Source organism: Chroicocephalus ridibundus, chromosome 1, assembly GCF_963924245.1.
Source record: "Chroicocephalus ridibundus chromosome 1, bChrRid1.1, whole genome shotgun sequence".
Classification (NCBI taxonomy): Eukaryota; Metazoa; Chordata; class Aves; order Charadriiformes; family Laridae; genus Chroicocephalus; species Chroicocephalus ridibundus.
The window spans coordinates 170,127,270-170,198,499 of NC_086284.1; the positions used below are offsets into that span (position 1 = coordinate 170,127,270).

General features: G+C 49.4%; 1 protein-coding gene across 1 annotated transcript; it reads left to right on the forward strand.

The window, feature by feature from the left end:
• Window positions 1–5,794: 5,794 nt before the first annotated feature.
• Window positions 5,795–58,449, forward strand: NTN4 (netrin 4). Its single transcript, XM_063322765.1, has 10 exons — window positions 5,795–5,942; window positions 9,662–10,173; window positions 28,522–28,809; window positions 39,134–39,260; window positions 40,579–40,767; window positions 47,051–47,267; window positions 48,061–48,173; window positions 49,328–49,396; window positions 50,886–51,056; window positions 56,680–58,449. The coding sequence occupies exons 1-10, from the start codon at window positions 5,864–5,866 to the stop codon at window positions 56,814–56,816; spliced, it is 1,902 nt and encodes a 633-aa protein (XP_063178835.1). The 5' UTR covers window positions 5,795–5,863; the 3' UTR covers window positions 56,817–58,449.
• Window positions 58,450–71,230: the final 12,781 nt, after the last annotated feature.

Here is a 71,230-nt window from a genome sequence, read left to right on the forward strand (position 1 = left end):
AAGCTACTATGGGTTGGAGAATAAAATGCCAACCTCACCCCTTACTTTCAGAAAGGCAGCAGAACCTTTAAAGAATATTACTGAAAATAGGGGGTTGGGTTGGGTTTTTTTAGCAGTGGCTGCAGAGAATCTAACGCACCTGGATCCAGCCCTGTGTGCTGCCAGGCTATCCCCCGCGGCTCTGGGCTTGGGGGCTGACCTCCCTTCCTAAAACAAATCCCTGTCAGAAGGCATTTCGGCGCTGTTAATCAGAGAAGTGTAGCAGCTATCGGACCTCCTGGACACCTGAATGAGCCTTAACCCTCTCATCCCTCCCATGAATCCTAGGAGAGGACTGTAAGTGGAAGCGATACCTGATTTCATGACCAGGTGATGAACTCCTGCCGGAGTGCAGGGGTCCCTTTACCTGGTGCAAGGAGACCCTTTTGCTCACTAAAACTATAACCAAAGGGAGAAGGATTCAAATCTTTACCAGGCTACACAGTAAACGGGTTTGTCTGTGCTCAGTAAAGGGATTTATCATTACGTGCAATGTGCAGAAGTTTACCCAAGGACTGTGATGGTCTTAGCTTTGCCCCCATATAAAATGAACTGCAGTGTTTCCAGGCTTTCTTCTTCCTCTCTTTTTGAGGTTCCCTACTGCCCCTTTGCATTTTTCCCCATGGTGGGCAGAAATAGGGTCCTTTCCATCCTCATTACACAATTCTGAAGAGCAGCGCTATCATTGCCATAATTATTCTGTGACTTGACATTTAACTACCAAATCCCATGAAAGTGCTCTCATTCTTTTATATACACTGGTCCGGCATGCAAAATACTCCAAAAAGTCAATCACCGAATATAGGGAAAAGTAAAGGCACTTCGGTTCCCTCATTTTCTCCAGATGTCTGTAGGGTGATGCCTTATATCAGAACTCAGCTTTAACAGGAACTTAAACAAGGAAATATGAAGCTTGAATCAGTAATTATTGCTCTGGATTATCCTTGGGTTTATTTTCATACAGAAAACTTAGGAATCAAGCTGTTCCAAAATGCGATGAGTCAGTGAAATGTTTTCATTGCTCATATGATGACGGTTGGAAGATTTTCAGTAATTTGCAAAAAAATGGAAAAGCGCAAGACTTAACAACAGATTTTAATAGAAAGGATTGAAGATGTGGTGCCAAAACAGACAAGAAGAAGGTGGCTTCAGACCCCTTCCAAAATCCACTGTCAAGTGCCATTGACTTCAGTGGACTTTGAATCAAGACCATCTGTCTGTTTTCTTGAAGCAAATTTCTATTCCTTTCAACAAAGCCCTTTTAACATGTTTAAATTTGTATGTGGTACATTATCCTCTGTTCATGGCCGGAGGAGTGGATCGTCTCCTGAGAACAGCCACCAGAAAATCTGGATCAGCCAAATTTTCTCTGAAGTCAAAAGGACATTTTCTGCTGATCCAGTAGATCCTTCATAGAGACAGTAGCATCACCATCTCCCACGCAGTAGAGCAAAGGACCAGGACCATACCACTTGATATTTAATATTGGTCACCCAAAACATTGGGAAAAGGCAAAACAGGTCAGTGAAAAGATATGGAGCAAGGCATAGTTGCCATGGGGAAGGGCTCTGCACAGGAGTGTGGCGGCTCTTCTTGCACAGCACAACACACTTTGCGCCAGTGTGAGGGGGGGATCCTTTCACCCCCATCTCTCCCACCAGCAACATACTGCTGAGTAGCGTGTGAGGTACATCCAGTCCTGCCCAGAGGACACCTGAAAGGGCTCCTCAATGAAAAATAACTACCGAACTAAAAATATGCATCTCTAGAGCTAAAGTATGGAAGTAACTGTTCAGCCAGAATTGCTGCCCTGCAGTTACACTCCTCAGCGGAGAGCGTTCCAATCCGGTCCCTCATCTTCCCGCCGAAGGATGATGCTCCATTTGGGTATCACCCCTGCTCCCTGCACAGAACCGAGCGGGCCATGCCCAGCTCGTGGAGGAGCCATGAGCGCACGGGACGGCGCAAGATGGTACATGTGACACCACTTGAAATAGTCAGGTGTGTCTGAGGGACTGCGTCGGCCCCAAGGGCCTCCTGTTAAACTGTAACAGGAGTCCTGCATACTTACGCGGATGCCAGTAGAGAAAATGGTGATCTTTGAACAAGCCTCTAGTTAAAAAGTAAATCTGATCTTTTGAATTTTTGAGATTTTTATGATAAAAGTCTAAGCCAGATGGCTCTGACTGGGCAGTAGGTGAGGAGTTCTCCTCATGGTTTGCTTCTAAAATTAGCTTCACACGCTGATTTGAAAATGTTAATCCCCACTCATGCCTACCCTTGGCAGGGGGCTTGGGAGAAGAGATTCACAGAGGATCCTCTCTCATCAGCCAATTCAGGGGCCAGGATTTCACCCTGACAGAAAAGGCCGAAGAGCTTCTGCTGTGTCTCCCCAGGGACGGCATCACACCCCTGGGGACATCTGCCAAAGCAGAGGGCTCTGCTCCTTCCTCCAGGTTACCTCCTCAGAGAGGCAGAGGCCATGCCCCGGGCCCGTCACTCCTCCTTATTCCTCTCTAACTTACTGGGACATATATATTCAGGGAACATCATAAGTCTTTAAAGACCTCTTAAGTGCAATTAAGAAATGCAGACACCAGACAAAGACAGGTGATCTTCACATTTCTGGGCCTTTCCATCTACCTGGCTACCATTGCAGGAACGACAGCTGGAAACATCTCTTGCTCTTCCTTAACCAGTAGCACAGTGTGAACCCAAAAGCCTATGATCCTGAAGAAAGTTTGGGGAGAGCTGAACACTCTCCTCCTTGTAACTAATGTGACTTTCTCTTCCAGCACCTCAAGAGGCAACAGTGACAGACAAAGAAAATAAAACTGTGCTGAAACATCTCTGTGTGCTTCCTACCCTCTGCTGAACTCCCACCAGCCCTGCGAAGCAGCAGGCAATCATACCTGCCCTGGGAAGATGCCCACAGCTTGTGGCATCACAGCTGTGCACAGCTCTGCAGGGGGTATTCACTCGGCCGCCAGCTTGGGTGCACTCATAGGCACGTGTTTGTGCAGGTCCCGTGAGGTGACCAAGAGTCACGAGAGGCTGTTGGGAGGACCTGAGCTGCCCGTGGCCAGGGTTGCAGACTGCATGGCCTCCAACAAGTAAAACAAATTCATCTAAGATGATCAAACAGGTTTTATCAGGTTGCAGAGCTGCTAGGCAGGGAAGTGCGTGCAACCCAATTATTTGACTTATAAGGACGAAGGCATGAGAGCCAGCAGCATCTCAAAGGAGCAGCCTTATGCTACCAAGGTGAGGGCAGTTCAACAGCTCTTAATTTTTGCATACTCCAGCTGACTTTTGGATGTCCTACCTAGGGTTATCTGGAAATTGTCCTTTATTCTTATTGATGATCAAAGGACTGGGAAGCCCGCCATACAAGGAAAGGCTGAGAGAACTGGGTTTGTTCAGCCTTGAGAAAAAAAAGCCTTAGGAGAGACCATATCACCATATTCCAGTATTTAAAAGGGTGGCTACAAAGAAGATGGACACTCCCTTTTTACGAGGAGTCACAAGGAAAAGATGAGGGGTAATGGGTACAAGTTACTCCTGGGGAGATTCCGACTGGACACAAAAGGAAAATTTTTCACCTTGAGAACAATCAGCCATTGGAATAATCTCCCCTGGGAAGTGATGGCTTCCCCAACATTGAACACTTTTAAGATCCAACTGGACAGGGCGCTGGGCCATCTTGTCTAGATTGTGCTTTTGCCAAGAAAGGTTGGACCAGATGATCCTTGATGTCCTTTCCAACCTGGAATTCCATGCTTCTATCATTATCTCCAGTTTCCTATGCAATGGATCTGTTGCAGCAATATCAGACCTGCCTCTGACACTACTGCAAGTATGTCCTTACCACGTGCTCTTTCCCTCTCCTGTGCCAGTGATTCCTTACCCACCACGAAGCCTCTCTCCTCCCTTTTTCCCTGGCTGGCCACTGCTCTTCCCTCTCATTTCTAACTCATGACAGAGTCTGGTTGCTCTCTTCCCCTCCAGCCACTGACACCACCATTCACCTCCTCCCCACAGGATTTTGTGCAGTTTTTCAGTCTGGATCACCTCCTTCCCTCCTGCCCCAGGGATTTCTCCAGAGCCACCCTCTGCCCCAGCCAGCCCTTTCTTCTCCTTTCCATATAATTACTCCTCCTTCTCATGGACCTCAACCTGCCTCATGCTCCTGACGCCACATGGGTTGACACAGTAGTGAGCTTTTGCTCAGGTCTGCCCAGACTTATCACCCTACAGCAGACTTACCACCTGGCAATTTTGACGTAGGAGGAATTACGAGTGATGACTTACAATGGAAATAAATTCCACTTTCACTTTCCTAGACCTGCATGATGCGACTGCTGCAACTTGGCTGTAACAACACAAACCCCAGTGTGATTCCTCAGCCCCTTTTGCGAGGCGCGAGGCAGAAATTCTCCAGAACATCCTTTTCCTCTGCCATGGCCACTGCCATGAGGAGGCTCAGAAGAGTGGGTGCAGCTCTCGCCGTGACAGGCAGGCTGCAGGACAAGCCCCCAAGTAGCCCGCAAGCGGCCATGGGGGCTCGATGGGTGCCCGGGGGCTGGAAATCCCTGTCTAGACGTGCTCATCTGGAGGGCAGAGAAAATTACAGCGGCAACGCAAGCAAAATACTTCTCTGTGGTATGTAAGTCAGCAGTGAAAAATTAGAAAGATGCCAAAGATCAGCCTGCCTGTACCTTTTAAGGTCCAGAGATAACACCGCCCCATGAGTCAGCTGTTCGACTGCTATCAGTAGATTATAGACTAAATACCTCTCACGGCACATTTTGGTGACCATATAACCCTGAGCAGCCCCAAACGTGTGGCATTTTTGAAATGTGTTGCAGAAGGCAGCATGGTGGCCTTAAGATGCCATCACGCTAGGTTTTAAAACAGAGCTGTTCCTAAGTTATCCCAGGTCTAAGTGCAGAGAAAGAAGTACGAAAACATTTTGTAAAACGCTTGCAACACGCTCATCTCCCAGGTTAGGTTCAGATAAGCAAAAAAAGTGACTGCTCAGAAGCGCTCCACCCTTGCTCTCCTAAAGTTCCTCTGCTGAGGTCTAAAAAGGTAATGATCTGGCGGTGAAAAATAGATGGGACTGTGTCTTTTCCTGTTTTCAGAGCCCAGAAACTTCTGTTGAGATATGATGACCGGTGCTATTGAACTGATCAGACTACATGGGACTTCACAGCTCTTAAGAATTGTGAGTTAAGCCACAGATTGCCAAATGATGGGAAAGAAGGGAAAACCTCTTGGGTTTTACGAGGCTCCATCCCTCAGTCCTTCAGTCACCCGAAAAGAGCTAATTAAACAAGGAAAGTCTTCAAAGTTTTGAGCAACTCGGGCTTGGCTTGGGGCTATTTAGTTCGCTCAGTCAAAGCCGAGCCTGGCCGGCGTTTCAAAGCCGGGCTCCCCCCGCCTCCGCCCCGACGGCGCGCCCGGGGCGCGGGTCTCTCTCCCGGGCACCAGCCCTCCCGCCCGGGGCTGCGGGGGCTGGCGGCGGTGGCGGCTGCGGTGCCCTCCGCTGCAGTACCGCGCCTCGCCGCGCACCGGCAACCGCCCCCCCGCGGCGGGGAGGGCGGGCGGGCGGAGTGTCGGCGGCGGGGCGGTGCGCGGTGGGCGGCGGGGCGCGGTGGGCGGTGGGGCGGTGCGGGGCGGCGCGCTGCGGGCGGGCGGGCGGGCGGGCGGGTGGTGGCGGCGGCGGGGCGGCGCGCGCCCGCCCGCCGGTGCCGCGCGGGGCGCTGATGCCGCGCGGGGCCGGTCGCGCCGCGGGGCGGCGGGGCGCGCGGGGCGGGCGGCCATGGGGCGCGGGATGCGGCTGCCGCCGCTGCTGCCGCTGCTGCCGCTGCTGCTGCTGCTGCTGGGCACCGCCGCTGCAGGTGGGTCGCGACCGTCCGGCGCTCGGCGTGTTCCGCCCGCCGCGGGCGTACGAGGCAGGTTGCGGGGCCGTATGGACGGACGTATGGGCGCGTGGGCAGACGTACACGCGCGCGCGCGTGCGTGCGTGTGTGTGTGTGTGTATGTGTATACGCGTTATGTGCACGCACGCCTCTGTGCACCGCGTATCGCGTACGCCTGTGCGCACTATGAGCACACGCGTACGCCTGCGTACGCGCCTTTCTGTATACCCGCGCGTACGCGTGTACATACGCATATATATATATACACACGTACATGCGCATATATGTGCGCACATGCTGTGTGTGCGTGTGCCCGCACACGCTGTGTGTGTAGGTAGGCGGTGTGTGTACGCGGGAGCGCGGGGGGGGGTGGGCCGGGCTGCGCTCCCAGCCCCTCGCCGCAGACAAAGCGGGGTCCGGCCGCGCCGCGCCGCCCGCCGAGGCTCCCGAGGGGCGGCGGGGCGGAACCAGGGCCGGGCGGGCTCGGCCCCGGGGGGCTGAGAGCCGGGGAGCCGGGGGATGCCCACGAGAGCCGGGCACGGCTGCGGGGGGGACGCGGAGGAAAGACGGTGCGTGGGCTCCGCAAGCGCTTTGGGGCGGCGGTGCCCCCCAGCCGTCGGGGTGCGGAGGGCAGGGCAAGGCGGGCAGGGTTTTCAAAGCCCTTCTCCCGCAGCGTAAAACACTTTGCGGTGAGATCTGCCCGCAGCGGGGTCCCGCCGCGCCGCAGCAGAGGCAATTGGGCATAAACAGTTTGCGTAACGCTTCTTCCCCGGCCCGTCGCAAGCCGGGTGCCAACTTTCTTCTTTAAAAAGAAGAGAAAAACCCAGATGGGAAACAAACATTTAATCGGGCACAAGATAAAAATGAAACATCACAAGGCAAGTGTTGCTAAAATGCTTAAGCAGGAAGCATATGATTTTCCATGGATGTTTTACAGGTGAGTCATGGTATTAGCTGCATGCTCTTACTCATTGCTGAAGATCCCGGTCCGGTGGCATGTACAGTATATAGAATGGGAGTATTTAGTCGGGCAGATTCATTAAGTGCAAGAAAGGAAAAACACCTTTTCCAGGGCTGTGGCAGAGCAGTTGCGCACGTGGGGCTGACGGCATGGAAATCTTTATCCTCTCATTTGTCCTTTTCCTGAATTCCTGTGGCAGCCAGCATTACACTAGAAAGCTGTCACTTTTCATAACAAGCGGTGCTCTGCATCCGTCGTCGTGCAACTCCTTCCAATTCAAGTGAAAACAAACACCCGTTTCAAAGGGGGTTTCCTCTCCCCCCTTCCCTCCCCTGGGACGGGAAGTGGGGTCTGCGTGCCAGCAGCATTTCTCAAATCCTACTGAAGCCAAGGTCCCCGGCCCCAGATCTGGCCCCAGGTGAGGAAGGGACCCTCTGTGCCTGGCCCAAAGACAACTGCAGTCAGTGACCGTGTGTGACCGGGGCTGGAGCATACCAGGAGCTGGGAGCAATCGAATACTCTCAGCTCACAGGGTCTCGCATGGGAATTTGGTAGCCAATCCCTCCTGGACGGGCTCAGGCAGAGCCTTGCCCCTGCCCCGGGACAGCTATGCTGAGCCCTGCCACCCCTGTCACCAGGAAACCTCCCACTGACCAGCTCCTGCTCCACTGCCTCCTGGGGGGCGGTACACCACCACGAAATACAGAGGGACTTCACGAACACGAACAATAATCTCGACCTGTCTCAGGGTGCTGACTGAGCCCCCCTCTATTTACCTCTTCTCAAATCCGCCTTGCAGTCCCGCAACTGAGGGAACCGCAGTAAATGTTCATCTGTTTGTTCAGCGAAGAACTGCACTGTGTTACATGTAGCCAAAGAATCCAGGAAAGCAGCCAAAGACATAAATTAGGCCAACTTGTGGCAAGCCTAACTGATAGTATGATAATAGCACTTACTTACCTACCCCTCAGGAGGGCTGCGTAGGTTAGTTAATGTTTATACAACACTTTGAAAAGGATGTTCAGGAGATGTAAGTGATATTGCATTAATTTTACGGTTACATTTGTTTACTTTTCTAGACTAAACGTATTCTGCACAGTTAATATATATCATCTCAGACACAGTTTTACCAGGTCCCTGTAAGAAGCTAACTTGACTGAGCATTTCTTGTTCACTAAAAATTTCCCAAGACTGTTCACCTGGTGAAATCTAGAGACTGGATTCAGAAGTGCTTTGTAATGGGTGCATAACTAGCAGCGGTCCACATCTGTTCTGAATAATTGGTATAGAAAACCTGTATAGACCTTTGGTGGTAGAAATGTTTTCTTTCCAGTGTGTTTCTTGAGGAGCAGGAGAAGCGGAGAATGCTGTCAGGCTTTGAAGGCTTAGCCTCTGCTAGTGCGTAATATAGCTTAATTGCAACTATGAGCCTGTAGACAAAAGTTGAATAAACCCCAAATAAAGGATTTATTGGATGCTAAACTGAAACAACCTTTGGACGTAACAAAAATGCCAAGAAGAAGCAATAATAATTGGTGCACAAAGCTGACTATGTATGACTGGCCCGGTGATAAAAATGACATTACGTACCTCAGATGGTTTGGCTTGCCCACATTCAAGTCATCAGAGCCTTTTTTTTTTTTTAATGTTAAATAGTTGTGGTTCATCACATACAGCCTTGACCTTCTGTTACATTTATTAATAAAGAGGTGGAGAGCCCCTAATCAAACATTCCTGCACCAGGAGGGTTACATTGCAGATGTTTTCACACCAAACCCCATGGTGATTTTATTTTTCTTTGACACTTTAACTGTGGATTTTTAAATGGACAAGGCTTCCAGAGAAACTGGAACAAAAACCACAGAACATCAGCTGCGAGGCAGCTTGCCAGCATCATTTCAACCAAGGATTATTTATTTTTTTTCCCCCTCCTTTACACACAGCAGTGACAGCTTTTCTAAACTTAAGCGGTGCTTCATTCGATTCGACCCTGACCTCAGCAGCAGTTTGGGGTAGGGACGGAGGGCTGGGAAAGGGGGTGAAGATTTGAGGTCATTGGTGGCAGAAGATATTCCTACAAAGGGGGTGAAGATTTGAGGTCATTGGTGGAAGGAGATAATCCTACAAGGAGGGTGAAGACTGAGGTCATTGGTGGCAGGAGATATTCCCACAAGGAGGGAGATTTGAGGTTAGTGGCAGGAGATATTCCTACCAGCTCTCACACCCCTGGCACCCAATCTGCTGCACGGTGAGCTGGGGCACAGCAATGCTGTCCCCCTTGGCCGTCTCCTCGTCTTGGCTTCCCTGGTGTCACTGGCATCCCGTCTTTCTTGTGGTTCCCTTCCTCAGGACCACCTGGATGCCCTTGGAGGCCTCGGGGCAGGGGTGGCATGGCCATGGCCGCTGCCCTCAAAGCCTCAGTCCTGCTCTGGGTTCCTCGGGGTAGTAGGGTGAAATGGAGGCACCTCTCCTCCCGTGTTGCCTGCTCTGCTCCACAGCTTCCCATAGGGATTTTCCCAAGTGCAGGGAAGCCCTGAGGGTTTTTTGGTTTGTTTTGCTGTTATAGAGACACTGAGCTCCACGGAGGGGAGAGCCGAGGAGCAGTGCTGCCCTCTCCCTCGGCCCCTCTTAGGGGTCTCGTTGGGGGACAGCAGCCCCAAAAAGTGTCCGGCGGATGGGGTGGGATGTGCCCACCTCGGGAGCCGGCTTCACCCTCCTCCTGCTCTCTATCTTGCAGGTCTGGGCAGCCCCTGCGAAAAGGCCTGCAACCCCCGGATGGGCAACCTGGCGCACGGTCGGGCGCTGCGGACGGAGACAGCCTGTGGGCGCCATGCTGCCGAGCCCTTCTGTGCCTACGCCGAGGATGCCCAGCGCCGCTGCAAGCGCCCGGCTTGTGGCCGGTGCAGTGGATCCCATGCCGGGCTGGCCCACCCCCCCGCCGCCATGGCCGACTCGCCCTTCCGACTGCCCCGCACTTGGTGGCAGGCGGCTCAGGACGCCCCCCGCGAGACCATCCAGCTGGACCTGGAAACCACCTTCTACTTCACTCACTTGATCTTGGTCTTCAAGTCGCCCCGGCCGGCCGCCATGGTGCTGGAGCGCTCCCAGGACTTTGGCGAGACGTGGAAGCCTTACAAATATTTTGCTGCTAACTGCTCAGCCACCTTCGGGCTGGAGGATGACGTGAGGCAGAGGGGAGCCATTTGCACTTCCAGATATTCCAGTCCCTTCCCCTGCACCGGAGGAGAGGTAGGTCTGCCGGGGTCGGGAAGAGAAAGCCCTCGCTTCAGCCCTCTTTCACTCTGCAATCTCCGCACAGGCGTTTATTCCTCCTTACCTCACAGCCATCCCTTGTCATTGAATGTATTTCACAAGGTGAATTCACATAATTCATTCCAAGCTGATATAGGCATCGCCCTGCCCCTCACTTTGCTGAGGGGCTCGTAATCTCCCTCTTTTTCCTAAAAATTCCTCTCCCCTCTCCTGGGGAAACTGCCCAGCACAACTGCAAATAAGTCGGATGCTGCCGATTCCTCGGGAAAGCCAACGGGAACGTCGTCGCTCTTGATGGTCTTCTCTGGGTCTTGCAATTGTGTGGTTTGGGGTGATGCAAATCAGTCCAACCTGGACCAAAATGCAACTAGGTTAAAATTAACGGTCACCACATTCACTTTTAATAGTGACCACCTTCGCTGAGAAGTAAGCGTGTAACCAGTCAAAATAGCTACTGACCACACTGAAGTATGGTTCCCATAAACCAGATTAGCCAGGTAATTAAGGAACTTACAATTTATCTTTCTTTTTTTTTTTTTTCTTTTCTGTGCACACTTATGCTCTTGTGAAAAGAGCTTGACAAAATGAAGAAAAACGTCACATTTGCTAAGAGGAAAAATATATGGGAAGAAATCAGATTATTTTCAACATCAGAAACAGCAGATAATAAATCATGCATTTGGAGGTGCTACCAATAATGCTTTTCCCTTTGGTGCCTAAGCCTGTCCCGTGGTGCCAGAGAGCCTCCCCTGGGAACCACGGCCGTGGGGCTGTCCTCCGGGGTCCCCGCTTGTGGGGAAGTCTCCCTAGTGACCAGCTCTGGACTTTAAAGGCTGCTCCCTCTAGTGGCCTTATTTAACGAGCTTGTCGGAGGGTTTAATGAAACTTAAAATTGCCCTCTGACCTAACTCAGAGAAAGGAGCAAATTCAATTAGTGAATCAGGTTATATCATTTTAGATTCTGCTGGTAACATGTTTTGAGGTGAAAGCCTGGTTCTTGGAGACCAACATTAATGTCTGAGAAAAATTACGTGTTCGGACGCCTTTGCAGTCATTTGGGGTCACCTCTAGCCATGCTCCAGCTAGGAAGCCACTCTCTGCAAAAATAGAGAGCTGTTTGTTCACCAAAGTGCATCTCTTAGCTGCATCTCAGGATGCATCCAATGTCCTGCTCTAGGAGAAGCTGCTCTGTGCTCTTGTCAGCTCAGGAACCAGGATCTCCAGACTTACCAGACAGACCCAGGGTGGTTATTCCACTAGCCCAGAGAAGAGTTTAAATCAGATGGCTGGCAAGAGAAACTGCTGTCTTCCTCTATTCTCCTGCCTCCTTTTGCTCGTGCCCCCAAAAAGCTGCCTGAACTTCCTTTCACAGTGAAATATGTAAAGGGGCTTATAAGAAAGGTGGAGGAAGATGTTTCCCCAGGGCCTGTTCTGAGAGAACAATGGGCAATGGTTTTAAACTGAAATTGATTTAGATTGGATATAAAGAAGAAATTTGTTACAGTGTGGGTGGTGAGACACTGAAACAGGTTGCGCAGAGAACCTGTGGATTCACCATCCCTGGAAGTGTTCAAGGCCAGGCTGGATGGGGCTTTGAGCAACCTGGTCTAGTGGGAGGTGTCCCTGCCCGTGGCAGGGGCATTGAACTAGATGATGTTTGAAGGTCCCTTCCAACCCAAAACACTCTGTGATTCTGAGTCGGGGCTAACTACAAAGTGAGACCTAAAAAAAATGATGGATGTACCTTGATGGGAATTTTCCAGGTCCTCAGCATTCCTGCCAGTCTCTGTGTCCCACCACCTGAATCATGAGGCCTGTGATACAGGGCAGGGGCTGAAATCTATAGCTCTCAGTCCAGCCAGCAGGACGTGTCTGGGTTTCTCTGACTTGCACGCTCCTTTTTCAGCTTTCCCAGGGATAATTCTCAGGGGTGAGAAATGCAAGGCATCATGCAGGGCAGTATTTGTCCCGTTTGTGCTGGGTCCTGTGTAGCTAGCACCTCAGTGTGCTTTTCACCGTGGTCACCTCATTCATGTGCCTGCACACCAGGACGGGGTCTGGCGAGAACCTCTGCAAATTCCGACGTCGCGAGGGCTGCTCTGTAGTTTGGTGCAATGCATGGTGACAGTAGGATGGAGGTCTTGTGTGTAGAGACCGGTGCCTGTCTCAGGAAGGAAAGGAATTTGTTGTGTTTGATGCATCTGCAGTAGCATGCTGCAAAACCAGACTATTTACCGAGCTTGCTCCTGTGGGATCTGTTCTTTTGGCATCGCTTTAGCTTGTGTTATTGCAAAGAAGCTATAAAAGTCAAGATCATTCCATTATTCCAGGTTTTAAACAAAAGTTGAGTCCAAGGGGCTGGAACTTATAAGGTTTTATTTATATGGCACACTTCAGTTCCCTGCACTTAAACACCACTTTTTACCTGCAAAGTAATAACAGCAGCTTTCTGGTGACCAGATGGCAAGCCTGCATGCTTAGCAAATATCACATTTAATTTATTACAGTGCCTACATTCCAGCAATTACTTGTAACTGCCAATGGCAACATGTATCTCACCTAAAGAAACATCAGAGTTTTGTGTTCTGTTTGGAGTTATGTTGTGCCGTACTCCCACTTCTGGTAGCACCTAATTTCAGACATATGGAAACAGTAATTTCACTTGAAACAGTGGTTTCAAATATGCAGTCATCTGAAATGTCCAAGTCTGAAGGGTATTATTTAATTGCAGCTCAGTTGCCGCCGTTTTCCTTAAAGCACAAGCATAAGTTCTGCGAGTGCTACCGGATTTCTTTGTTAACTTTTTAAAGTTCTTTGGAATTGCGATGTAACAACTGTAACCCGTCATCCAAACTGCGCATCCCACCATCTGTATAGCACTTTCTCCCACTTCAAACGTTTCAACGCCACACGTGTGTTGCCAGGCGCAGAGTCGGGGCTCGCAGGGTTGTGCGGGACGGTGGGGTCTCTGCACGCTGCCCACAGCTCGGTCGCCTCCGCCTTGTCCCCCTGGATGAGCAATTTGCGAAGCTCAGGGGAAGGCTCAGGAGACAGCGTCTCACCCCAAACGGCGCCGGAGCTGATCCGCCTGCGTTTCTGCCGAGCATCACGGTGCCTGCGAGCCCCGTTTCAAGGCAGCAGCATGCAGAATCTCATAGTACTCGGGGGCTCACGGCCTCTTTTTTAATAAATCACGTGCTAATTTGGAACAAACATGTATCTGCTTCAGTTTTTATTGAAAAGAAAAGTCAGGCTTTTTGCATTTCTTCTGCCCTCGTCATCATGAGTCATTCCTTAGATGCCTAGTTCAAGTCTTATGACAAATATCCTCCCTCATCACAAATTTGCCATGATGTTGATTTTGAGGAGATTTATGTTACCGCAGAAAGCAAGCTGCCAGGCCTCTGGGTTCATTGCAAAGACCCAGAGCTCCAAGCTTGTGGAGAAATGAGAGATGCTGAATTGGCTCTGGGAGATGCCTTTCATCTTTCTTCTGTAGTAGAGTGGCTCTGGGCTTCCCCTTGCGGTGGTGGGACTGGGGTGGTGAAGGGCGCTGGGAGAGCGGTCTGTGCTCAGAGGTTGGCACCATGCTGCGGTCACCTGAGCTAGGTGCCACCACAGAGGTAGGGGAGGTAATGTCACATGCCATGTGTGGCACTTGGCAGGTCTACTGATGGGTAGAGTCACCTCAACAGGGACTTGGCAGGTCTCTGCTCTTCTTTGTTACCTGTCGCTGATGCTGCAAAACTACCAGGGATGGTTGTGCTCTGCTTAGTGTGCACCTGAGTCCTCTACCCTGAAGCAGGCATGAGCTGGAGGATCAACAGCCCAATGGTGGGATTAGGAAGGAAAGGGCACATCTGGACAGAACCAGAGAGGAAAGAAGTTGAAGGCTGCATGGCACAGTGGTGATGTCAGGAACACTGGACCGATGCCCTGGGTTTGGTCTTAGAGGCTTTCTCAGTGGAAGTAAGCATGAGTTCACAGGTCAGCACATGCTCAGAGACTTTGCCGATGCACATGCTGGAGCAACCTGGCCATAGTCTGGCCTCATGCGAAGAAGAACCACCCTTTCAGCAGCCAGGAAAGCTTCTCTGCAAGGATCCAGGAGCCAAACAAAACATCTGAGCCCCTCCTCGGTAGGGAACAGAGGAAACGAGGCAGATGGTGGGCGCCCACCTCCTGCCCCATCATCCCCAGGGACTCAGTCCATGTTCATAAAATCGCCTGCAGGCTGGCACTGCTTTTGGGACCTCTCACCACTCAACATCTAGGGCCAGGCTGTCCCCTGTCCTGGGCCCCATCCAGTATGGGTGAAGGAGAAGCAAGAAGGAGGTGGAAACCTCAGTACAACCAAGTTGGGTTTCCAGCAAGCTTCAAGCATCTGCCAGTTTGAGGGGTTGGATTTGCAACACTGATCAGCTGCACACAGAGGGGCCACTAAAGTCTTTCTCCATGCTTAATTTAGTGAATTAATTGTCTCACAGCAGCAGTTGGTTTAGCATAGGCAGAAACCTCTATATGCTGGCCTTATATGATCGGTGTTTTAAAAGAAAGGCTAAGTTTTAGCCTGGATCATCCAAATGTGCTACAAACCCAGAGTATTTCCACTGTTTTCCAGGGTGTAACCCTTCAGCCACATTATTGCAAGGGAAATCAGAACTGGATTCAGCAGCCAAACATAATCTGATCTAAGTAAACAAGATGCAGAAATAAACTCTCTCATGCTCAGATAGGAATGCCAATTTTTATTAGTAGGCGTAAAAGGCTGTCTTCCCTCCCATAGTTCAGATCGTATTAATATTTCTTCCTTTACAGCCTAATCTGATCGCTGTTAAGGGCTTATTGACAAGGGGCCCTTAGCAGATGTTAATTCTTTAACCGTGAGCGAGAGTGACTGTCCACTCTGCAATGCAATTATCTCATTCACTTTACATTCCCATCTGTGGTCAATTCAGATTAGCTCGCCTGAGTGTCCCCATTTAGACAAGCTCCAGGATAAAAGGACTTAGTGAAGCAGAGTCTCCTTGACAAGATTTTAGTAAATTAGTAACTTATTTGAGTGTTCATCTATTCAGAATACTGCTAATAAATCACTTTGAGACCTCAGCTATTGTTGCTGTTTGCTATTAATAGGAGAGGCGTATTTGCAGCTTGACTATATTCCAGCAACAAATTCTAATGTGCTTTTAACTTTTGAAACATCACATGCTGCTGTTTTACTGCGGGGTGTGTGTCTTGCTGAACATTTTATTGATCTCATGTGCCTCTGTAGCAGAAAAACCTTCAAATGTTTTGCCTCGCACTGTTACTGCATGCAGCCTGCCTCTTGTTCCTTAAGGATTTGGGCACCAGTCCTACTGGTTCTACCTGAAATTAGCTGCGTAGAGGACAATTAAATTGTGTCCTGCTACTCACAAGTTTGGCCCTGATAGACAGTGAGGAACTGTAACACTTGCCGACGCAAACAGGAGTTAAAGATGCTCGGTGATTTTTATTTTGGAGCCCTAATTTTGGGTTGTAGAAATACTATGTTGCAACCTAGAAGCCTTTGCCCATTTTTTTTGCCTGTCTTTTAGGCCTGAGTAAGGTTATCACTGCTGTCCTTAACTGAAGCTACATCTCCATTGCTCTGACATCCTCCAAGGATCTTGTGGGTCACGGGAGGTTTGAGTTCAGTCACTCGCAGGACTTGGGACTCCACAAAGAACCTGGGCAAATATGCAAGAATAACTTCAAAACAGCCTGGGATGTCAGCCCATTAGAAGGCTGCAAATGGCTTTTTTAATTGTTCTGTGCCACTGGTGTCTGCACAGAGAGAAAACAAAGGCCCAAACTGACACGAAGAAAAGAGGGAAACTGGCTGGTGTTCAGTTGTGCTCAGGACACATGAGGACGCAGCTAGGGAACTGTGTTTTCCAGTCCCATCTCTACACTTTGTAGAAGTGCATTTTGCGGGGGGTGTGGAACAACCACAAAAAAATCCTCTTTAACAGCATCTTCCTGTTCATTCGGTCTTTGGAAAAACACAAATTGTCAGTCTCTGTACAAAAATGCCACATGCGAAAGAGAGTTTGTTCAGCTAGGGGCCAGGGGTGATGGGGCTGATGGCCAGACCAAGCCCAACTCCTTGCATTATATCCATGAATTTAGCAAAGCACGGGGGCCATTATTTCATAAGCACAAGAATAACGATTTCTAGGGGAAAATTTAATGAGACGAAGTAAACAAAGTCAGGCCGGAGTCAATGAAATGGTGTAGGAACCTGGAAATCCCAGGCTGCAGCAGCTGGCCATTCATCATGGGGTGGCTGGGGAGGGTTCCTGAGAGCCGAGCAGGATGCCTCCTTGCCGGCCCGCACAGCACAGGGCTCGCTGCTTGCAGCAGTGCTGGCAGCTGCGGCACACCAGCAGGATGCTGTCCCTCCACCAGCCACCTTGCTGATGGCTGTGGTGGGATGCATCTCTTGGCTTGGCCACCAAGCTTTCCCTCCTGGCAGGGAAGCCCGTCTTCCCAAGCCCTGTGCGGGGTTTCCACTGGCTTTAGCACAGTGAGGTGGAGGGGAGCTTCCCCCTTTAAATAATGGGGCAGCAAAAAGGGGATTCAGGGAAAAAGGGGAAACCTGAGCTTAGTTTTTAATCTGTGCCTGAGAGGACAGGAGAAGAGGGCAGTTCTGGGCACATGTGGAGACAAACCTTCAGTCTCCAGGGAATTTTACCATGAAAGGTACTTTCCCTCTAGAGATTGGGTGCCATCAGGGCCGAGTGACACAACTGCTGTTTTCTGGGCACTGGCACCTGCTTTTTAAGCTTTCCGTACGTGGAGTACCAGGGATGATACTGTCAGGTCTCTGGGCCAGGTTGTGTCAAAACACTCCCTCTCTGCTGCAGGCAGTCCCAGAGCAGTGACATGTCCCTTTGCTGGGCCTCCCAGGTGCTCAGCATCTCTGGAGGACCAGGACACGCAAGGGGCAAGACGCTTCTTCAGCCTGCCTGGTGATCCTCCGCATGATTCTCCCCATTGCAGCTAGCCCACGGGAAGGTCTCATCATCTCCTTTTCTCCCTGGCTTTCCCAGTGCTTTTGACACTTGGAGGTTGGCCCTCCGCTTGGCCAGCTCTTGAAACGCAGCCGTCCCTGGGATGGAGCATAGCCAGTGTTTAACAGTGCATATCGGCGGTCCTCTGTTGAGAACAGCAAGTTTCTAACAACGTGTGGATCAGAGCTTCTGGATCAGCCTCCAATTATGGCTAAAACAAATTATTCCTCAGAGTGAGCTTGACTGGTCTGTGAAAGGGGACATATTGTAGGCTGCCAACAGCAGGAGGGAATGAGTCCCAGGGCTCCAGGAGACCCTTTCCAAACTTCTTATGTAGGAAGTGAAGAGCACTGTACCCACACGAAACAAGAGGAATTTGGGTAGGCAGAATTTAATTCTCTAAATTGGCATCTGGCCTTGTTAGCGGGGACTATTGCTTCCCTTGAGAAAAGTGCTGAGGGCTTTTAGCGGCGCAGCCAGGGCCGCTCTTCAGGCACTGCACCCCACGGCTTCATTTTCACAGTTCATTTTTGGCGTGAAGGGCGGACTGGCCCACTTATTTGTCTCCCAGTTCGCTGGCTGGAAAGTAGGGCTGCCATGTTTCTCTTTGGGATTCCTGGATACAACCGGTTACACGGGAAGTGTGTAACCTAAAGCAGTGAATCGACACATCTCAGAAGTTTTGGATCAAAAGCTCATGGGGACTTAATCTGAGATTAATCGCTGTGCACAATGGGTGTCGGCGTGAGATATCCTGTCTACCAACATTCAAAATCCTACACAAATGGTGAAGTCCTGAAATTCTCCCTGGGCAACATTTCCAGGAAGAAAAGAAGTTAATGTCCAAAAACAAACTCACTAGACGCATATGCCATGGCTCCCTCACCGGTGTCTGCGCAGCGTCACTCATTGCTGTGTAGCCGTGAGTTGAAACGGCAGTGCTGTTTCTCATGGCCTTTTTGACTAGGCGTATTTACATATAATTCAGACAGGTGTTCTCTTTCCCAAAATTAAGTGTAGCTCGTGGTAACTGGATGGTTTAAGCAGCCAGCTCTATAGACAGAAAGCCTTTTCATTATAGGCAAGAGCAATTGAAAAATATTCATGAAATCGGGTTACTCTTAGGCTGAAAGAAATCCCCTTGATCCCTGGTACTGTTGCAGGCATTCTTGCTGAAACGCTAACCTGCTGCCTTGCAGGCTTTTGCAGTGCTGCATCGTGCTCAGAAGCTGTTAAAGGAGTTATTCTGCAGCTCTGGGGAGTGAGCCAGCTTTTCTTACAGCCCTGCCTACAAACGAGCAAGTCCAGTTCTCTGTTGGGCTCTTTGGAGGCAGCTCCAGGTTTTCTTGGTCTTCCATATGCACAACAGGTACTGCTGGCAGGCCAAGGCTGAGAACATAAATCTTTGTGGGGATAGGGAAAGGAGGGGAATTGCTGGAGGGAAGAGTATTTAAATACCATCTTTCTTGCCAAGCAGTCAAAGGACTTCTTCATATCATCAGCTGAAATGTGCTGGTTCATTTTCCTATGTGGGATAGTGGAGCCTTGGAAACGGTGATTCTGAAGATGAGAAAAAAGCAATAATTATTTTCCTTGATACTGCACAGTCAATGATATCATGCATCTGGAGGGTTTTGTGAGCCAAGAAACTGAGTGTTTTCTGTTTGATGAGTGAAGGTAGCGATTAGGCAAAATAAAACCATTGTGGAATAAACTGTCAATTCTTGGAGCAGCACTGTTAACTGGAGGTGAAGAAATCCAAGTGTTTTGAGCTGTTTGAGCTGGAGAGAGATTTTTCTGGTAAGAATATTGCCTCTGTGATCATCGTCTGCATGAAGACAGGCATGACCTAGCAGTGTTTCATTTTCATCTAACGGAATTGTGCTGAAGGGAAGCTGAGAAGATGACTCTTGTCTGACTGATTATTGCCAGAGATGTCATGGATCCTGGAGAAATCCCAATGCTCTTGCCTATCTCTCCTCGTGCTTTTTCCAGCCCCCCAACCAGCCGGCTGCTGCGCATGAGTAGGAGCTCGTCCCATACAGCTTCTTGCCTTTGAGAATGGCATAAGAATGCCTTGAGTTTCCCAAAAGATAAACGTTGCCTTGGTATAAATTAACTTGCCGAGGTCCCCGCAAGGGCTGGTTATTTGAAATAGTTGTATTTTCCTCCTGAAGTCTTCGTAAGACTGCCTAACTTTTGGATGGCGAGACAAAGGATTATTTGCCTTGTTCTATGCACTGTAAAAGATTGTAGAAGGTCTGTAGGCATGGGCCAAATGCTGTCCTTTGTTAAAATATATGAAGCAGCCATAACAGCTGCAGGAGTGCCATTTCTCCAGCATCTTGAGAAGCTCAGGGGCTGCTGCTAGTGGTTCGCGGTGGGTTTCTGTCACCGTTGCTCGGGGATGTGGACAGTGTGCTTTAGGCCGTTGCTTGAAGGACAGGCTCCACTGCTCACTTTGTTCTTAGTGTCTCTGATGGTCACCTCTCTGCAGTGTCCAGGCAGGTTTACCAACTTCTCTTGCTGTTTCATCTCACCCGAGTGATGCTGAAGTGTGCACCGTGAATGTGAACATGCAGGGGATGGTCAGAGGTCTCCAGGAGAAAAAGAGAATCTCTTCTTTCCTGCGATCCACTTGGTGTGACAGGCAGAAAACCATATTAGAGGAGCTGGTGGGTGATTATCTGCCCAGTTTAGGCTGATGAACTTCCCACACCATGTGAATTATTTACAGCATCTGCCAAAAAAATCTTTTTTTAGCCTAGGGTCATTGCAATGAACATAGCACAGAGAGGCACATGGGTTTCTCTCTTAAAAGCTCTTTTACTTGGTGTGGTAATACATCAAATAAGTCCGTTTTGTCAATAGAGTGTTACCAGCATTGTGGCTCTAGCAGTCTTCTTCACAGGGCAAGGAGTCCATGAGGCTTGATTTTGTGAAGGAACAAGATTGTTTTCATAAAACTTTTAGGAGCTTAACATCTTTAAGATATATTTTGCAAATGTTGAAGTTAGCCAGCAGTTTCAAAAGTTTTTAGGGTGGACTGATGGACAGGCACATAGATACACATGCAGTGCAATGGCACAAGGCCTATTTCAGTAGGGAACTAACCTGAAAGATATGGTTGTAAAGGCTTTGCAAGCGAAACACTCCTCTGCAGGCACAGCTCTCCCCTCCAGGAAGAGTCAAGGAGACAGCCTGGCAGAAGGTGACCACACTGACGCAGAAAATGCTGGCATGGGGTTGAGCCCTCAATACTGAAACTGGGAGACAAGAAAAACCCATCTGCAGGATATCTGTCTCTCTCAGAGGATGTATGTGGGCAGGGAATATGGTGGTTGTTGTTGGCACTAGGTCTGGTGGTTAGACCATGCATCTGACAGATGAGACGCCTGAGCTGCTCCTGCTCTGGGAGGGCTGAGGGAGCCCTGTTAGACAGGGTGGCTTCTGTGCCTGAGGCTTCCTGATGTAAAAAGGGGTCCCCAAAGGTGTCAGGTAGGAATGTTGCTGCTCCCCGTAGGTACCAAATAGGATTTATCGCTGTGGAGTGGGTCTCACTGCTTGGCGCAGCAAACCTTGCAAGTCAAGCCATCCTCACGTGTACAGTAAGACAGTCTCACCTCAGTCTTGCATGTGTTGTTGGGTGTTAGGCTTAATTAGACTTAATTACTCTTTCCTGGGAAGGTGCAGGGGGATGAGCAGGGAGCAGTCCCAGCCCCAAGGCTCCTCTGTACCACCAGGAGGTGACCGAGCAGGGGTGAGCGAAGGAGGTGTGATGACACTCTCTCTGAAGCAGGAGCAGCTGGCTGGTGCTGGATTTTTGCAGCTAAATTTATATCCAATTCCCTCTGCAAGTGAAAAAAAGAAAAGGCTTATCAGGCTTTTGTGGTGATGACGCAGTTTCTTGGGTGGAAGGTGAAATCAGACGCCGTGGCAGGTTCGTGTTGTAGAAAGCCCCAGGGGGCACACACATGTCATATCATTGTTACTATTCTTTCAATTACCCATTTCTACAACTCAGCCTTATTGCCCCCTGTGAGCTTTCTGTAACACTTACCGGGAGAAATGATGACGGCTTTTAACTTTTACATCTGTTGAGAAGGAAAACCTTAATTGGCCCAATAAAATTTCCCAGCTAAGTTTCTCCTGAACAAGACTAGCCAAGGCTGAAAGTGGTTGCCACTTCTGGGTAGTCCCTGTGGGAGGGGGCCTGGGCTGTTAGATGGTCTGGGCTGGCTATGGAGAGAGGCACAGGGGGACGGGGCACGGGTGCAGGGACACAGGAGCTGGGGGTGGCAGAGGTGTCCTGGGCAGCGGGTATAGCTCGGAGCATCTCAGCTTGAGCCATGGTTGCGTGCGGCTGCGAGCAACAGCCGGGGCCTGTGGGCACCAGCAGATGTGAAGCGATGCTGGGCACACAGCTGGAAATGCCGGGGTTGGGAGGTGGGGGACGAGGGCTCCCCTTCGCCTTAGCCCCAAGCGCCTGGCAGGCGGTGCCTAACCTCAGCCATGTGCCGGGCTCCAGGGAAATTCTTCGGGAGGCAAAAGGATGAGGTCCTGGACGCGCTGGCAGAGCTCTACCACTGCCTTTACTGCCTACACTTTCAGAGCGTTGTCCCGGCACTAAATAAACCAGATAGCGTCGAGTGACATGGAGATTCAACAGGGCCCCATAATACAGGCCAATTAGCCACATTTATTTAGTGCCTGCGTACCAAGAGGCACTGCAGACTCCTAATGCAAACCTTTTCTGTTAAACACTTACCCAGATATCACATGCCCTTTTGTAATGTGGTGCATGTCCCTCCTTGCTTTTGCTCTCTCTCTACTTGGAGAAGATAGCAGACCTTACATTCTTTTTATTCTTCTTATTATTTTTTTTTCCTGTTTTCCTGTAAAATACATTGAAAGGAATAAAACCACCAGCAAAAATCAAATAAACCAGTAATGAATTTATCAAATGCCCATGAGCCAAATAGGTGAATCAAAAATATGGGTAGGTCATTATTATAGAGTGCTCACAGGGGCATTTTCGTCAGACAATACAGGGTAGAGTCCATCAGTCTCTTTTGGCAAGAAAACACAGACACTTCATGCAGTGCTACCACCTTGGTTTTCATTTACAACCAAATAAAAATGTGGTTATGTTTTTAATGTTTGTTTATTGTTTTTATTTCTGCTGTATTCCTGTTTGTTGGCTTGTTCCCATGCGTATATGCTTGTTGAGCCTCCCATCCGTTTTTTCTCTCTGTAATTTGCTAGTGTTGTAATTTTGTGAACCACCCCCTGATGCCTTCCAGGCTTGGAGGAGAGAAACTCTGGCCGAGGCCGGGCTCCCACTTGGAGTTTGGAGCGTGGCACCTCCAGCCAGGCACTGGGATCCGTGGAAGAGGCATGTGTTGGGGGACTGCAGGTCCCTGTCCACGGCCTCTGTGGCTGTGCCTATTTTTGAAGGTCTGTGAGGAAGAAGCTTCTTGTGGATCAAGTGTGTCTCTTCAGTGTCGTGGCCATGTGCGACCCAAAGGGCCCCACTTCATCAGTGTGGCCACTGGTATCTTGACAAAAGTCTGGGCCCCCGTAGCTGCGGTGGGTGGAGGCTCCAGTGGTCTGAGACGCACCCGTGACTCATCGAGAAGGCTTTGCTGACAGCAAATCTTTCATTGGATTTGTTGACTTCCTCAGGCAACTTTGACTTCAGAGCCTATTTTGTTGCTCTCAGCATCGTTCATTACCATTTTCCTTCCCACTGTGGATATATATAAAGATGTCCTTTCATTGCCTCTCGAGTGTAAACATACTAGGGTACTTCTTGCAAAGGGACTTTTATGTATTTATAAATCGAGGTCATTGTGGTGCAAGCGGTTACTTGAGTGCACCATGCTCATGGCTGCCGTTTTATTTATATACAGGGCTACATTATTGCAACTGCGGAATGGCAAGTAGCTAAGGCTTCTTGTGCCACTAAGACAAAATAAAGTGATCAACAGAGCAAGAGCTGCTCATGACAGCCCATAAGGAAATTGAAACGCTGTGAAAATTTATAAGAGGGCGTCTATGTAATGATGTGCCCGAACTGCAGACAGCTGGGAGCGGTCTGGCTGAAGAGCAGAATATTTTTACTCCGTGGCATAAGCAAGGCACCGCGAGGCAGTTTCTCTGCTCCCACTTCCCTGGGAGGGGAGAGGGCTCCCTCCTGCCACCCACCTGCCGGACATCCCACATGGGAGGTGAACCCGACCTTCTTGAGGCATAGCAGTGGCATTCCTCACTCAGGGATTGCAGCCCATGGTTCCTATTTGGCTGTGTAGAAACACTTCTCCCCCACCAAAAAAATCCCCATGCAGCTTTTAAATCCCTCCTCCATTGATGGTGCTTCATGCAAAGGTTGCATTTATAGGACATGGAATCCAACAGCATTAATTCCATGTGACATGGAAGTAGCGTTACCCCAAATACTAGATATTTTGTTTTAAAGACAGAAGTTCTTTTTATTTGCCTCCTGGTTTGTTACATGTGCTGTTCAGATATGAGATATTGCTCGATACTTAGTTTTAAATGGAAGCTGAGATAAAGATTCGGTTCCTGGGACTGCGTTAAAGAAGAATCCCAAATATCATAAGATTTACAGTGAGCTAGCAACACTGGGAATGAAAATGTCTTTCTGATAGGATATATTATGGCATGTCTAGCATAGAAGTCCTGTGGATTTTCCATTTATTACTTCCTACTTGTTCTACAAAATAGAAAATTTGGATTAGCACATGCACATAAGAGTCACTGATGTAAAGATCCAGGTCTCCCACCCTTTGCTATCATACGTGGTGCTGACTACTGGGAGAAGTCACATCGTCTACCTAATGTTGTAATGATAGGTTTTGACACGTTGTTGGTAAGATACATACACAGAGACAGACTTGAGCAGAAAAGCCGCAGGTCTGGTCACTGTGGGGTGCTTTCTGATGAGGCTTGCTGCATGCAGATGGCCAGATTCTGCTGCCATTGCTCCACCGCCAAGGGGGTGTGTTCCCCTGAATGGGGTGGAGCTTTCTACTGGCAGATGCCTCACTCTGTGAAAACAAGAATGGTGTCATCTATCAAAAAGGAAGTTCTCCCGTACCTTATTGAGCTATTTATCTCCCTTGTGTAATCACAGCGCGGCTCTTTGGCAGGACCCTCGGGCACGGTTTCTTCCAGCACTTTTGGGATAAGAAGAGTAATGGACTTGATGGCTCTGCAGGCAGTGACTTCGCTGTGGGGGGGTGGGAGGGAACTGCACTCCCCCCGTAGTGTCTGGCAGAGGAGCTGCCCCAACAGCTAAAAAGCTGACATGACATGTGTCCGTGTCAGCCAAGACCACGACTGCGGTGGCAGAGTCACTGGGGAGAGTTTCTCTCCCTGTTAGTTGAGCCTGGCACACATGGTTTCTACGTGGCTTTAGCAGGATAAACCCAGAGGGCTTTGGGAAGCTGTCAGGAAGAGGAAGTGATGGCTGTGGGTTGGGGACATAACCACGAGCATCCCAGAGCAGCTGGGGAGCCCTGGACCAACAGCGTCGATCAGAGGAGCTGGCTGCCTGTGGCCAGGCAGCGGGACCGAAGTCCTGCCCAGTGGCACCAGGGAGATGATGGGCTTGCAAAACCCCATCATCAGATGCACGTGTATGTCAGCAATGCATTCTTCTCAAATCCTGCCTACATGCTTCCCCTGCACCATTAAAACTAAAAAATATTTTCATTGAAGAGGCCTCTGGCTGTGGTGGCCAGGGGTGCCAGCAGAACCACAGGCGTGAAAACCCAGTCAGGTTTGCTGTGCGAACCATGGTTTGTTCGTAGACAGGATGCTGCAGCCCTGGGATGGTCCTGTCAGTGGGAGAATTGCACAGAAAAGTCCAAGGAGAGGTAAAAGCAGGAAAACTGTCACCCACGTATGTGTGTACGTGGGGCTGGGGTGCTGGGCAGCACAGGGGTGCAGACCCATAGCAGCTGTACGAGGGTGTTGTGGCCCCAGAGATGTGCTGACTTCTGAGACGGGCTGGAATAAATCAGCGAGGTTAACAACGGAACGGGGAAATCTTGCTGGGAAACACATCCTTGACCTTATTATGCAGCCTCTGGGGGCTCAGCTCAATCGGCCTGGGGCAGAGCAGAGAATTGCTGTTTGTATGGCGTCCCACATGTTATAATGACTGGCTTGTATTTTATTAAAACAGAACTACTAGCGTCTGGGACGGAGGGATGAGGGTGTTTACTGTGTTGGCAGCGCTGAGACCAGGCTCACTGTGTTATGGTGTTATGTTGCCCTGCTGCAGGGTCCAGCACGGCTCTGGATCCGGGGCTGGGGATGCTGGGCATGGCGGGAGCGATATGGGGCAGCTGGGGGGAGCGGGTGAGAGCCCTGGGAATTACAAATGGGGCTCATGTTTAGCATCACTGTTTTCAAGTAGCCATAAAAAGAAATGTTTGTAACGTTTTAAGGCCTGAGAAGGAATACTGGCTCCATTGAAATCTGCGGTATAACTCCCCCTGAATTCCACACAGGCAAGATTTAACTCTCTCTGCACGAAGGCGCCTCAGGGTTATTGACTTCCTTGCTGTGATTGCCTTTACTAGAGCTGCAGGCATCAGTCACGCGCATTAAATGGGCATAGATAAACAAGAAAAACTGAAAATTATGAGAAGAAAGTCTGCTGCTAAATCTAGCATAAGTTGTTCCCATTTATGTATTTCCTTCACCATTCACATCCAAATCAGGACGAACAAAGAATTCTCTGAGATGCAATTTATATAATCGCAAGGAACCCAAACTGCTAATTTTTACTGAAAAATTTCAGCATGGCATTTTCCATCATCTCCACTAAAAGGAAATCAATGTCTTCAGTTTGGATGTTTCCCAAGGAATTTTTTTTCCATATGTGAAAGCATCTTGTGTTCACAAAGCCACTAACGAGTAAATGTGATCAGAATGACATTGATTTAAATTTGGGTAAATAACAAGCCTTGGGGAGGGGTGCAGGGCCTGGTAGTTGGGTTCTCCTGTGTTTCTGTTCATATCAGCTTGATATTTTTATTTTACGAGAGCAGAAAAAACTCTGGATGTTCCTGAAAGAGAGAGGGAAAAAAATGTTTTTAAAATGTGTCACTATTTACTAATATCCCTCATCAGACTCAACACTTCTGCACAAGGGGTGTAGCGCTCACCAGCCTTGCCCTCTGACCACCTCTCCCGGTTAACCTTCTCCCTTATCGACATCTTTCTGGCAGAAGACGCTGGAATACCTTTGGGAGGAAGCGTTTGCAGGATGGCAGCATGGAGATGCAGCCACGATGTCCGTGCCAGCACGCTGTGTCCAGCACCAGCAGGCCCAAGCCCCGCTGTCACTGGCACGTTGGTCGCGACCGTGCTTGGCAGGCTGACGGGATGCTCAAAAGCACACTGCTGCCATTCAGCTCCAAAACCAGCTCTAAATCTCCATCCAGGCCGGGACAAAGCTCCCTCCGGCTGGATCCTGGCAGTCCTGGAGAAAAGCCAGGTCACGGCCAGGAGCGGTGCCAGCAGCCCCGGGGCTGGTGGAGGCGGTGGCTGGCAGGCAAAGCCCACGGGCAGGCAAGCTGGCAGCACCGGGGTCATTATTTCCAGGATATGTGAATCCTGGTGATATAAAAGGGAAGCCTTCGTCAGCTGAAGGTGTATCAGCCACAGTTGGGAGGAGTGGATTTAGGGAGAGGCGGCTGTGATCCCCGTAAGTGTTGCCGGCAGGCTCACACGCTTCCTTTTGCTGGGCGCCTCCTGGCAAGAAACGATGGTCGCCCTTCGCTGCCTCACACCTCGGCAGGAGGCTGGCCGGCATTTCAGGTGGTGTGGGTGCTTATCGGCAGGGCAGGCAGGGTGGTTTGAGGAGGTTTTAAGCCGCTGCTGGGAGCAGTGCATCAAGCCATGAGACGGCGTCACACACTCGAACACTCGTCGAGTGGCTGTTTGGATGTTGCTTACAAATATTGTAGTTCATCGGGCCTTTGGCGGCTACGCAGTGAAGAGCTATTTAACTGCTTAGAAAGTGTCACTGTAAATTAAATGTACAAGTAACTGATACACGTGTTGTAAATACGTCGTTTTATGTGAATGGTAGTTATATGAATTATATGCTGTTTCTGGTGTCACGCTTTAGGCAGCTAGACCAAGTTTAAAATAAACCTCTTCAAGAAAACTGGTTATTTTTATCCAGGGCTCTCAATTTTCAGCTTGAGCCAATATTTACCTATCCAATCAGGCCAAAGTTAAAATAAAGACTGACTGATAAGTATCTGTTTAAACTTCAGAAGCCCCCCACTTTTCTTTCTTTCTTATCTCGGTTTTCTCAACTATCAGCTTGCTGTCGCTAATTGCCATGCCTAATCACTTTTCCACTAGGAAGCAGCCTGGGACTGATAGGAGCCAAATATTTGGAAAACTGAGCTTTATTTGCTAAAAAAACCCCACCCATTCTGAGGGAGGGAAGATTAATGAAGAGTGCCCTGCCTGAGCATCACCTGCAGCACTGCTGGTCCCCGTGCTGGGCCACGCCATGTGCCAGCAGCACCAACCTCTGCTTTAAGTTAATGGCAAAATGTCGCTTGATACCCGTAGGGTCCAACCTTCGTGTGGAAAGGGGCATAGGGGATCACAGGGCGTCACTTCGCACGCACTGGGGTGGAGGTGGATTTGCTGCTCCCACTGCTTGTGGAGGGGGAAGAGCATCCCAAAGCCTGGTGCATGCTCCCGGGGGATGCTCCCACCGCCATCCCAACCCCCAGCCCACCACAGGGCTGGCTGCAGTCAGCAGTCTGTGACTTCATCTACTTTGAAACAGGCTCAGTAGAGAGTTTATCAATGAACTGTCTAGTAAGACTTATTTATTTTTTAAAATAGCACCCCCCTAAACGTGCTCCCCTACCCCAACTTTCCATAGCTTGTGTCTCCCATGCCAAATGTATTGCTAGAAGTAGCTGAACTCTCCTAGTTGCACCTTCTGAAAATCAGCTTTGCAAATCTGAGTGTGCATCTATATCACAAAAAAATGAAAACTGTCTTTAAACCAAAAGTAACAGCCTGCCTTGGCTATGTGCATTGTTATTTCTACCTTTTGTTGGATAGATACGAAACGATGATTAGTTTTGAGTACTCTACCTCTGCAGCTTATCTGTGTAATATATTCATGTATTTTCTTTAATTATATCCGTTTAACTTGATTAGTTATGGAGTTAAGACGTCCTCCTTTCTGCTTCCCTTGCTGCATTTCTCTGCCCAGGTGATATACCGAGCCCTGTCACCGCCTTACGCCGCAGAGGACCCCTACAGCGCAGAAGCCCAGGAGCAGCTGAAGATCACCAACCTGCGGGTGCGGCTGCTGGAGCGGCAGGGCTGCCCCTGCCTCCCGGCCACCCCGGCCCCCCGGCCCCCGCAGCCCCCGCCGCCCCTGCACTACGCTGTCTATGACTTCATCGTCAAGGGCAGCTGCTTCTGCAACGGCCACGCTGACCACTGCGTCCCCGTCGCCGGATTCAAGCCCGTCAAGGCAGCCGGCGTTTTCCACGTGGTATGTGCACGCACGCAACAATGTCTGCACTGCAGGACAGCAGAGTTTTAAAAATGTTAGGGAGAAGTATAGAGTATGGTATAGGTCCAAGTAGATGGTATTTGACATGTGATGCCCTTCAGGTTCTTCTCAGTGGTGCCCAGTGACAGAACAAGGGGCAACAGGCACAAGCTAGAACATAGGAAATTCTGTCTCAATATGAGGAAAAACTTTACTTTGAGGGTGGCAGAGCACTGGAACAGGCTGCCCAGAGAGGTGGTGGAGTCTCCTTCTCTGGAGATATTCAAAACCCGCCTGAATGCGTTCCTGTGCAACCTGCTGTAGGTGACCCTGCTCTGGCAGTGTCTAGATGATCTCTGAAGGTCCCTTCCAGCCCCTACGACTCTGTGAATTCCAAGCACAGTGAGCAAGAGCGGTGTTTACACAGGGGGTGGTCTGAGGCTGAGGTGCTGGACTTCTCTTGTGCCTCAGTGTAGGATCCACCGGAACTCTCATTCTTCAAGGGTGCTCCAGAGTAATTTAAGTTTATTTATTTCAGGTGGATTCTTAAAATAAATCAAAATTGCTGACTCCCTTCTTCCACCAAATGCTAACTCTCGATAACACAATATCTAAAAGATAATAAATGCAGGCTATTTTGATGATAGAGTTTTAATGATAGAGAGGGAGGAGAGCTTCCTCGAATGTACCAGGTATCTTGTGATTGCCATTGCTTCTGGAGGATCCTCAAATACTGAATTGTATCCTGAGCTGAAAGGCAGGAGAGCTGGGATTTGCCTCTCACTCCCAGGCTTTCCATTGCACTTTGTGATACCTTTCTCCGGATAAAAACCTGTTTTAAAACCTCCAGTTTTGAGGGGACTCCCATCACAAGAGCTCTGAGCTCAAATCCCTTGGGAATGACCAAGACCTGAACCCCAGTCCTCCCACATCACAGAGAAGCGAGAGCTGCTAACCCGTTGGGGAGGTGACGGGCACAGCAGCAGCTGATGTGTTGGACACCTGCGGCATGGCGTGCCCGCACCCTGCCAGCCCGGGGACACCCCGATCTCGTTGCCCTCAACACATCATGTCCTTTCTCTGCCTGTCTTGGCTGGCTCTGAAAGTACTGGCTTTGGTGACGGAGGAGCAGTAGGGAAAGCCGGGGCAGTCAAACATATTGTGCTGAATAATGTTAGAAAGGGAAAGATCATAAAAAAAAAAAACCAAAACATCAGGCAGTTACTCGAGGTAAGGAGGTCTGGCGTCTGGCCAGCTCTTCGGGGAACTCTCATTTCACTTAAATTATGGTCTCAGACATGAAGCAGACAGCATGTTTCCCTTCTAATAGAGCTAGTCCTGCAACAGCTCAAAAATACGGCAATTTGAAAGCGTGCAGCGCTATGATTGATAAGGCTGTTTCAAGTAGCGCCGCTCTGCTTTCCACAGATGTTCCCTGAGCAAAAGTCTTTGAAAAGGGGCTGTTTGCTCAGCATTATTTGGGTGGGATACAATTGCACGGGAGCATGCCTCGGAGCACCGCTGAGAGTTGTGACAGCCTTTAGCCAAAAACGCTTCTGGTGCGGCTATAGCCTATGGAAACCATAGCGCACAGGTAACAGGCGGTGCTGTGGGAAGGAATCAAGTGCCAGAATCGCACAGAAAACCAAAGCAAGAAATAGCAACAAACCCCTGCGCCAGCCCCGAGGGGACTGGAAATTCAACTCCGGTTAGAAATGTTTCTGTGGCAGGATTCCCAAAGGTGACGTTTCTGCAGTGAGGCTGACTCATTTTACTGTGCCTTACAGCTTATCCCGCGTGTCCCATAAGGGATGTGCCTGTGTAGGGGTGACGTAGCCCTGTGGTTTGCAGGGCGGGCCAGGGAGTGGTAAGATGTTTCCTCTCCCAATTCCACTTTTTCCAACATAGGACTGGGGCTTCTGGGGCCGAACCCGGTCCGTGCCAGGCTCCTGCCTGGCATGAGGCTGCTGCCATCTGGGGACTGTGGTGGCACCGCACAAGGCTGGGGTTTGCCAGTGTGTTGCTTCAAGATGGGAAGAGCGGATTATTTCCAACACGTGTGTGAATGAACAGAAAAGGGATGAAAGACAGTGGGGTGTGTGGCTGATTAGCTGGGAGAAGTCGGGGGAATTTCTGAAAAGAGAGTAGGACTCCAGAGAGGGAGCATTTTTGCACATTTCACCTGAAAAAGTCAGTTACATAAAAGATAATTCTGAAGAATTGTGGTCAGTCTGTCAAGTGTAAGATGGGGATTTTAGTCTTCTTGTCTTTATCTAACGGTATCTATAAGGGGTTTTGGCAGAACCTTCACTGTAAAACCGCAGACAGCAAAAGCTGAGAAACACATTACCATTTCTCAATATAGTTATAAAATCTAACTTCTTTTTTATGCTTGTTTTGACCAGAGCATTCCTGGAGAATATCCCCTAAGTTAGAGAGTTAAGATCAAAATTTAAGCAAGTTTAAGATCCTTTTAAAAAAAAAACCAAAACCAACTTTTCCGAAAAAGTTATACACAAGTTTTCTTAACCGCCTGCTTGGTCTTAGCCCACACGCAAAATCTGACCTGCAGGCTTTAGTTTCAGTCCCTGCTTGACCAGTGGAAGAACTGGGGATGATATATTTGTTTTTCTCTTGGGCTGCTCTGGGCAGTAAGCCGGGGTGTCCTGGCAGCACTGGGCATGGCTGCCAGGCCTCGGGCAGATCTCACAAAGCCACCAGAAGCATTTCAGCCATCTCACCCAGAGAGGATCTGACCGAGCCACGTGGGGATGCAGGGATGCTGCTGGCTGCTGCTCAGGCCGGTTTGGTGCAGGAGCCTGACCCAGGGGGGCAGGACACTCCACTCAGCCTGGGACGTTGGCCCGGCTTGCTGCCAGGGGATTCCTACCATCAGATACATTTTTTCTTGACGGCAGGGCCATTGTGTGCTGGGAGTGCCTGAAGGGAGGCTAGAAGTCCAGCCTGGCCATGAGATAATACTGACCCAGGACATCCTTGGGGCATGGGAATGAGATGCGAGCAGGGTGGCTTTATGGACAATAAGGGGCTCCTTCCACCCCAGCAGAAGCAGCTCTAGCTCCATTCACTGGGGTGGGATAACCCACTTTGTGATCCCTCTGAATCAGGTCAGAGCAAAGGGGGACTAAAGTCCAAACACTTGCTGTGAGAAAAAATTGCTTCACGTTAGCCCCAACAGCAAAAGTCGATAGCCGAGACCTGGTAAGAGAAGAGGTTTGGTCCTGTGCCCTCACTACTCTCCATCTGCAAAACTCTTGCCTACGTCAAGAATCGGACCTGCTCTGTAATCTGCCCGTGATCTGAGTAGAATCATAGTTCATAGAATTGTTCAAGTTGGAAAAGACCTTTAAGGTCATCGAGTCCAACTGTTAACCTCTTACTGCCAAGTCCACACTAAACCACGTCCCTCAGCACCACATCTACACGTCTTTTAAATACCTCCAGGGACGGTGACACCACCACTTCCCTGGGCAGTCTGTTCCAATGTTTAATAACCCTTTCAGTGAAGAAATTTTTCCTAATATCCAATCTAAACCTCTTCTGTCACAACTTGAGGCTGTTTCCTCTTGTCCTCAGGAGCCATCTGATCTCTCTAGGCTCCTTCCGTAGTTTTGAAGGGGTGGGGGGATACAGTATGGCTAGGATCCCGGGTAGACCAAGCTACCATGCTAAAGCACTTCTGTATAGTCGTGAAGGGTGAATATTCCTCCCCCTTCCCACATGGCTAACCCAGTGGCTGTTATAAATTGTTATCATGCTACTGACATCAAAAGATGCTGAAGGTCTTCTCCAGCAGCACTGACAGAAGCCTATTGTACAAAGAATTAAAAAAAAACCCACCAGACAGCCCCCACACCCTGGACAACAAGCTTTGTATTCTTTCACAAGAACGAGATAGGATATGAGAATTTTCTCATGCATAAATTTGGTTGTCTGGTGCTTTGGGAAAGAATACCTCCCTGCATGCTGACAGCAGCCAGTACACATCGGTTCTAAAATTGGCACAGTGGCTCGACTGCAACACAGTTTAAAAGCTATCGTTACAGAGTCGACGTGAATGCCGTGATTTTCCTTTAGGCTGATATCATGCCCGTTTTCCATGAAAGTAAAAAAAAAAAAAAAAATAGAGAAAATACAATTTTAGCAGTTCCAAGAAAGAGACTCTATTAAAAGCAGTCGCCCCTCCCAGCTATTTAGCCTATTTAGACTATCAGGTCTTTGGGACATTGTTTTTCTGTTAGTATGCATTTGTGTTGGACTCTATATAGTGGGTGAATTTTTGCCATATAAACCAATTCATAACAGGTGACTGAAAGCATTTTTCCCTCAACGCAGCATTTCTTTCTCACTGCCCAACATTTTGGAACATGATAAAGAGGGAGGAAAGTATTTTATAAGCCTCAACTAAAGAAGAAAACCCATGTATTTGCAATCTGAAAGGAAGCGCTGGAAGGTTATAATTCAGCAACAAAAGGCTCTGGAAGGAAGCATGCCCTAGCAACTGTCTTTGTATAGAGAAATCAGTCGCTCGTTTATCTTACAGAAGTCAACTTTTGTAACACTGTTTGCATTGTGCCCTCTAATGACTGACGTTGCGACGGGGCTGTCGAGCTAAGAAGGGAAACAGTGTGAAAGTGAACTGGGATGTAAAGGCCCATGACAAAATGAAAAATGGTATGAGAAGGCTTTGCCGCTTAAATGAGTCGAGAGCCGTGTGAATGCTTAAAGGGGGGAGACGTACTGGGAATTGTGTTTGTGTACTTAGCGATGCTCCAGAATGACCCAAGTGGGTGCGCCTTGCAGTTAAATGTAAATCGAAGCGAATGAAAAGGGAGGGAAAAATGTCCTCTTCCCCTTGTTGATGTGTGGGGGTCACATTCTGCCTTCCAAAAGGTGCTGAGATGCCAGAGAAAATTCCATGGCCAGGTACATCATTTCCCTGCTCTACCTTGGGTCCCAGGAGAGCTGCTGGGCTGGTTTCTCAGCCCTGGCTCCCAGACGCTCCCGGGCATGACAGGGAGTTTACAGGGCATCGCAGTCTCGCATCTGGCCTTCCTACAGCTCTTACAGGCATTAATTTCGCCTGGTGTAGGCAGTCGGTTGGCTGTTTTTCACCTGCCGCTGCTTCTGTTTTCCTTCTGTTACCCCTTCTTGTCCTTTCTTTCTCCTATTTTCAGCTGTCACAGTATTTCTTTATAACTAAAAAAAAAAAAAAATACCTGTCTGCCTCTGGGCTGCAAGAAAGAGCTTGATAATATTCGCCTTCTTTTGTTGTTTCTGATGCATAAAAATCTCTTCTGTCATGCTGGAATTATGTAGAAGAAAAAAGAGATTTTCTTCAATGGGATAAAACTAGGATGGAGAGATATTTAAAGCAGAGCTCTTTTGGGGAGTAATCATCATAATGCTACGGAAAGAGAATGAATACATCAGCCTGAGGCAAGGTTTTTGAAGCACTTAGGTCCGACTTTCATTACATTTCTGGAAAAAAGCAATAGGGAAAAAAAGGTATTAAGTAAACAGTTGTACTGAGGAACAAGTTATTAAAGAGCTGGTTTCCCTCCCCTCATTTGGTAGAGATGGGCCATTTAGCTGTTCAGCTCGTTCATTAGCAGGTCTGCACCCCGCTCTGCCTGGCTGAGAGGGGTCAGGGCCACCGTGGGACCCAGGGGGACCTCACAGAAGCAGAGTTTTCTCAAGGTCCAGCCTGTTTGAGTAGCGCCACTGGATATCTACTCATCCTAGGCACAGGTTTTGCCCCACAAAGGAAGAACCAGGGATAGCACAAAAACCATGAGTGACCTTTACAGGCTCGGCACCACGGGAATTGGGAACCCAGCTGCCTTTTTCAAAGCTTGCTCCCGAAGACCGGAGCCTGAGCGGCTGCATCTGATGCAGAAGCGGGGCCAGCCGGGCCATCGCATCCTGAGCCCGCATGGGTGCTCACCCGGACATGAGTCCTGCTGAGATTATGAGTCACTTGCCCCATGGCAAGCAGGGGCACACAGGTTTGCAGAGCGTATGGCAGGCTGGGCCACTGAATGGCCATCCCAGCCCACGCCGAGCTGAGCAGCTCCTGCAGAGGGGATGCAGGACCCAAAGCAGGATCTGGGCTTGGGAGGGAGCATCTGTTGAAGATGCCGAAGCATCTGGTTGTGATAAACCCTGGAGGAAAGGAGACGGCAAAGCAGCACCCTTACGATAAGGACCGGGAACACGAGGTTTCTCCTGACCCAGGCTGAGACAGCCCCTGCCGGGTGCTGAACAGTGGCCCTGAGAGGAGGTTTTCAGCTCCCACTGGGAGCCTGCACCCATGGACCACTGTGCTGGTCCGGTATTTGCCATTACCCAGAAGTCAGAATTGTGCTATTCTGTTATTTTTTAAGCTTTTCAGCTAGACTATTCATTTCCTTCCCCTAGGTGCATGGTACCTTTACAAGCAATCAATACCAGGAGCATCATGCCCTGCTCTGCCTTGGGGACTCTCTAAACACTGGCTGGCTTGATTTGCACCATCTCCAAATTTGGCTCTTTTGCAGCACTCCTTGCCACAGCAAGTGAGAGCCCACAAGCCTGCTGTTGCTGCAGCAGTTTTTTAAGTTTATAAAACCTCTTTCTTTAGCATTCACATACAGATTAAGAAGTTGGCGCACAGCTATTCAGGGGTTTACTTATTAGCTCTGCATGCCAAATTAATGGCTGCACATCAGGTTCTTGGGATACCCATCCTCTTCTGTTTTATTTTCCCCCACCTCCCCCTATTCTGGCAACGCGGCACGCTCTATTATACAGTACTCGGCCTTTCAGAAAGTGTGGGCTCTTATGCCTTGGGACCGTGAATGCTCCTCGGCGGGGAGTTTTGCCCTGCTCTGTGCTGGTGTCTTGGGTTGCTTAATCCTTTGAGGGATTCTTAGGTGCTGCTGAGTTTCAGAGTCGTATATTATTAATGCTGAGCAGCCGCTGGCTGATTGATTAAGTCCCCACTGATTCTTTGTGCAGCTTTGGCAAGGGGAGAGTTGAATTTGAGGGGTGAAGCTGCAGGCTGCAGGCACAGAGGCACGAATCCCCACAGTAATCCCAAGAGTCACTGTGTCTGAGACATAGCCTGTTTGCAAGTCTTCTCCCACATCTCCCTTACTTCAGCATTATGATCACCAAAGCACCAAAGAACCACTTGGTTTTGACCATGGCACCCTCTGGCTCCCTCAGGTTGCCTTCCCAGGTCTGGTTGGTCCCTCTACCCTAAGAGCTCGGGCAGTCTGGTGAGGAAAGAGCTGAAGGATTTCTCTGGCCACAGGTGTGGTTCAGGCTACTGCAGCCTGTTTAGCGCTAACCGCTTAATGGCCAAAGGACTTGCAAGAAACCCCTACCGAAAATAGCATCAGAGTTAGGGCTCCATCAAAACCAGCAGAAAAAAGATGACCTCGTGACTAATACAAGTTTAACCAATTTCTGTTTCCATGCAGGTGGATCATAGAATCATAGAATCATAGGGTTGGAAGGGACCTCTGAAGATCATCTAGTCCAACCCCCCTGCCAGAGCAGGGTCACCTAGAGCAGACTGGACAGGAACGCATCCAGGCGGGTTTTGAATGTCTCCAGGGATGGAGACTCCACCACCTCTCTGGGCAGCCTGTTCCAGTGCTCTGCCACCCTCAGGGTAAAGAAGTTCCTCCTCCTGTTTAGATGGAACTTCTGATGTTCACGTTTGTGCCTGTTACCTTTTGTCCTGTCGCTGGGCACCACTGAAAAGAGCCTGGCCCCATCCTCCTGACACCCACCCTTTAAGTATTTATAAGTGTTGATAAGGTCCCCCCTCAGTTGCCTTTTTTCCAGATTGAAGAGACCCAAATCCCTCATGCTTTTAAATATGTGTAAAGTATCTCTGTAACATTGGTTTGTGTGTGGACTTTGCCTAAAAAATATATGAGAGAGAAACTTCGTCAAAGAGTGATAATTTAGGAAAGCAAGGCATCTGAGAGTTTGAAGAAGAATGCTTTGTAGGTGGTAGCAAAAATGAAAATGTGAAAACATGAGACACACATTGAGATCTAAATGTTCCCTCTGCAAATTTGTTTTGTTTCCTTTCTATATTTACTTCTCATTCTTTTCAAACATTAGCACACATTCAAGCATATGTCAATACAATAAGCCAGACAGACCAACTAGTATCTGTGGTGAGACCAGCTGCTCAATGCGACGAGGCCAAAACAGCACAGAAAGCAATGTTATCTTGGTATTTGCGCTTTAGCTCAGATGCTTGCATGTTCTGTCTGACCCCATCTGTACCTGTCCATTGCTTACCCAGTCCAGTTGCTGTACTGTATTTTCTTTATTCCTACTTTGATGATCCAGACATTTTAATAAGGCAGGAAAGGATCACTTGAAAAGTTTTCAAAAGATTTTGTGGTTTGCATTGCTGCTAAAATGTCTTTTAAGTACCTTCAAGATAAATTTCGAAGTTTTATCTGTACTGATTACAGCTGACCCCTGTGAAATAGCAGCTAAAATCTATTTGTGAAAAAGAAAAATCAGAAAGTCATCATTAGTCAGGAGTGGCGGTGCGGGGGTGGTGCACCTACGGAACAAGCGGGAGCTGTTTACAACGTGCTCAAGGTCCTCTTCTCTTTTGTTTACTGGTCAGGCTTTTCGTAGGAACCTTTTTTGTGGTAGGTCTCGGCAGCAAGTCATACAGTTAGGAACTGCACACTTGTAAAACCACAACTTACACAGAGTGGAAGTCAGCATTTTCCAGTAGCAGTTGAAGCCACGCCCGAGCTCCGGGCTGGATCACCAGCTGCCCGGCTCCCGATGGCGAAAGCAGCTGGAGCTCGTGCAGCTCCCCAGCTCCGCTGGTTTTATGGCCAACCTGTGGCATGAGCGTGGGGCCACACTGGCAGGTCAGGCTGAGGTCTCCGGCTTCTACCGAGCAGCAGGAGAAGTGAACTACACTTGGTTTATTGCCTTCCTTTCTCTATCACTTTCCCTGAGAGTGGTGGAGGAAGGAGCACCAGGGTGGTGAGGCACCGCTCAGCTTGTGTTTCATCAAACAAGATTTCAAAGCCAGGCTGGATGGGGCTTTGAGCAACCTGGTCTGGTGGGAGGTGTCCCTGCCCAGGGCAGGAGGGTTGGAACTAGATGATCTTTAAGGTCCCTTCCAACCCAAACCATTCTGTGATTCTGTGAAACATAGGACACCGGTCGTGCCTTTACCCTGGCCATGCAACAGATGTCTGGAGACACTTGCAGCTAAAATGCTCTTAGTAAAACTGTATTTAAAAGCAAAACTTTTAAAGTAAAGCTGCAAGCACAGGCAGCCACCAAAATAGCTATGGTAGGTAGCTGGCCACCACCCTCCATGGAAAAAGGCAGGGCCTTCAGCCTTGCCAGCAGGGCCACACTGCTGTGGAGCTTGATTTCATTGCATCTGGGGGCTGCTGGGCTGCTCTTGCCCTCTGGCTACATCCTGTTTTCTTTGCATTTGCCAACAGCATGAGTAATGCCAGCAGCTGACAGGGCAGCTGGCATCGAACGTGCTACGCTGGCTTTTCATCCCTAATTACCCCCTTGCACTACACTGTCTAGCTGTTAAATTACCTATCTGTCATGAAGATATCCGAGTATAGTCACTCATGGTCTTTGTGCTATCCCTTCCTTTGTGGGGCAAAAACACTGCCAAGGATAAGTAGATATCTATGGTTCAGGGGGCTGAATTTCTTTTTTTCTCATACCTATTAATGTTGGGGATGTCTGGGCACATGGAGCTGGGTGCTGAGGTTGTGTGTGCTATTCCTGCAGGTGTGCAAAGTTGCGTTGATGTTTGGGAGGGTGAAAAAGAGAAAGGTTTTGCAGGATTTCCCAAGGATGCTTTGGATCTTGGCTTCTTTTAATCTCTCCTGGAAATTCATGCTGCAGCTGGAAACTCTCTGCTAAACGTTCTTTTACATCGCAAAAAATAAAAAAAGCTGCGATTATACAATACCATGACATGCAGATCCACAAATACTAATCTAATTGAAAGTTAACTGCAGAATATTTGCCTTTGACTGAATTAGAGACACATCATGCTAGCCCTCTTTCCAGATAATAGAATCATAGAATGTGTTGGGTTGGAAGGGACCTTTAAATGTCTAGTCCAACCCCCCTGCAGTAAGCAGGGACATCTTTACTAGATCAGATTGCTAATAGCGTCTGTCAAATAGCATCTAGCTTGCGTGGTATCTCCTGTACACGGGCATTACTCGTGCCCCGGAGACTCTTTGGGCTTTGCTGTGGGTCATCCTTGCTCTCTTTCCCCTACTAGGTCCATGGGAAATGCATGTGCAAGCACAACACAGCAGGGTCCCACTGCCAGCACTGCGCCCCGCTCTACAACGACCAGCCTTGGCAGGCTGCCGACGGCAAAACCGGAGCCCCCAAAGAGTGTCAGTGTAAGTAGCCAGCCAGGAACAGTATCTGCAGAGCCTCTGTGGGAGCAAAATGCTTCCTTCCTTGTGTGCCTTTCTTCTGTGTTTCCAAGAGACAGCAGATAGTGGGGTGGTGGGCAGGTGCTTGCGAAGCATCTCAGCGAGTGGAGAGCCAACGCCACATTCCTGCCCAGCACAGACCACATGTTTGTATGGCGGGGACAGCCCTATTCACAAGGCTCCTCACTTGGAAGTCCTCAAAAGACCTCTGTTAGTTTGACCTTTCTGTGGGACCCAAGCACATCTCCTTGAGATATGGTCTTCTGCTGTGGGCGGGCTGCAGCCTTCCAGGGTGCCTTGGAGGTGACGGGGGGCCAGCAGTGTCCCTTCCATGGGTACCACTGACAAACGCATTTGCGGGAGGTATGGCTTTCTGTTGCTGGATATGGGCTGTGCTCAACCCTCAGGCACTCGGGGCAGGAGTAGCCACAAGCTCTGGGGAGGCTGAGGATTGCTTCTGCGGTGCCGGGGAGGGATGCTGAGGGTGAGTGCAGGCTGCAGGGGATGACAGAGGTCGTGGGGCGATCTGCTTCAGTAACAGCAGCAGGCTGGCCAGAAGGGTGTTGAGGATTAACAGCATCACCCCAGGAAGTTTTGCAGGCATGCTGAGTGCTGTCCTGCCATGGCTACGATGCTCTCAACACTTAAGCTAGTGTCAGCCTGCCTATGGAGGCTGTGGTCATACTCACTGCCGTATGGATGTTCCCCAAGGGAATGACAGTGAATCCCTGTTTCCACCAGCAGCATTTGATGAGCAGGGCTTGGAACACATCTCACTTGGCCCCTGACTTCAGGCATGCGGGCATCCAGACTTTAATCCACTGCCTGCGCAGGGAAAGGGGGATGCTCGCCCTCTCTCACACACCTCTCCTCCGTCTGCCTTTTCCCTCCTCAGATGCAAGGAGCATCCTGACAGCACCCACGCGGCAGATGCTGTACAGGGCACTGCTGATTTCTAAAGCAGGGAGGGAAGGATCCTGCCCCAACAGGACCAGTGGGAGCTCTCCCTGCGCCGACCTGACCATGCTGCTGTCCTTGTACCGGGAAACCCATGCTGGGAATAAAAAGAGATAAAGAAATTATGTTTTTTTAAATGTCGCCTCTAGAGGTTGGGAAGTGTGGATGAAAATGTGATGATACTTCATGCATTTGAATGAATAACAGGTTCATAGGTCAGGTCTCCCATTCCAAAACATGGTTTGGAGTTTTGTGTCTCTTTTTCATAAATCAGCATCTTTCACTGCCTTAATGAGTCTTTCTGTTCCCCTTGGCCTTGTCTCAGCGTGCAAGTGTAATGGGCATGCCGACACTTGTCATTTTGACATGGATGCGTGGCTGGCATCGGGCAATCGCAGCGGCGGTGTCTGTGACAACTGTCAGCACAACACGGAAGGGCAGCACTGCCAGCGCTGCAAGCCGGGCTTCTACCGGGACCTCAGGAAGCCTTTCTCTGCCCCGGATGCCTGCAAACGTAAGTCAGCGATCTTTTACTTGTAAAATGCTTCTCAAGTGGCAGGGTGGCAAAGAAAAGGTGAGAGCTTCCTGCCCCTCCTTGAAGCAATCTTCTTGCTTCAGTGAAGGACAGGCAGCTCTTTGAATTCCCTTTTTGATGCTGTTTGCAAAAAGCAACGGTGCGGTTTGCAGGGCAAAAGCTTGCAGATGCTGCTGACAAATCTATCCCGAGGCAAATCTCCTGTAGCTTGGAGGCAGGGGAAGAGAGATGAGTCATTAACTTTCTCCTGCTATTTTTGGAGGGCAAAAGCTGCATCATGTTTGCATGCTCTCCTTGTTTGGTGCTTGCCGCAACCTCAGAAGTGGGGTGCCTCAGCCGACAGGGGTGCAGCTGATAAATAGCATCGCCCACCAGTGCGTGTTCATAGCAGCAGCAGGTGGGTACGGGGGGAGAGACGGGAACACGAGTTAAGTGATATTCCAGAAGGCGTGACAGCGAGGAGGCCCGGCCAAAGGCAATGACTTGGCCACATGTGAAATTAAATATTTCCCAAGCAAAAGCAGCGATCCAAAAGCCACGCTCCCCAGGGACCCCAGTGAGCAATGGTGACTCACCGCGGGGGACTCCGGATCCCCAAACTGGGCTGAGCTCGTTACTCTGGTCAGCTAAATATAGGGTGCTGGCATGCTCTCTGCTCTGCAGCCACCCACCAGTTTCACCAGATTTCTCCTCACTGACCCCAAATCTAGAAGAGGACCCTCATGGGTGGCAGAAAGGAAGTCCGACTAACACCCTGCTTGTGTCATCTGCGGGGGCCCCGAGCATATCTCTCACCTCCAAAGGAGAAGTACCCTCCAAAGGAGAAGACTTTTGTCCCACTCCCTCGCTGTGCATCATCCTTGTGAGACTCCCGGTGTCCCCGGTGTCCCCGCCAGCCTGTCGCAGAAGCCCTCCCCCTCTCCACCTTTCGCTTGTTGCGAGGAGGAGCAGCAACAGCTGAACCGCCTGTTTTACAACCCTAATTCTCTTTATGAAAACAGAATTGACCACAGTTCTCCATTACTTGTGTAAATAATTATTTCACTGCTGTAGTATGTACACAAATTTGTTTTTTTAAACAGTGAATTTAACGACTTTTTAAAGCTCCTTTACCTACTTGTGCACATTGAAGTCCCAAGTCTCCTTCTCTGAAACATCAGATGGTTTCCCTCCATAATTACTGACACAACTTATACAATAAACTTTTGTTTTGGGGTCTGATTAGTAAAAAACCAGGTTTAAATCTTGCACTTAAATCCAAAGCAGGGGTCTGAGGAGCTTTTTTTAACACCCATGGATTCAGCCTTGATGATTTAAAAAAAAAAAAAACTGCATTAGGTGACTCCAGGTAGATAATGCAGGACGAAAGACTGAAATAAATTCTGTATGGGATTGTCAAGCTCCGAAATGCACTTTTACTGGGGTTGTGCTCCTTTGCTAGGATTGTAATTCCTGATGCTCTTTGTGTGCCAGTTCCCATCAGGGAAGAGCACGCACTTTTCTGAGGCCACTGAAGCCAAGTCAAGCTTTGGCACTGATTTGACTGTAGTCTTCTGAACAACTGAAAATAACACCCTTCACATTGGAGGTGGTAGAAGTGTCTGCCATCTCCTCCGATGTCTCGTGCAGTCCATCAAGGAGGTGGAGTTTCACAGTGGACCCATCATAGGGTTTTCCTGGTGCCAAAACGCTCAGTCTAAATCCTGTGGCTGTTTGGAGGGTCCGAGATGAAGTGATAGAATCACAGAATGGTTTGGGTTAGAAGGGACCTTAAAGATCATCTGGTTCCAGCCCCCCTGCCATGGGCAGGGACACCTCCCACTAGACCAGGCGGCTCAAAGCCCCATCCAGCCTGGCCTTGAACACTTCCAGGGATGCATATCCTGGGCCGGCCAGAACAGAGCCTTGCAAAACCAGATGGAAACAGAGGTCTTGGGACATATCACTGCAAAACAGCCATGGCTCAAAGGGAAGGCTGCCAACAGCGTGCGCGTGCCTGTGTGCAAGTCAGACCAGCGCTAATGAGGTCAGGCATTACATCATGTCATTAGCTATATGTTAGCCAAATCCCAGGGGACTTGATTAAAAAGTTTCTCCCAGCCCTTCTGGGGTGGAGGAAGCTGTGGAGATGAGATGATTAATGGGTATTTTTTTGACGTATGACGGTGCTCAGTCCTCTTGGATTTCTGCATTCATCTCTAAATCACTAGCTCATGGCATTCCACTTCCCACTTTTTCCCCCCCCCAAAAAGTGTGCCTGACATAAAGACTATAAATTTGTTTCTGTTATTCTTTAATGCAACAATCCAGCCTCTTTATGGACCACTATGTATTCATGAACTCTGGTGTTTAAAGGCCAAAGGTAACATATGTTTGACAAGAACTGTAAGACAGCCTTGAGTACAGTGAGAAAAAGTCTACATTTATTTACCTTCTGCATTAAGTACATCTACTTTGTTGCTCTATTTTATTTTTTTTTTGGTATTTATAAATTACAGCGCATGAAGTACTCAACATCTCAGGGAGACAACTTTCCGCGGCATAAACTGGGTTCCACAAAAATGTTGGGATTGTCTGAATGCTTTCCTTTCAGGGGCCTTATTGCTACAAAAACATGTATTATAACACAAACCCTCACAAACTCTCTCCTCCCTAAGAACCCTTCACCGTTTTCCTCCTGGTCTCCTGCTGCCGGGGCTTCTCCATGTACCCGGGGACCCGGCATCTCGCAGGGGAGCCCGAACGCTTGCAGGGCCGTAGCAAATGGCTAATGACTGTTAAATTAAATTATATAAGACCGATTACAGCCTATGCCTGGCACGTTTCCAAGGACCGTGCCATGGTCTGCAGTAACAAGGGATGTGCGTGGTGTCCTGTTATTTTTTCTGGGAAGGCCACAGCGTTGCCTGCTTGCCTTCTGGCTCAAGGCACCATTATTGCTCAACCGCGGGGTAGCATTGAAAATTTAAAAATGCCAAGGTCAAAGCAAATAAAGGAGTTGTTAAGCCATAATCTTTAAGGATACTTTAAAGATTCTTGTAGGCAAAGAGTGTATATAATATTTGCTCAGGAGTAGGTGTGTACCCGATAAAACGAGACGTTCTACCGTTTAAAACAGCAATCTGATGACTCTTTCCCCCTGCCATACCTATCGGTCTGTTTCTTTACACCCCTCATGAATTTTTAAGCCTCAACTACAGTATAATTGCAGACAATAAATCAGGTTTTATAATTGCCGAGTTTATTTTTGCTTTTCAACTGTAGGTTTTTGAGGGTAAATATTTGTAATTTCCAAAGGTTAGCTGGCGGCTGAAGAAAACACAACAGTATCACCGATCCCGGGTGGGGACATCCAGCCCCGCTGGAGTCCCGCTCACTGGGTTTCGATCCCAGTCAGCAGATGCAACACTGGGACGGGAGGTTGTTAATCCGTATGTACATGTAAAGTCCGTGCAAAATATTGGTACGTAGTACAGGGTGGTAAATTGGCATTTTAACGATGCTGCTTACAAATCAAAAAGAAAGGAAAAAGATCAAGCTTGTGGAAGGTTTCTCTTGGTCCCAGGCTAGTGGTGCCCAGCCAGTCCTTCTCCCGCTGGAGCTCCCTTGGCCATGGAAACCCCCAGCCTCCCCACGGCACATGAGAGAGGCACTGTCCCGAAGTCTCACGCTCTGCGCCTGCGTATCCACCACAAAGTGACATCCAACACTGTCTGTAGCTGCTTTATCTGCTGCGCGGCTGCTCCTCTCACCTTGCTGGAGGTGGGTCTCCTACTACCTGTGCTACAGTGAGGTGCAGATTGGGTGGAAAGAGGAAAACCAGGTCTAAACCCAACACTCAGCACAGCAGCCCGTGAGGGAGCAGTAGCTGCAGCTGCCAAAATGTTGTACAATCTGTCCTGCGGTCCTTTTCTTCCTGCCATTGCCACGGTATAGAAGCACTTCGTCCTATTTTCATACATTTCTTTCAAAGCCGGTACTACACACTCACATTTGAGCTCCAGAATCTCATTTCTGTGCTTGGTGTGTAGTGATGGGCTGCCCTTTATGTCTCTGCATTGCTCAGCACATTGCCACTGCAGCACATCACAAACATTTACCGTGTTGTACATTTGCCACCCAGAGCACCCAGGTAAACGCCACTCTAGTGTCATCTTGGGCCTCCAGCCAAGGTGCAACACCAAAAAGCTTCAATTGACCGGCTGCCATTGGAAAGCAAGTAGGTGCTTTGGTAGCTCACAGAGGAGGATCCAGAAAGGACAGGGTCCATGGACGTGAGTGCACAGCCCTTGTAGAAATGACCAACGCTTACAACACATCGCTTTGTAGCTTTTATTAAAAGGTATAGCCAACTGCATTCTTGTTTTTAATTGCCATTTGAATTGCCTATGGGCTTGCTGCTGTATTTTTCAAAATAGCTTTTGTAGATTTCATATTCTTGCCTCACCATGGTGTTGCCACTGCCATTAAATTTTCCATTAGGAAAAAAAAATGTGCGAAAGCATTGTCTAAAACATAAAAAACCTCCAACCCCAATAGGGTCGGGTGTAAAACTCAGCTGAAACCCAACCGAAACGGGACCCAGTCTCTCTCTGAGCAGTGGGTTTAGCTCACTGACTGCAGGAGAATAGAAGAGCTTTAAGTGCTTGATATTTCCCCTGAAGGGGCTGAGGAATGCCAGAAATACCCACCGCATCTAGTCAGAAAAGAGAGCATTTGGCTACATGTGTCAGGTGTAAAACACTTCACAGACTTCAGGAGAAAGGTATGCGAGTCTCGGTGAGCGCCGTTGAAAACTATGCTATTAAAGGAGTTCACTGCCTGCAGCTAGTTATGCAGTTTGTGGAGAGGCTTTCTAATCTTTTAATTTTATATAATTATATTTGTTTGGGAATCGAAAGGGCGGGGAGAATTTGGGGATTACTTTGGCAAGGATTTTGGAATCGTAGTCGCCTCTAAGTTAACTGCCAATATTAATCTATCCTTTAATATTTTGAAACGACACTCCAGGTATGTCAAATCCTTGAAACCACAAAAATGTTGTCAGAGCAAAATTAAATATACGTATGCGGCGATAAGTATTTTAAGAGAAAGTAAGGTTGTGTTGCATGCAATGGCTTTGCTGCTCTATTGCCTTCACAGCTGCAAGATAAAAATATTCATATTAGAATTTGGTGAAAATTTTCTCTCCGAATGAAATTTTTATGTAAATGGAGTTTTAGACAAAGGTCTGTCAGCAGGGATTCCTTTGCTATAATGCACAAGGCTGACCGTAACACGTCCTGGTCAGAGAGCCAAACCCTGAGGGAAGGAGAGCACGAGTCACCCGGCTACTGGTCCTGCGGGGCACCGCATTGCCAGCTGGCCAGGCCAGATGGCCAGAGGTTTCACTCACGCTTTTGATAACTGTATTTCTGATCTTTGAAAAGATTAACATATTTGGGGGAAAAAAGATTGTAGTCTTGCAACAGACACAAATTCCATTTACGCAAAAGAAAAATCCTAAGAAGTAGGTAAGGAAAATTTCACACCGCCTATTTTAGGGCATCCTTCCTGATGTGTGAGAATGACCATTTCTCCCAGAGTGTCCCAGTATGCTTCCAGGGCATCGTTCTGCTGCAAGGGGCTGTTGGGGGGGAGGAAAAAAGAGCAGCCGGTGTTTCTGACATGCACTCTGCAAACCCGTGTCCCGAAGTATAAATCTCTGCATCTCTGAGCCATCCGTGGCCTCATTCATTTCTTAATGTTTTGAAATGATGGCTTTAGAAGAAAATCAGACAAGAGGCAGAAGGGTACCTTTTGCTCAGCCTCCATTTTAATTAAAATAACCATTCTGAGGGGTTTTTTAACCTCCTGGCAGCAAGGCAGCTGTTACTACTTTAGAAAGCAGTTGCGCTCTGATCCATTTTTTGCAAGGAAGCACCTCGACCCTGATTCCACAACTACTTAAACATCTACCGCAGAGCCAGGCACATCCCTGGGTACTTGGCTGGATTGGAGTCCAGATGCTATAAGGATAGTAATAAAGGCCTGTTTGGCAAAACATAATGTGAAACCAGGGTAAGTTGACTAATTAAGATACTTCACAAAAGTTAAAGTTTCTAAAGGGCAATTCTGGTCAGATTTGTATAAGCAAGAGGGAAAAAAAGCCCAGAAACATCATTGTCCCTAGGCAGAGCGGTGGTTTTGCAGGCATCTCCTGCGCCTTCGTCCCGTAGAGCTTTTGCACTCACACACTCTTCCCCCACGATGTCCCCCGCAGCCTGCTCCTGCCACCCCCTGGGATCGGCCACGCTCCCCCTGGGCCCCCGCACCTTCTGCGACCCCAGCACCGGTGACTGTCCCTGCAAGCCCGGCGTGGCAGGGCCCCGCTGCGACCACTGCCTCCCCGGCTACTGGGGCTTCGGTGCCTACGGCTGCCGCCCCTGCGACTGCGCCCGCAGCTGCGACCCCCGCACCGGCGACTGCCACAGCAGCAGGTGAGTTGGGGGCGTCCCAGCCACCCCCCTCCAGTCTCAGCAATCCCCCTGTGACCTCCATCCCAGGGAAGGCACTGCTCCGACCCGATTGATGCGTGGCAAGTGGTCTGAAAAATATCCATTGTATGAAATATTTGAGGTTTGGTAGGGTCAGGAATTGGGGATGGGGCGGGAGCTGAGGCTGCAGTTCACCTGGGTGCCTGGCACACCGTGGCAGGGCGCCAGCCAGGTGGGATTATTGGCTCTTGGTGCTGATGGTAATGCGTGGGAGAGTTCCCACAACCTTCATCGTTGCTTCCTTCCTCTCCATGAGCAAAATGTGAGTCTCGGGGAGATCCGAGTGAGAGGAGACCAAAGGGTTAATCTTGTTGCTGTTGCAACTCAGCTTGCATTGACTGCGCTGGACTTAGAGTCAGTCTCTGAGTTTTAGAAGACAGCACATTTTAATAATACCCCACTCTCCGGATCTTATGTGTTGCTTTTTTTTTTACTATGCTGGGGATATTTATAGCATATAGAATCATGGAATGGTTCAGGTCAGAAGGGACCTCAAAGATCATCTAGTTCCAACCCCCTGCCATATATAAATCCCTATAATGCATTTTAAACCTGAAATGGATTCATGACCCACTCTGGCAACAGTCAACCTGTTTGTTCACGTTCCAAAACTGACCCTTGCGTTTAACATCACCAAGATGTCCAGTCACATTGTGCCCAGAGGATGGGTTGGCAGTGGCCCAGCTTTCTGCCAGCTCCAGGAGTAAGGCTGACCATCTCTCTTTCCCCCCAACAGCTCGGATGTGACCTGGCACCACGAAGCACCTCCTTTCCAGGCAGTGCTCAACGAGAGCGAGCCTGCTTGGGACTGGGAGGACGAGCAGGGCTTCTCGGCACTCCGGCACTCCGGTAGGACGATGGCTTCTCATGTGTTTCCCTGCCCCATCCCTCCTGCCAGCAGCCAGTGTGGATACAGTCTTCTGCACTGCCTTGTAATTAGTGCCCTGGCAGTTGCAGGAGGGAAAGGACGTTCCCCCGTTAATGTCCTGTGTGACCACCTCCTTCCCCTCCACGAGCCGGAGGAGCCGTACAGCTCATCCCACCAATGTCAGGACGGGCAAACTCCGTAGGGAGATGCTCCGTGCTGGAAGCCGGCACCCAGCCTTTAGCTGTCGGTGAGGCAAGAGTTGCCTGCCTGAGTTTGCAGCCCCAGCTCTGAATTTCAAGGCTGAACACTCTCTTTATTTTCATGATTTAAATGTGGTTTTGTATTCACTAGAACTCCTACATGTTGGACAAACTAGCAACGTTAATTAGAGGGTGGCTTTTGCCACTTCACAGGCAGGGAATTGGAAATTTCCAAATTTCCCCGATACCCACAACAATTTTTGGCATCAGTTGCAGCTTATGATGCAATTCGAGATTGCCTAGCACTTCAGCCATGGTTGTTTGTTATTTCCCCCCCCGCTAGTCTGGAGGCGGCGGGTGCTGCGTGAGGATGCTGCGAGGCAGTTTGTCCCCGCGGCGCAGCGTCAGCCCGTCCTCCCTTGCAATGGCTGCATGCAAGCAGGCAGGCGTCATTTCCTGCGCTTTCAGAAAGCGGCATGATAAAATCTCAAAGATACAATAATTGAGTTAATTGAGGGGAAAGCTCCATCGTTTGTCTGGACAACTTCATTTTAAACGTAAATAAGTATATCATGTTATTCTTTGTTCTAAGATCACGGAAGTCATTAATCTGCCTTAACCTCTGCAACATTTCCTTTTAAAATTTTGTCTGGGACATTACGGTGTGGAAAATACCGCGGGCAAAGACACGCGTGTTATTTGCATCCCGAGGCAAAATAATAAGGCCTTTGTTTCCCTTCGCTTCAAATTGTAAACAAGGAATAACTGCCCTTGGACTAAGATTGTATATTCAGCCTGGATCTGAAAATAGAGGGGTTTTTTGCATGGGGCTTTTGGACCACATGAAAACCTCTGGCAGGTTCCAGGCTCTCCGCACGCAGGCTCCCGTCTTTTAAGCACAATCCACACCTGTTTGCTTCCTTCTGTTTCCCCAGGCAAATGCGAATGTAAAGAGCAAGTTCTAGGGAATCCCAAGGTCTTCTGCGGGATGAAGTACACCTACGGTGAGTTTCGGGTGAGGTGGCAGGGGCGTAAAGGGAGGTGCTGCGAGGCAGCGCAAGAGCGCAAAGCGTGGGAGGTGCTGCTGTGTGCACTGCTCCGTCGCTGCAAACCCAGGGGCTACTTAGCCTGGGCGTGGGTCTTTGACCTTTCCAAAATACATAGGTAACGTGGTGCCAAGTCAAGGTGGGTGAAGTGTCTTGCTCTGTTACCCACCTCTCTTGCTACCAAAATACTCTTGTGCCGAAATCATTGGGAGGACAAGAGCTGGAAGGGTCCCTAAGAGGTTGTCTAGGTCCCAGACAGAGTGGAAAGCACCATTAACAAAAACAGGTCACTAAAACTCTATCTGTGGACCAGATGTCCCAAGAATGGTCTAGAAATCGCTAAATCTGTATTACACTGCATGTAAGGAGGGACAGTGACCACCACCCAAGCCAGGACATGGAGGAAGTGTCTCTGGCAGCTACTGAAGCCTTCCCCCTGTCAACAAAGTTCAGCTGTTGCAATGGGGGGGTGTATATTGTCTATGTGCCTTTTGGGTTTAAATGAATGAGAGGAGGCGCTTTGTTTCCCAAGACCTCTCCGGTGTGTGCCAGTGAACCGCCTCCTTCATACCACAGCAGAGCAAGGAATGCTCTGTGGAGCACTCCCTTCCTTCACAGTCTTCCAGGGGTCTCTTGCACCTGCTTCGTCTCGCACTGAAGTTGAAAATGCACAGAGAGATAACCCCTACCTCTGCAGGCGGTGGAGCGACCCACAAAGGGAAGTTCAAGGTGCCGCCAGCTGTTGAAATATAGCCCTGGCTTAGCGATATTAGGAAAAAATCTGATTCTGCTTTGCTTTGCTCCCTGGCTGCGATAGCGACCATGTTTAATCTTGCAAAAGATAAGAAATAAAAAAAAAAAAAAAGTCACAAAACCCCCAAGTTCATAAATCTTATCTAAAGTGCACTCAGGCTTCCCACCCTTTCATCACTCAACATGCAAAGGTGTCAGCTAAACTGGAGAGACAGGTGAATTATGGGGCTCATCATGAGCTTCAGGAGACCTCCTACTGTAGGGGGAGAGCTTTCCCTGAGCTTCCTAATGTTCAGCACTGAATAAAGCACCACCATACGGTGATACCTACACGGCATCGGCACAGTCGGGGGGAGGCTCATGTGTGGGACCTGAGCCCTAAGCCTCAAAAAATGACCTGAAAATCAGGTCATTGGACCTCTTCTACTGAGGTCCAGCGTGGCAGGTCTAGGGGCTGTGGCCAAACCAACCAGCAGCGTTCCTGCCCAGGGGTATGGAAACGTATGTGCTCCCCCGGCAGCTGCGCTGACCCCGGGCTCCCCGGCAAGGAGCATTGGGCTGACTCTACTGTAACGAAGTAATTGTCCTTACTGCTTTGCCCAGACACCTGCATTAGACCAAAAAAAACGGAAGCAAACAAAAAAGACTTGTAAGTAGTTGATATATTCCTGGGTTTGAATTTGTGTCTTCCCAGTGATCAAGACAAAGATCTTGTCAGCTCATGACAAAGGCTCCCATGCAGAAGTCAATGTGAAGATCAAGAAAGTCTTGAAATCTACAAAGCTGAAGATCCTCCGGGGCAAGAGGACACTCTACCCTGAATCCTGGACTAACAGAGGCTGCACTTGTCCCATCCTCAATCCCGGTAGGTTTGAATCCCTGAGCGGTACATCTCCACCACATTTACACAGATTTCATTCCCACCCCTTGATCCCCTCATGCCAATGAGCTGAGATTACAGCCCAGTGTTGATTAAATTACTAGCTGTTACTTCATTTGTATTCCAACAGAAATCTTCATCAAATTTGGATTTTTTTAGATAAAAACTTGGTTCATTCTATAGACTTTCAAACATAGGATTCTCTTTTTGAAGCTTAATGACAGTCTTACATCTTTACCAGTCTTAGTCTGTTCCCAGGCAGAGGTCACACCATGGCCACGTTACATATCTTTTCAAAACTAATGCTAATTTGAATCCATAAAAATGCATTTAAACCTAATTTGAGTCATGATATTGTACTGGAGTTCTAATCTACACTCAAGGGAAGATGTCTCTTTGAAAGTAATACTAATTTGCATCTACAAGATTTGGAAGAGATTCCCTTATGCAGTGAGAGGGTGGTTTTGGCTTCACAGTTTTTTCTCATCTTTGACTGAAATGGAGTATAACCAGTGGTGGCTAAACTGCACATGCAGTCTCTGGTGCGGACGAGGAGGTGCAGAATCGGGTTTCTTCAATAGAACAAAACTAAGCTCCAGCTGACACACCTTTCTTTACAAGTCCGAGATAAACCGACAGTTACCAACTCATTCAGACAAAGGGTTTTCTTTTCGTGAGGCGCACACATCACTTGGAAATCACCGATCGAAACGTCGCCTTCGGTGCTGAGAGGTCCCTTATGTGTGCAGCACTAGGAACTTACTTGGGGGGAAAGGGCTGTCTGTGAGGCTGGATCACAAACAAGAAAGGTTACTCATTGATGAGGTGTTTGCAGTCTTCTTTCATCTCCACCGGAGGGACTGTCTTTGGCTTTGAAGGCAAGCTGCCGTGATAGCACAGCTGTAGTCAGGAAGCCTTGTCAGGTGCAAGGGTCGGATGAATCAGCAGCATTAGGCAGGACTTTACTGTTTAAGCACAGTAAGACTTTGGATATTGGTAAAGCACCATAACTCTATAATTAAATAGATACAGCTGGTTTATTTTTCCATACGCAATGCAAGCGCAAGCAAGAAAGTCTTAATATGAACCTGGAGGAATGCTGTGGAAGCTGTCAGACATTGATTGTTCAGGGCAGCCCCGCACCTGATTCAGAGGAGCTTCACTGATTTTCCCCAACAGAGGAAAAGACAGCAGTAGTCACAGAAGATCCCTTGGACATCAGCGGAAGGGTGGAAGTGCAATTGTCTTTAGGGACAATCCAGGCATCTGACCCATCAGGTGTTACCCCCTTGCCAGCTCTCATGATTTACACTGCAAAGCTTAGCGTTTTCTTGAAATGCAGCTGCTGGAGTCTCATGAGTATAAATTAATCTCAGCTTTCATGTTGGAAAGAAGTTGTGAAGTTTGGTCCTAACAAGAAACTTGAAAACATCATCTGAGTTCATCTTTAAGATTCAGTCATTTCAAAGCGGAAAAAAAAAAGATCACAAATGGTTTTTAAGATTTCATTTTCTTTAGCTACCACATTCATTTCTGGATGGTCAGCGATAGTATACTAGCAGATTAAACCCTCTCTCTGAGTAAGAGCTTCTGGCCTCCAGATGAATAAACCAACAGCAGCCCGATAAAAAGCCAAGCTGACATAAAACAATTTCCTGACATATAGCTATAATGGAAACTCCATTTATCAAATCTCCACGGGCTGTTTTCAGATGATGAATGTGCTTATGTTCCCGTGAGAGGATATTCACTACCCTTGCACACCTTCCCCTGTGCATGCACCCACAGAGGCAAGCTGGACTTCTGGGGGGACACTGAGCTGAAAGGTTTAAAGGACTCAGAAGCCCCTTCCCCTCCTCGTCTCTGCCAAGCACAGACACAAATACGCAGAGAGCTGCCTGCCAGCGATGCAGGGCAAAACTCACAGCCTCAAGTCCTGGCTTGTGGCATCTCGGTCATTTGATTCCTTTTGTTGTTACCTTTCTGTAACGTCTGGTTGAAAACCTAGAAAGCCCTACTGCGTCAGCAACCACAGCAATATCTGCCTGCTCTCTGAGGGTGCATGCCACATTCCTCTCTCAAGGGAGATAGATTTGGGAACCCCTGAAGAGTGATGTTTATGACATTGGCTTGACATGACCAAAACAAATGTCTTACAACGGGTGATACTGCCATACACATATCCTGTGTTTACTTGGCAGAAGAGAGGATGTGTGTGCCCAAAAACTCAGATGAAGTAGATAATAAATTGTACTGAATTAAAGAAAAACATGCTTGACCTTTAACTAGGGGACACTCTCCTTTTATTCTGAACCATAAAATGAAAATCCAAGCAAACATGAGCAGACTCCCTGCTGTGGCCGGGACACAGAGGGGTGACTGAGAGTGCTGGGGGAGACCCATCACCCCCAGGCTTCTTTGTACCACCATGTGGTGCTCCCTGGACCAGCGCAGGGAGGAGGGTGTACAGGGAAGGTCTTATGCTTGCCGTACCCTAAGCGTGCTGCAGCAGGATGCTGGCCCTGGCAGGGAGCTCCTCCTGCTACAGGAGGAATTATTCTCCATCTTATACCAATTTATGTAATGTTTGTGGCCCATTTAGGCTTTTGGGGTCACAGAATCACAGAATCACAGAAACTTCAGAGTTGGAAGGGACCTCTAGAGATCATCTAGTCCAACTCCCCTGCTAAAGCAGGATTGCCTAGAGCACATTACTCAGGACTGCATCCAGGCGGGTCTTGAAAATCTCCAGAGAAGGGGACTCCACAACCGCCCTGGGCAGCCTGTTCCAGTGCTCTGGCACCCTCACTGTAAAGAAGTTTTTCCGTGGATTTGAACGGAACTTCCTCTGTTCTAGCTTGTGCCCGTTGCCCCTCGTCCTGTCACTGGGAACCAATGAAAAGAGTCTGGCACCATCCTCCTTCAACCCACCCTTTAGATACTTGTAAACATGAATAAGGTCTCCCCTCAGCCTTCTCTTCTCCAGGCTAAAGAGTCCCAGCTCTCTCAGCCTTTCCTCATAAGGGAGGTGCTCCAGTCCCTCAGTCATCTTGGTTGCCCTACGCTGGACCTGCTCCAGTAGTTCCCTGTCCCTCTTGAACTGGGGAGCCCAAAACTGGATGCAGTATTCCAGCTGTGGCCTCACCAGTGCAGAGTAGAGGGGGAGAATGACCTCCTTTGACCTACTGGACACACTCTTCCCTATGCAGCCCAGGATTCCATTGGCCTTTTTGGCAACAAGGGCACATTGTTGGCTCATGGATAATTTACTGTCTACCAGGACCCCCAGATCCTTCTCCTCAGAACTACTTCCCAGCAGGTCCACCCCTAATCTATACTGGTACTTAGCATTCTTCCTCCCCAGGTGGAGGACCTTGCACTTGCTTTTGTTGAACCTCATTAGGTTCTTCTCTGCCCAGCTCTCCAGCCTGTCCAGGTCACGCTGGATGGCAGCACGGCCCTCTGGAGCATCAGCCACCCCTCCCAGCTTGGTATCATCAGCGAACTTGCTGAGGATACACTCTGTCCCATCATCCAAGTCATTAATGAATATACTGAACAAAATTGGACCGAGTATTGACCCCTGAGGGACACCACTCGTTACAGGCCTCCAACTGGACTCTATGCCGCTGATCACAACCCTCTGAGTTCTGTCACACAGCCAGCTCTCGATCCACCTCACTGTCACCTCGTCTAGCCCATACTTCCTCAGCTTCCTAATGAGGATGTTGTGGGAGACAGTGTCAAAAACCTTGCTAAAGTCAAGGTAGATGACATCTACAGCTCTCCCCTCATCCAGCCAACCAGTTATAACATCATAGAAAGCTATCAGATTGGTCAGGCATGATTTGCCCTTGGTAAATCCATGCTGACCACTTCCAATAACTTCCTGTTCCTCTATGTGTTTGGAGACGACATCCAGAATGAGTCGCTCCATTACCTTCCCAGGGACAGAGGTGAGACTAACCGGCCTGTAGTTCCCTGGCTCCTCCTTCTTGCCTTTTTTGAAGATTGGAGTGATGTCAGCCTTCCCCCAGTCCTCAGGCACCTCTCCTGTTCCCCATGACCTTTCAAAGACGATGGAGAGTGGTCTAGCGATAACATCTGCCAGCTCTCTCAGCACTCGCGGGTGCACCCCATCAGGGCCCATGGATTTATGAATGTCCAGCTTGGCCAAGTGGTCTCTGACCCGGCCCTCCTCAACTGAAGGAAAATCTTCCTCTCTCCAGACCTTCCCCCTTGCCTCCAGGGTATGGGATTCGTGAGAGGCAGCTTTAGCAGTGAAGACCGAAGAAAAGAAGGCATTCAGTAGCTCTGCCTTCTCTGTGTCTTCCACCACTAGGGCACCCATCTCATTCATCAGTAGACCTACATTTTCCCTAGTCTTCCTTTTTCTATTGATATACTGAAAGAATCTCTTCTTATTGTCTTTAACTGCAGTGGCCAAGCTGAGTTCTGGTTGAGCTTTGGCCCTTCTAATTTTCCCCCTATATAGCTTTGTTATATCTTGATAATCCTCATAAGTTGCCAATCCCTTTTTCCAGAGAATGTAAGCTTTCCTTTTTTTCCTGAGGTCCAGCCAAAGCTCTCTATTTAGCCAGGCTGGTCTTCTTCCCCGTCAGCTCGTTTTTCGAGACATGGGGATGGCCTTCTCCTGTGCTTCTAAGAGCACCTGCTTGAAGTATGACCAGCCTTCCTGGGCACCTTTGCTCTTCAACACTGCCTCCCAAGGGACACTCTCGACCACGTTCCTAAACAGGCTAAAGTCTGCCCTTCGGAAATCGGGTCTGTGGCAGTTTTTCTTTAGCTAATTCAAGCCAAAGGTCTCGCTCCATTCCCCCGCTTAGCAGTTATTGCCTGGCTCCAAGCACTCTTTGAGTCATCCCCTGAAAGCCAAGCTCAGATCTGGATGCCTGGGGCGAGCCCTGCAGTGGGGCGCTGCGGGACTGTGCTCCAACCCTTTCTGGCAGCTTCTGGACACCAGGCAAGGCTTCATCAGATGCTGCTGCTGTCGTGTCTCTAAAACATCTGGCGGAGGTGGAAGTTGATGCAGCTCTTTTAAGTGTGACTGCCACCCCCTCGGGCTCTTCTGGGGTGCTCACGCTGGCAAACCTAGTATTGCCTCTCATCAGAGTCCGGCATGCCTTTGCCTGCAAGGGGCCACTGGCCATTTTGAGCAAGACACCAGCACTGGGCCATCCTGCACTGTCATTGCTGGAACATGCTGAACTGACCCATTTCCAGGCCAAGGTATATTCAGGGAGGCATGAGGCAGGTGGCTGCCAAATGAAGGTAATAGCAGTTCACAAACAAAGTATAAAAACTTGTAGTGCAGCCCCAGACCTCAGCTTCCATTCATATTTAGAAGCCCACCAAAGCAAAGTTTGTATGCTGCATGTCACTGACAGATAGGCCACAGAGATCATTTTTCCATAGATACAGATAGAGGTATAGATATACAGATATCTGAGAGAATCAGTACGTATAAATATTTCTTTGTGTAAGTGTTTTTTTTAAATGCTACTAGATATCCAGGTTGAGTTTTCAGTGTCAATAGGCCTCTTGAGCATAGTGCTGTGCAGTTCCTGACCACTTTGCTGGTTTGCAGGCTTGGAGTACCTTGTGGCAGGACACGAGGACGTCCGAACGGGCAGACTCGTCGTCAACATGAAAAGTTTTGTCCATCAGTGGAAGTCGGCTCTCGGAAGAAAGGTCCTGGAGATTTTGAAAAGAGACTGCAACTAGAGGTGCGCGAGCGCCTAAGGGCATTTCTTTATGCACAAAATGCAACAGCCTTCACAGAGAGAAGACCTCTAGGATGAAAACTGGAATGTAAGAAAATAGTGCCAAAACCTGTAGCGAGGCATTCGGAGTTGTAAGCGCTGTCTGATTTAACCCTTCCTGGCCAATGTTCACTCACTCACCTGTAGCTTCCTTGCCAGGGGCTCACCTGAGCCCAGCTCATCACTACGTTGAGGGAAACAAGAGGAAGGGCAGACACTTGTCTTGCTCCAGTGAGATGTTGGAGCAACTCGAGTGAAATGATGAAGCCACTGGTTGCCCCAGACTAAATTGCCACCTTAGAGAGGGAAGGTATGCCTGTGAGCTACAGCTGAGAAGCAAAACACTGCTGCCAGTGCCACCAGCATGGATCCTGAGTGACTTCCAGAGGCTCCATGAGGATGCTGTGGGGAAGATGACGGCTGCAGCGGTGGGCAGGCACTGGTGGCAGCGACAACCGCTTTTTAGAAACACCCCCTCAGGTTAGGACATGGCACCTGTCAAAGAGAATCGAGCACCGCGTGCTTTTAACCTGGTCACCCCGCTGAAGGTTTCGGGGGCTACGTTCTCTGGTGGTGCTGGTGAGAACGGAGCTGCTGGAGTGAATCGAATCCCTCTGCCGTGGCACAAGCGCGGCGCGAGGCAGAGGCCAGCTCTCCACCCACCACATGGCCGCAGAGAAGAGCCGGCTCTGGAGGGTGCAGCGTCTCTGAGCTTTTGTCCTTGAAGTGTTAAAAAAATGAACCTAGCCCTAGTGTAAATATTTCATCGTATAAAGCACTTTACTGCCTGCCACTTCACGGTGCGGGAAGTCTGTTTGTGTTGGGGAAAGAAGAAGTTGAAGGCGGCACGTGAAAAAAAACCTCCCTGAAACAGAAGCACTCCTGAAGACACCCGCCCCCGGTTGAATGGCGTTAACGGTATAAAGGGAACGGCCAGCCTGGCACTGGCCACTCAGAGTATCTGAGGATACAATCTGAAAGATAAAAGTATTTGCACTGAAGTCCCAGCTTCAGACCAGCACTTGGACCCCGTGGGCAGGACTCCAGCGAGACTTCCCAAGCAGCGTGAGAGGAAGAAGAGACTTTGAGACAAAAAAATGCAATTGCCAGAGGAGAAAAACTCTGCCTGCAGGAAAAGGAGTGGATGCGGAGAACGGAAAGGACTCGCATTCGCATATCACAACCCAGTGATTCATGGTGGGCCTGGAGTTTATTTTATTTTTATGTTAGTATTTAAAACCGAACATTTTATTTGTTTTCTTCTGTGTTATTGTTTGCAATATATACGGCCATTATACTTCCTTATTAACACCAGTATGGAATATAGCACAGTTTACTGCAGTTTTCAGCACTAAAATGTATCTTTTCTGTAAAGCATCTTTAAACCACATTGCATAGCGTGTATTTTGTTCATGAGTGTGAGGGGAAAAAAAAGAAAGACATACAACACCAGAAAAGTCACGAGTCTACCAATCCGCTTCACGTATGTATTTTTCTTTCAAGGTCCTGTGGACTCACAAAAAAAAATGATACTATTTTGGTAATTTGTTTTTATATCTCATGTATGTAATAAATATAATATGATTTCAACATCATCATCTCCTGTTACTGTTTACGCCACTGGCAATGCAGTCTTCATGCCTGCACTAGGAGCACAGCGAAGATGGCGATGGGTAGGGAGAAGCTGCCATGGGGGATGTTTTCCTTCCTGGGGAGTAATATTGACCATATGAAAAAAGCCAAGCAGTGCGGGCGGCTCACAGAAATCCCATTTCACCTCTATTTTGTGAGGCTTAATCACAGGCTCTTCTCAGAAGAAGGGGAATTGCACCTAAATGTTTTCAAAGCTGGCCAGATCCTTGCATCCACACAGGCCTGATGGTTGACCTGCACAGCAGTTACCCACAAAAAGCAAGCCGGGCGTGGTGGAAATTAGGCTTGCTCCCTACATTTGAAACATTGGAAACTGTAAAGGGCAGGGGGAAAAAAGGCTGTGGGAAACGAGCGCTGGGGCAAAAGCTCTATAAAAACACCACAGAGTGAAGTCAAGCATCAGAAATGAGCAGCCAGGGGGTCGAGGCGTAACCCGCAGCGTGGGCAGCAGCTCCCCGGGCAGGCAGTTAATGAGTGACCACTGGGGCAGCAGCCGGCTCCCCGGCAGAGGAGAAGAGGGCGTTGAAAGTCTCCTCCTGTGGCAACACTTGGACACTTAAGAGCCTCCAGTATCTCCATTTCGATGTAAAACTGTGGTTTTACCTGCTTGACATAGAAAATATTTTATTTTAATGCCACCAAAACTACATTTGCCAGGGCGAGCTGGTTAACGTGGCATCGTGAAAGCTGGAAGGTATGAGCGGAGAGGCCCGCAGTCCCAGCTGACTCAAGCACCGCCGGGAACCAGGATGGCTTCCTTCGGTAGTGGACGCTGCTCATGGCATGTTGTCTGATCCCCGTCCTAACCTTGGGTCTGGGCACTGATGGTTTTATGAAGGAAAGGGATTATCTTCCATAGGGCAAATCTGCCCATGAGAGATTTCTGCGAGCGAATTTTGGCTGGAAGGAGAAGTATCCCCTTACCGAGAGCAGGGCAAGCTGGATATTCCTGCGTCCATATGTGACAGGATGGCCAGCCAAGCCCTTCCCAGCAAGAAAAGCTTGTTCGGACAGTAAATCTTTGCAGCTGAGTTCATGGAAGCAGCCTGCTTGGTTTACCTGTTTAATCCCATCTGTTACATGGATAAGAATAGGATGTCTTCCCCTGCCCACCTGAATAGTGGATTTGTTGTTTGACAACTCCGGGAGTAGCAATGCCTTCACCGGTCCTGCTGTGTGACAAAAGTCAGTGGCAGGAAAACCAACCCGATCATAATGAAGTTGGCAGTGAGCTGGTTTGGGTGCACAGCAGTATCCACAAAAGCGTCTTTTCCTCCACAAATGACCCTCTGGCCTTACAGACAAGAGCTGCTGTTGGAGGCAAAGCTGGCAGCTTCCCAGAGGCTGAGCTGCCCCTCTCTGGACCGTACTGCTCCTGGCAAGAGGAAAGCAGAGGTGGGTGCCAGGGTTTCAGGGACCAAAGTGGTGACAGTGGCACCAGGACCTGCAGCAGCTCTCCCCAGAGCATCCCCATGCTGTCCTCATGCCTCGCCTGCACCTAAAGAGGAAGTACCACCCTGCCACTGAAGGAAGCACGGCGGTGTCTTTGAGGCATCCCTGTTTCCCATGCAGGAGGCTAGATGTAAGCAGTGGCCGGGCGGCAGTGACAGGGGCTAGGGCTGGCTGCCAGAAACCCCATGCTCCTGGTTGTCTGTCAGCACTGCAGGAGTGACGCTCAGATGGCGACACACAGCTGGGTTGGAGGAGGTAAAGCGGGTGTGTTGGAGCCAGTTGCCACCACAGCACAGACCCAAAGCAGACTGTATTTCCCCCTCCAGTGTGTCTGCATATGGCCCAAACCTGCAGCAGATGTTATGGTCCAGAGAAGGGGAATGCCCAGCCCCAACAGCAAGTTTTCAGTCCCTCCTTCCACGGTACATCTCTCCGAGCTCATATCCTGGTGCCATGAGGGTTCTCAGGACCAGGCACTAAGCTAAATCCATATGCTGCTGTGCAAGTGAAGCTTTCTCCACTGTCCTCTGACACCACTGCTACTTATGGAAGAAAGTGGGATGAACCACCCAGATCTGCTCATTAGTTTTCGCTAACTTGAAGCTGGGTGCTTGGAGAAGGCTGTACTCAGAGGTGTCCCACATCCTCCTTCAGGGAGGTGACCTTACACACATGATTGCTCACAAGTAAACATTTGCAAACGGGGTGAGCGCTCCCCTGGCTCTGCAAGGTCTGTGGGATGGGTGCTTCTGCCCAGCCTGTTCAGCAGGAATTAGGAGGTGACCGGACAGAGGTGTTCAGGTGAAACATCTGCTTTTATTCTGTTAAAGAGCATTTTGCTTTTCAGACCACCTCAACAGACACCAACTGTGCAAGGAGGGACGGGGGAGAAGCCGCCACCAGCCCTGGCCACATCTTTTCCTGCAGCAGCAGCTGGCCATAGGGGTACTGGGCAGCCCATGGACCCCAACAGCATGTCCCATCACTTCCCAGGAGGTCATAGAATCACAGAATCATAGAATTGTTGAGGTTGGAAGGGACCTTTAAGATCATCGAGTCCAACCTTTAGCCTACCCTGACAAGAGCCACTTCTAAACCATGTCCCTCAGTGCCCCATCTACCCTTTTTTTAAACACCTCCAGGGATGGTGAATCCACCACCTCCCTGGGCAGCCTATTCCAATGTTTAATAACCCTTTCAGTGAAAAAATGTTTCCTAATATCTAATCTAAACCTCCCCTGATGTAACTTGAACCCGTTTCCCCTCGTCCTATCACTTGTCACCAGGGAGAAGAGGTCAGCTCCCATCTCTCTACAACCTCCTTTCAGGTAGTTGTAGAGGGTGATAAGGTCTCCCCTCAGCCTCCTCTTCTCCAGGCTAAACAACCCCAGCTCCCTCAGTCGTTCTTCATAAGGTTTGTCCTCCAGACCCCTCACCAGCTTTGTAGCCCTTCTCTGGACACGCTCCAACACGGAATCACGGAATCACGGAATCACGGAATCTTCAGAGTTGGAAGGGACCTCTAGAGATCATCTAGTCCAACTCCCCTGCTAGAGCAGGATTGCCTAAAGCACATCCCTCAGGGCTGCATCCAGGCGGGTCTTGAAAATCTCCAGAGAAGGGGACTCCACAACCTCCCTGGGCAGCCTGTTCCAGTGCTCTGTCACCCTCACCATAAAAAAGTTTTTCTGTGTATTTGAACGGAACTTCCTATGTTCTAGCTTGTGCCCATTGCCCCTTGTCCTGTCGCTGGGAACCATTGAAAAGAGCCTGGCTCCGTCCTCCTTAAACCCACCCTTTAGATACTTGTAAACATTAATCAGGTCCCCCCTCAACCTTCTCTTCTCCAGGCTAAAGAGTCCCAGCTCTCTCAGCCTTTCCTCATAAGGGAGGTGCTCCAGTCCCATAATCATCTTGGTTGCCCTACGCTGGACCTGCTCCAGTAGTTCCCTGTCCCTCTTGAACTGGGGAGCCCAAAACTGGACACAGTACTCCAGTTGTGGCCTCACCAGTGCAGAGTAGAGGGGAAGAATGACCTCCCTCGACCTGCTGGCCACAGCCTTCCCTATGCAGCCCAGGATGCCATTGGCCTTTTTGGCAACAAGGGCACACTGCTGGCTCATGGATAATTTACTGTGTACCAGGACCCCCAGGTCCTTCTCCTCAGAGCTGCTTCCCAGCATGTCCGCCCCTAACATATACTGGTGTTTGGCATTCTTCCTTCCCAGGTGGAGGACCCTACACTTGCTTTTGTTGAACCTCATTAGGTTCTTCTCTGCCCAGCTCTCCAGCCTGTCCAGGTCACGCTGGATGGCAGCACGGCCCTCTGGAGTGTCGGCCACCCCTCCCAGTTTGGTATCATCAGCAAACTTGCTGAGGATACACTCTGTCCCCTCATCTAGGTCATTAATGAATATATTGAACAAAATTGGTCCAAGTATTGACCCCTGAGGGACACCACTCGTTACAGGCCTCCAACTGGACTCTGTGCCGCTGATCACAACCCTCTGAGTTCTGTCACTCAGCCAGCTCTCGATCCACCTCACTGTCACCTCGTCTAGCCCATACTTCCTCAGCTTCCTAATGAGGATGTTGTGGGAGACAGTGTCAAAAACCTTGCTAAGGTCAAGGTAGATGACATCTACGGCTCTCCCCTCATCCAGCCAACCCATTATAACATCATAGAAAGCTATCAGATTGGTCAGGCATGATTTGCCCTTGGTAAATCCATGTTGACCACTTCCAATCACTTCCTGTTCTTCTATGTGTTTGGAGACGACATTACCTTCCCAGGGACAGAGGTGAGACTAACCGGCCTGTAGTTCCCTGGCTCCTCCTTCTTGCCTTTTTTGAAGATTGGAGTGATGTCAGCCTTCCCCCAGTCCTCAGGCACCTCTCCTGTTCCCCATGACCTTGCAAAGACAATGGAGAGTGGTCTAGCGATAACATCTGCCAGCTCTCTCAGCACTCGCGGGTGCACCCCATCAGGGCCCATGGATATATGAATGTCCAGCTTGGCCAAGTGGTCTCTGACCCGGTCCTCCTCAACTAAGGGAAAACACCTCAATGTCCCTCTTGTAGCGAGGGGCCCAAAACTGAACGCAGTACTCGAGGTGGGGCCTCACCAGTGCCGAGTACAGGGGGATGATCACTTCCCTAGTCCGGCTCACCACACTATTCCTGATACAGGCTAGGCTGCTGTTGGCCTTCTTGGCCACCTGGGCACACTGCTGGCTCATATTCAGCCGGCTATCAACCAACACTCCCAAGTCCTTTTCTGTCGGGCTGCTTTCGAGCCACTCTGCCCCAAGCCTGTAGCGCTGCATGGGGTTGTTGTGACCCAAGTGCAGGACCCGGCACTTGGCCTTGTTGAACCTCATACCATTGGTCTCAGCCCATCGGTCCAGCCTGTCCAGATCCCTCTGCAGAGCCAACCTACCCTCAAGCAGATCAACACGCCCGCCCAGCTTAGTGTCATCTGCGAACTTACTGAGGGTGCATTCGATCCCTTCATCCAGATCATTGATAAAGATATTAAAGAGAACCGGCCCCAGCACTGAACCCTGGGGGACACCACTTGTGACTGGACACCAACTGGATTTAACTCCATTTACCACCACTCTCTGGGCACGGCCATCCAGCCAGTTTTTTACCCAGCAAAGAGTACACCTGTCCAGGCCATGAGCAGCCAGTTTCTCCAGGAGAATGCTGTGGGAAACAGTGTCAAAAGCTTTGCAAAAATCCAAGTAGCTAACATCCACAGCTTTTCCCTCATCCACTAAGTGGGTCACCTTATCATAGAAGGATATTAGGTTTGACAGGCATGACCTGCCCTTCACAAACCCATGCTGACTGGGCCTGATCACCCTGTTCTCCTGCATGTGCCGTGTAATGGCACTGAGGAGGATCTGTTCCATGACCTTCCCAGGCACCGAGGTCAGACTGACTGGCCTGTAGTTCCCCGGATCCTCCTTCCGGCCCTTCTTGTGGATGGGTGTCACATTTGCTAACCTCCAGTCAGCTGGGACCTCCCCGGTTGTCCAGGACTGCTCATAAATGATACCAAGGTCCTGCTGACGGAGATATTCTCCATCCTTGACACCTGCCAGACCAAGCTGGTGAGCTGCAGAAGCGGTGTCCCCTCCTGCCACCACGAGAGCCGGGAGAGGGCTCTGGGCTGTGCCGGCTGCATGTGTGTGTGGCCTGTCTGGCCAGCTATTGCTTGCCCCAGAGGAATGTGATCTTCCAGTCACAGTGGAAAATTACAGGCATGTTTAATATAGTTGCTCCGTCGGGCTAAGTCTTCTGGGATATGACCATGTTGCTGAAAACGACTGAACATCTGGTACTACTGGCCTGCCTAAATGGAAAGCCGGGCTGGTATGGGTAAACATAACAACTCGGGAACAAATAGCTGCACTGTATTTTATTATTTTTTTTAATCTTTATTTTTAGTTATCGTATTGACTTCAGTATCAACACTGGATAGAATAAACATCTCAAAAATGTCCGGTGGCTGCTGCCCCAGCATCCAGAGGAGCCCTCTCTCCGATAAGGCAGGAGGAGATCGGCTGCCTGTGGTCCTTCTGGGCTGATGTGTTGACTTTTTGATGACGGTCTTTCCAAAGCATGCCCTTGCCCAGGGGTCACAGCTTCTTGCCGCTCTTTTCCCACAGTTCAGCATGGAAACATCACGAATGCCTTTTATTGCTTCAAGGGAAGGCAACGAGGCCTCGGCAAGGCTCACAGGCTGGGAAATATACTATATATGGGAAACTTGTTGGCATACTGAAAATGTTAGCATGGCCGAGAGGCCGATGTGCCGCGGCCAGCATTGAGAGAGCCGCTCTCTGTGCCCAGCCCTGCTCCAGGCTGTGCCCATCTCCTCTCTTCTCCATTACTCTGGTTGGGTCCTTCAGCGCAAAAGTAATGCTGGGCTGCTTGCAGATGTGATGTGCTCATGGGTGTGATGCGCTCACGGGTGTGATGCGCTCACGGATATGCTTAGGCCCAACTGATGCACGCAGCCCAGGGAAAATTTTGTCGTGCCCAAGCCTTGTTGCCTGCGTTGCAATCTGCAGCCCAAGACATCTCCAAGCTCTACGTGTACACTTTCTCAGCAGCAGAAGATGCATAAGAGAAGTTTATCAGGCTGCTGAGAGGTCAGGGAGGGGTGTAGGTGTGGGTGCGGGTGCGTGCATGTGCGTCCCCATGGGACTGCTCACTGCTTCATTTCCCAGATGGCGTTTTCTCTGCTCACGTCTCTGATCTCCCCCTGTCCGGGCAGGTTGCTCACACTGCTGGCATTTCTTTCTTTGGCCTCTTCTCTCAGTCTTACACATAGAAGTCATATATATTTATTGAGCACAGGACCTGGATTTTAAGTCATCTGGAAAACAGGGCTGGCAAAAGGCCCTCGGATCTGTATGAAAATTGCTGAGAAGAATAAAACTGTTCCTAAACCTAACCTAACCTAAATTAGTGAAGTTTCCCTGAACTGACTTGCTGTAGACATGGATATGCACCCTTTCAGTGGGTGCAAAGCACAGTCTGGCTGCAGACTCAGGACACACACTGAGGTCCTGAAACTAAGAAAAAACAGGTAAAAACCGAGCAACCAGCCATTAGGATGGCGTTAACCTGGGGTAAAGGATGTTCATCACTGTATTTCCCACGCCTGATTCACACAAGCCACCACTACCTGGTTCAGTCGGAGATAGTTCTAACATTATAAACATTATAACCTTAAAACGTATAGCTGCAAAAAACGCAATTGCTCTCTGTCTCTGCTCTTCGTAAGAGCTGGTTTTCCGCTCCTTTGTTTGCATCAGGTGCAGCTCGCTCCCGGACCTTGAGCATTTGTGCAGCCTCCGTGTGGTCAAATCCGCTGCATAATCTCTACTTGGGCTTTATCTGAATAACACCTGTAGGAGATAAGGAAACATTATTTCAGATTTACAAACGAGGACTGGAGATTCGCCCCACCTAACATGAGGTGGCAGTCTTGTCAGGATCCCCTGATCTCCCCAGGGCTGCAGAAGAGACCCAGGAGCACCCCGAGGGGGCCATTACAGCTGCCCAACTGCCCCACAAGGGCAAGTCGGGGGCAGGAAGGTGCACAGGTACTTTTGTAGCTCGAAGAGCATCACCAAGATGCTCTCAGCAGAAGAGCAGGGGATCAAACACACCTTCCACAGGGGCAAGGAAGTTAAACAGAGCAGAGGCCCAAGCGGGGACATCGCGCAGCCTCTTCTGCTGCCTCCGCAGCTGTGGGCAAATGCAGGGACAAGGGACCCCAGCGGTGGGAGATGAGGAAGCGTCAGCCATCACTGCCGTTTTCCCTTGCTTGGCACGGCTGCCCAGACCTGAGCAGCCCCTTCCCCCAAAAGAGCTGCAACGGGGTGTCATTTCTTGACCTGCAAAGCAGGTCTTTGAAGAGCTGCTGGGGTGACAGGAACAGGGAGGACGATTTGGGGGAGCCTGAGCCTGGTCACTGCAATGCACACCAGTGGCAGCCACCTTAAGGAGGTTGAAAATGCTTGTACGGAGCTGCATGTGCAAACTAAACGTGCCCATGGCTGCTCTGCCGTGCAATCAACACTCCTCTGTGCCACCAAACACCTCCAAAACAGACATTTCGGGAGGGACCCTGGCCCCCAGCAGCCCCCAGGCCAGTGGGTCAGGAGGGGACGCAGTGGCACAGGCCACAGCTGTGCCAGCAGCCGTGCTAACAACTTGGCGGCACAGATGATCACCTTCCAGCACCTGGAAAAGTTCCTGAAAACTATGTAATTTATTCGCATGTCCATGCCTCCAGAGAAGCAGCACATCCTGCCCCGTGACTTGGCCCCAGCCGCAGCCAACAGCTACAAAGGCAGGAGGAAAAAAACAACAACAAAAAACCAGTAGCCAAGTTATGCAGCGCGGGGCGGGGGGGGTGGAATATTTCCCTGGTCGCAGCGGGTGACCGACAGAAACCCCAAAAGGGGCTGAAAATACAATGCAACATGGACAAACAGCCCGGCCCCGGCTCTCCTTCCCCGCACCCCAGGAGCCCGATGCCCCACAGCAGCACTTCGGGGACGGGGACGGTGGGACAGGCCAGCACTCCCAGTCCTGCTCAGGGACGTAAACAGGACGTCCCACCCCGGGCTGATACCGATCAGCTGGACGGGGCAGAAGAGGGAAACAAGGCCCCCGCTGCGCCCTGGTCACCTCTGAAATGACAAAGCGATATTGCAAGTGACAAAATAGGAGCAAGATTGCAAAGAGCTTCAAGACTGAAGGGTGAAAGAAGGAGACGGCCCAGAGGACTTCTGCCACAGGCTGTCCCCTCTCCTGCACTCCACGCTGGGGACTATTTAACTTCGACACATTAAAAGCGATAGCGACCGAATTCTTCTGAGCAAAAAAAACACTTATAATTGGATAATGGCCACTGAGCATCAGTAGCTGGGTTGCCTAACGCCTGAAGGAAAGCAGGAGAATTTTTTTTCCACCCACAGACCTATTATGAAGCTGACAAGGTCCTGCTCTCTGCAGTTCCCATTAATTTCACTGCTGGGCTTGAAGATTTATGACAGCTTTGTCTGACATTCATGAGGCAGACAGGTATTGTTACATGCCGACATAAGCCAGGTAGCAGCCACGGGTTGTTCTCCACAAATGACTGCACTCCAGCCAGCTTTGGAAAACTCCCGGCTTTTGTACAGGGAAATACTAAATAAATAAGAATCGCTCTAAATTCCAGTCTCCCTTTCCACCCTCAGGGAAGCCCTACACATGCCAGAGAACAGGGATCACTGCTCATCTTGTATTCAAACAGCAGGCAAGCTTAAATCCTTAGAAATCCTTGAATACCCAGCGGATGATGACATACACCAAGGACATACCATACCTGTCATTTAAACCCTCTGTGATTTGGAAAAAATCAAACACGCAGCAGTTATATTAGCCAGGGGCAAAGGAGGAGTGACCAGCGGGCATCCTCATTCTTCTCCTTCCAGCACTCTGTTTTCTCTAGCTCTGCAGTCTTTTTTTTTTTATATATGTAAAGTCAAAAATAGAGAGAAAACAAACAGAACCAAAATAGCAACAGTACAAGAGAAAATACCATCAGGAGTTCCTGTTCACAAGGCTATCCTGGCATTTATCTGGGGCTGTTGACATATTTAATAGCCATCCGGTCTCTGCCAGCTGGATGCCAGCTTCAAGCTCGAATCCACAACTGAGATAACTTCTTGCTTCGTGCTACAAGTTCTGCACTGTTATTTTTCCTGTTGTGTGAGTTAGCAGCATAGCTGGGGGGGGGGGGGGCAGCTTATCCAAAAGCATCCTGAAAAATAAACCTACGTGCCGAATACCTGAGTTTCCCTCACCTGGGGAAGCAAGGATTTTGCTTTCATGTTATGTTAAGGATGGGGTTTTTTCTGAGTGAATTGCAATGAAGAAAGCCTGTTGCTTTGCTGGTGAAGGACTGCGAGTGTTGCCGTGATTTTAGTATAGTTTCTGAAATCCTCTGAATCTTCAGTATACTAATAAACTTTTTTGTTTTAATTATCTGTAGTCCATGGAGACACATCCATGGAAAAAGGCTGGGGAGTACCAGAGCTATAGTTTTCCCAGTCGGTGCAGCAATTGCACCCAGCTTGTTGGTGGAGGCTGGTGGTGAGTTATGCTAGATGCTGCCCAAAGAGGTTTTCCCACAGATTGCAGGGTCTGAGGGCTCCAGGGAGACCAGGGCTTTGGGGAGAAGTGGTGTCACCCTTGTCTTGCTGGGAAGATTTTGTTTTCCTTCCCTGGGATTACTGAGGAGCAGAGCAGGGCTGAGCTTTTTTGACCCACATTGTTCTCATGGTGAGACCACCACAACTCACACTTGCCACAGTCCCAACACAGATTTTGCAGAAGCTCGGAGAGTCCGTCCCCTCCACTGGCAGGCCACTATCGAGCAGCAGATGCCATGGGGGCAGAGGCAGAGCCCACCGTGTGGCTGCAGGACCCCAGGCCCCGGGGAGCACATGTGCTAGCACCCAGCTTGCTGGTGAGGTCTCTGCTGCCGTGAAACAAGCCTTCAAACTCTATATGGTTTTAAATCCCCCCACCTTCTGTTTTCCAGAGCACATGAAAGCCATGACAAAATGCAAAGCATGGATCCAGAGCCCACCACAGCCCACCTCTTGTAGGCTTGGGGCAGGGAGGATCGCTCTGCTGAGAGAGTGTGGAGGTTTGAAAGCCAGCCGGGGGTCACCTATTGAAAACCAGAGGTGCTACGGGCCCTAGTTGCTGTGGCCAAGTGCGTTTATCCTAATGACTCGCAAGCTGCTGAGCAGTGACCTCCACTCCAATTCTCGCCTTGACGCTCCTTGAATAAATGCTATTTTAATAATAATGAGCCATAAAGGTTACTGACTCGTCCTTCCTCTTCCAGTTAAGGAAATGAATTGGTCAATTATCTTAAGACTCACGTAACTCAAAAAAGCAAAGATTTCTGTCAAGGGCTCCACTGTGTTGCCCATGATAAACTGAGAAACAACCTTCAGGTATCAGTTCCCAGCCAACACCACATTTGTATGTGTTATAATTAGACAAGGGTTTTGTTGCTGCACAGTCCCGCGGTTACGGTGCTTTCCACTGTAAACCCACTCGAACTGTGTGACTTAGCCAATGACTCTGACCTTGTCTCATCAATGAAATACAATATAAGTTATTTTTGAGAGAGCTGGTGCCTCTGAATGCTTTATTTCCCTTGACACTGTCATGCAACCATGATTACTTTATTAAGCAGAGGGGAAAATAACAACAGTGGCCTATTCTAGTGTATACTGGGAAATATTTTTATTTTTTTTAATGCAAGTGGTACACAGTAAAATCCATTTTGATTCTGTATCATGTTATGTGACAAGAGAGTGAACAAACAGAGACAGCTACCCTTCCCATGCAAACAGACACAAATTAACACAGTTAATAAAATTTTTCCTTGACTTTGCCTCCCTCACATTCACAGCCTTGGAGCCCTCCGGTATCTTTAAGCTGCTGATACGGCGGATCACCATTCCCCATGCTGTGCCCATCCCTTCAACGCTCACTGCCCTGGGAAAGTCCCTCCTGGCCCTGGCCACTGTCACATCCTTCACATAGGAGCACCAAAGTGGGTCCTTAGACCTGTTTATCTGTGTCATTCGCAGCAGCGTTCAAGGCACACGTTTCAAGGCACCCTGGCACAGGCAGCAGCCCTGCTGGGGGACACCCCTATAGGCAGTGGGGGCCACCAGCAGCCACGGTCTTTGAGTGCAAGGGCAGTGCTGGTGCTGAGGGTGAGCGTGGGATGTGCTGTGCTTGCTGAATGTCGGAGTGCTGGGGTGCTTCTCCAAACCTGACTGCGAGCAACAGAGACGGGGAAGGAGATAAAGTGATAATAATGTCCAAACGGGACAGATCTGATTGATCGCTGTAGGCAGAAACATCCCTGCTATGCGTGGGTACCATGTATGGGCATTGTGAGCTTCTTAGAAGAGTGCATGTAAAAATATCCTTTTAAAAAGAGAAGAAAAGTGACAGACACCGGTTGGTTGCAAGGAGGAACCTGTAGAAAGACAGCAAGTATGGCAAAAAAACTGGAAGCGGGCAGAAAAGACAAGTGTTCAAAAAAACCATCTCTAATAACTTAGCAGGAGCTGGTACCCAAGGGCTTGAGCACTTAAAAGAGCTGAATATCCATAAGTCTTGTTTTGGTCTCCATTCCAAATGCCGCTTTACAAACAGTGACAGCTTGCAGTTCATGTTTAGTAACGTGTCTGAGAGGTGCACAGGCCTAGGGGAAACTCTGAGCAGGCATCTCAGCACAGGTACCTGAAGACTTGTCTTTTTTTCAGCTGTCCCTCTTGGTTTAGTAAAAAGCTTCACTCCTTGATGTGTACCTTCTTTCACCTCTTTCCTTAGACCACCACAGGCACCATGTTAACGTGATAGCATTCCAAACCGCAGCTCCCCGAAGGCAGAAATGGTTTCACTCCCACCACCACCACCACCACCATCTGACCCCACTTGGGTCAGGGTCTGGGTTGTGCCTGCAGTCAGCCAGGCACAGACTGGGAACGATGCCCACAGCGGGAACAGTGGCCTGGCCAGCGTCTCGCCGGCCTTGCTCCCGGGCAGCCGAGGGCAGAGCTTGGCTCCTCGGCTTGAGTGCCGTGCTGAAGGTCTGCAGGGCAAATTGCACCACGCTACCTGGCGCTCAGCAGGGGGCACGGATGGGCAGCCGTGGGCCTG

Coding starts and splice junctions, on each gene's coding strand:
- NTN4 (XM_063322765.1), top strand. CDS start 5,864: ATGGGGCGCGGGATGCGGCTGCCGCCGCTGCTGCCGCTGCTGCCGCTG. Junction 47,268..48,060: donor GGCGACTGCCACAGCAGCAG/GTGAGTTGGGGG, acceptor TCCCCCCAACAG/CTCGGATGTGACCTGGCACC. Junction 48,174..49,327: donor CTCGGCACTCCGGCACTCCG/GTAGGACGATGG, acceptor CTGTTTCCCCAG/GCAAATGCGAATGTAAAGAG.